At 37.7% G+C, this 72089-nt stretch overlaps 1 long non-coding RNA gene across 1 annotated transcript; it reads right to left on the bottom strand.

Annotated features, from left to right (window-relative positions):
• Positions 1–33327: 33327 nt before the first annotated feature.
• On the bottom strand, positions 33328–68773 carry LOC131517322 (uncharacterized). Its single transcript, XR_009264522.1, has 4 exons — positions 68547–68773; positions 66416–66587; positions 36248–36363; positions 33328–33704 (listed from the first exon to the last, which is right to left on the bottom strand). It is a non-coding gene; the product is annotated as an uncharacterized LOC131517322 (long non-coding RNA).
• Between the last annotated feature and the right edge of the window lie 3316 nt (positions 68774–72089).

Genomic DNA, 72089 nt, shown 5'->3' with positions numbered 1-72089 from the left:
GAGATAGAACTAAGGAGAGACAACCACCTATGGGTGATTCTTCCAAGTGGAGATGGGCTCCCATAGACCCACTATACCCCAATTTAGTACAATATCCAAAAGAAGGCACTGAAATGGCATCCTAACAGATTTCTGCCCCAAACATTACCTAACTTCCTCTACTCTCCCCAGGTGTGGCCTGCATTTCTTGGTAGCTTCTAGATACTCTGACTCTACATCTCTTTGCAAAAGGATGGTATAGTAACCTAAATGCATTAGGGAAAGGGAAGACTGATTCAAATACAGTATGTTCATACAATATGATTCAGATTCAAAGGCTCTCACAATACAGACACCAGGGGACGGCACTGTACTTTTGAAAATGGTGGCTCAGGATATGAGTGTCACCAAAGCAACTGTAACCCTGAAGCCTTAGAGTAGCATGCGTATGAAATCTACATGGGTCTGAGCTGGTAAGTAATGGCTACAGAATGGTTACACTAAACCAGGTTTTCTCTAGTCACACTAGAGAATGGATTGGATGAATCCAGTAAGTTGGATCTGAACTGATTAGAGAATGGCATTATAGATAGAGGGAAGAAGTAAACACACATGAAGTGTGTTCTGGGGAGATGGGATATTCTAGCCAAGTGGAAACAAAGCACACTTAACAGAAATAGAGATGAAGCTAGAAGGGTCAAGTAAATACAAATGGAGGGCAGGCTGATGAGTGTAGGGTACAGTTTGATAAGCAACAGAAAGAAACCAAAGCTTGTTGACCAGGGCAAAGATCTGCTTACAACCACCCTTAATAAAATGATTAACTCTGAGGTGTTGAGTAAAGCACCGTAGAAGGAGTAGAGGCTGCTATTTCAGGTTGGGGTTATAAGGATTTGACTAAGGCAGAATTACAGGAAAGAGTGAGTGTAAGAATAATGCAGAGGTCAAATCCATAAAACCTAGGAATTTAATGCATGTGAGAATTTAGGACAAGAAAGAAGGGCAGAGGGGAAAAGACTGACTAATGGAGAGGATTAAAATAACAAATGTAAACATGTTTTGTCAACTATAAAGTGTGGCACAAATGAATTGCTGATAGCATCATTAACAGACATTGTTGGACTTAGGAAATCAGGTGTGGTCTTCTTCATGGTGAAAGTTATGTACATTTTAGAATCAGTTGGCAGAATAACACCTGTGTGCTAATGCCCTTAAGGCAGATGAAAATGGGGTACAGGTCCAGGGCTCCAGGGAATACCTAGGACTAAAGGGAGATTTAAATACTGACTGCAGGGAAGTGGAAGGAAGAACTAAGAAAATGGAAAAAGTCTCTATGGGACACGGTGAAGAAAAAAGATCCAGAAATGGTCCTTTGTGGTCTATATACATTTAGGGAATATGAGTGTAGAGAAACCTAAAATGTGCCTTATTGCAACTACTGTCTGCCATTATAGTGTGAAATCAGCCATAGAAACTACATAAGCATGGCTATGTCACAATAAAGGTTTACCTAAAAAATAAAGTAGGTCAAATTTGGCTTCTGGGTCACAGTTTGCCAATCCTTGATTTACACAGGAAAACCATGATAATACAGCATATATCAAAAGAGAATTTCAAAACGAATGAGAAATTTCAGTTATGCTGTATAAAAGATCAGGAAGACTGACAAAAGCTATTAAATTTGAAGATCAGTTATGCTCTGCAAAGCACTTCCTATAAAGGGAAAGAAACAAAGGCCTGACTGCCAAGGAGCACGAAACAAATGGATGGTGCAAAATGGGTTGCAGAGCACTGAGACTTGTCTCATGAAAACCACAGTGGGAAAGAAAAGGTCAAAGAGCCATGGAGCCAGCATTTGGGGAAAAGAAGATGGCTGGATGACATCTTTTAGGACTAGAGGGATTTAAGCTTGTTTGCAGGTTTGAGGGACAGAATGGAGAAGAGAAGAGAAAAGATACAGGTAAAAATCACTCCAAATATTTGTCAAAATGGAAGTCATTCATTTGGATAGAAGAACAGTGGAGAATGTCACTTTTTGGAAAGGCTCATAAAAGTCCCTAAATGCTTTAGTCCCATGGCAGTCCTATGACATGCAGAAAGGAGTTATACTCAGCTAACCCAATAAAACAGAAAGCTAAAAAGCAAGCACTGGGGTTCTGTTCTAATTCCAGGTCTTTGCCTTACAAGAGAGTGACCTTGGACAAGTCACTTCACTTCTCTGAAGCAAAATGGGGTGGTACTAATCATACTCCTAAAGTTATTGTAAAGGTTAAGTGACATTTAGCATAGTGCATGAAAAAGAACTTAATACATATAAACAGTGTTGCTCTTCGTAACACTCAGAGTCTTTATGGGGGAAAAAACTGGCCTGAGTTGTCTTGCCCAGAATAGGATCATGTGAATTGAAGGAATACTGTGAGCTTACTTCTGAATCTAAGACACTGGATCCTGCAGAGACCACAAATAAAAGTAACCCTCACTGGATATAGTATAGTTAGATTTTGAATAGGCATTTTACAAGAGAAACACTTTGGAAAATTCCACATTTCAATATGGAGATCTTAGGCTGATGAGGAACAAATGCTAAGAGAGAAATCACTCAGCAATAATTCACCAATAGGTGAATTCCAGAGCAATAGGAGAACTTGGGTCTCCACTGTTATCTCTAACTTGTCTGCATTTGTGGGATGTTGTCTTCTTTCTACTGTACTGGTAGGGAAATGGGTGAGAGAAGAATATTGATTAGACCATTTAGCAAACTCTGAGTCATACTTCTCCTGCAATAATTTTTCTGTCCTTAGTAAGAATGAAAAACAGCCTACGAAATTCATCATTTTGGGTGATGCTGTCTTTCCAGCTGGATCCCAAACCTAAACATAGATCTATTCCACCCAGACATTAAATTTAAAATCACCTTTTGATGTAAATGATAAAAATTAATCCCATGATCATCACACTGACCATTCATATGGCTAGAGGAACTGTAAGTGTATGTGTGGAGGCAAGCATGTGCACACATGAGGTCATGGCACTCCTGGGTACAGTTAAGGAGTTACGCAGCTAACTAGAATTTCATTTATATCCTCTCAATTTAAATTCTATGCAAGTGTAGAAACTGTAATTTGCCATCTTGTTAATCTCTCCAGTAGATTCCAACAACAGACCTATATTTACTTTACCCAGTTTGCATTAGATATGAAATATAATCATTTTTCTATACTCCCACAGTCAAGTAAGTACTTAACATATGTTTCTGTTGAAGAAATTATGATGCTCATTTCATTCCTATCACAGACTGGTAGTTTGGGGAGAAATTTTTATTTTAAATGTACTGCAGTGATTTTCTTGCTCTGTTATTTTTCTGTTGCAATTTATCTCTCAGAAAAAAAAAATAAAAATAATTAAAGCTGTGGCTTTCTCAATAATTTGTATTCCTCTCCTCCTGGCTGCCTTCTGTAATCTCTTAGACAAGGAAGCAACTTCATTGCAATGTTCTTTGAAAATTTTTCTGACAGAAGTTAGTATTTATGATTTTGGAAACTTCACCTTTAATGAACTTTGTGTATAGGCACTGACTAGGGAGAAGTAACATATACCATCTAAATATAAAAGATGTTGGGAGAAAAATTAAATCATCAGCTATTCCTCTAACCATGTGTGACAAGCTCCTGCTGATCTGTCCTACTGGGAAAGAAAATAAATCATCTTTGTTGATTCCCACTTCACTTATTCTATTCCTTTTAAGTGAGCTCAGCTATCTTTGCTAACAACAAGTAACAGGCAGTGATCTGGGTCTCTGCCTCAATACCTACTAACCCAACCCAATTTACAAAAGCCATCCAAACCTGGGAAATGAGCTCTATAATTTTCCAGTGCTTGGACTTCATCCTTTGTATGGTACATGCTGGATATCTACTTTATACAAGCATGCTTGGATGTCAATGTTAATCACTATCTTGAAAATATACAGAATCCTGTTCTCCTCCTAGATTCCTATCAAGCAGTATATGCAGAACAACACGTAGCAGTATATTCGAGGCCAGAGGCTTGACCGAGAGTGTCTCCCCTGTTAATGAAGAAAGTAGATTGCAGACCCTGATCTCTTTGGAATGTTGGCCATGCAAGGAGGGAAAAAGCTACAGATACTTGCTATAAAAGTTTGCTTCATGTAGATTCCAGTAATGGATTCTTTGTCCAGTCTGTTGCTCCCTACGCATCATTTCCCCTAAGAAACCTATGTCTTGATTGATGTCTCCAGGTCATTTCTTTGGTCTCACCAGGCATCATCCACCCTTGGCTTGGAGTCTGGCTGTGATATGGCTTGATACCCTTAAAGCCAGACCTACCAGGTAGGAGAGGAAAAGTAAATGTACTAGTGCCTAATTTATTGATAAACTATGATCATGTCATTTGGAGAAAAAGCAACACAAGTCTATAGCCCTTTGTGCAGGACTCGTAGTCAAATATTTAAGGATAATTTTGGACAAAGATACTGGTATCAATCAAATGGCTGCAGGCTCTGATGGTGAAGCAGAGAAGTAGAAGGCTACTATGTCAAACTTTCGCTCTTCTATTACTGGATCACAGGTAAGTCAAGGATGCCCTCTAAAACAGTAGCTCCAGGCAGAAGCTTTGTTCTACGAGTACAGAAGCATTTTAGCAATTCATAAACTATAGTAATGGAATACCAGAATTCCTTGTGCTCTCATCCTTCCTCCATTACACAGAATTCTCCCAAATACTTTATGAGATCATCCCCTATTTCCTAAGAGGGAATTATTTACAATACATATTAACTCATATCTAATTACTATCTGTTTTGTATGTTGATTTTCTCATTAAATCACTGACCTCAGAAGAAAAGCTCATTAACTTCAGCATCCAACAGATCCATATGAATGAATTGGTCCCACTGCATCACTGACTCTTTTCTACTTTATAGCTTCATAAATGTAAACACTCTCGAGTTATGCAATTATCACATTTATGTCACTCTTGAAATTAAAAAGTTAAGCCATACTTTTTCGTCTAATTTTAAAAACAGCCTTTATTTCACTATAGATTTTTCTTCTAATCGATATCAGACAATTTTTCTCCTCTGGATTTCCTGGTAGGTGTGTAGATCAGTAAAACTCCCTTGATATCTGTCAGCATCAGTACTTCAAGGAGACTCCATTATAATTATGCCATAAAAATCATAAGCCTCAACCAAACAACAAAAACAACTTGCAATAATATATGCAACCCATCCTGTACTGGTTGCCTTCAAGGTTTGTATATCCAATTAAATGCCTTTATACCTTTATTGAGATGTAATGGGCACATAACATTTTATAAGCTTAAGTTATACAATGTGATAACTGGATACATGGAAACATTACAAATTGATTACCACAACAGGGTTAGTTAGCACCTCCACCACCTCACATATTTATCTTTGTGTATGTGTGTGTGGTGAGAGCATTTAAGACATATCTTCTTAGAAACCTGAAAATATATGATACAGTATCATTAACCATAGTCACCATGCTATAAATTAAATCCCCAGAACTTATTCATTTGTACTCTTTCACCAATATCCCCTTGTTTCCCCTCCCCCCACCCAGTCCCTTGCAACCCTCATTCTATTCTGTTTCTGTGAGGTGGTTTTTTTTTTTATGTTTTTTTTTTTTTTCACATATAAGCGAGATCACCCAGTGTTGGTCTTTCTCTGACTTCTTTCACTTAACATAATGTCAACTATTTTTCTGTGTTGAAACAAAAAGATATTCTTAGGAAATATTTCACATACTTTTTAAAAATACAGCCCAGCCAACTGAGAGAAAAATGAAAAGAACTTAAAGACCAGGCCATATTATGAAATACAGAAGTGAAAAGTGAAATCCATGAAAGATAAAATTAAATCCAACTATTTCATACAAAGTTAATTACAAAAGTAAATATAGATTTCTACTATAGACCATAATATATACTGGACTATCCTTCTTTCCATAAGCAACCAAAATACCGGACCAAACTTATGAAAGAACAATAGTACAGAACTAAAAGAAGGAAAGTAATAATGTGAGCTACATAATCAACCTTGGTTTCTGCCCAAAGGTATTTGATACCCACCAGGAGTTAAAAAGCAGACACGTAACAAGGTAATATTTACTCTGTCAAGCACCTAACAAACAGACAGATATGCAAAGAAGCAGAAAAATATATCCCATAACCAGGGGAAAAATTAATCAATTAAAACAGAATGAAAATAAGATAAAATTAGCAGCCAAAGACTTAAAGTATTATAAATATGTTCAATAATATAAAGAAAAAAACATGAACACGAGGAAGAAAGCAAAACTATAAAAATGGAAATATAGAGCTAAAAGTAATTCTAATATCTGAAATAAAATTTTCAATGGTAGATTTGACAGCAAATTCACATCACAGAAGTAAAGATAACTTGAAAACACGGCAAAAGGATCTATGATTACTTAAGTGTACAGATGAAGAAAAAAATGCCATTGTCTCAGTGATATGTGAGACAATATCCATAGGTCTAACATATGAATAATTGGAGTCCCAGAAAAAAAAATGAGAGGCAGAAAGAAAAGAAAGAGGAAAATTTGTAATTTTAAATGCATACCATGAGAAAAGTAAACAACAACAACTAAAAACTTTCAAGTCAGTCACTGAAGCTTCCACTGTAAGAATCTAGAAAAAGACAAAATCAATACCAAGTAAACAGAAGGGAATTACTAGTAAGAACATAAATCAGTGAAAAAACAGAAAGGAGAAAATCAATAACAGCAAATGTAGCTTCTTTGAAAAGAAGTAAAAACTGTAAGTTATTAGTTTGGCTTACCAAAAAACAAAAGCCAGATGAAGATGATGGCAATTTCCAAAATCACCAATGGAGTAGGGGGAGAAAACCAACATGACCCTACAGACTTCTATCATCTTAATTATAAATATGATTATTGCCATACTGTCAAATATATTATCAAAAAATTCAACAACTTGGATGAAATGGACAAACTCTATAACAACATTACTAAACAAAAAAATTACTGAAACAGTTAAGAAGAGACAGAAGTTTGAATAGCACCATAACTATCAGAAAAATTGAATTTATGGGGCACCTGGGTGGCTCAGTCGGTTAAGCATCCAACTCCTGATTTCAGCTCATGTCATTATCTCACAGTTCATGAGTTCATGAGTTTGAGCTCGATGTTGGGTTCTGCACTCAGGGTTGTGCAGAGCCTGCTTGAGATTCTCTCTCTCCTTCTCTCTCTGCCCTTGCTCCTGCAGGTGTGCACTCTTTTTTTCAAGATAAATTTTTAAAAAGAAAAGAATCCATGGAGAATTCTATTAAATATTTATGGAATAAATAAAGCCAATGTTACACAAAATGTTTTAGCAAATAGAGGAGGAGGAATAATATTCCAAAACTTTATCCTGACACCAAAACCAGACAATGACAAGGAAATAAAATTGCAAACCAATATTCCTTAGGAACATAAATACAACATTCTAATTATCAGAAAATTAAATGTAAAAATATACAAAAAGGATATGATTAATAAGTAATACTTATCCCATAAACATAAGATTACTTTAATATTTGAAAAAGAAACCAATGTAATTCATGAAAAAGAAGAAAATAAAATTTTCTCTGATACAAAGCATTTGACATAGTTCAACATCCATAATAAAAAGCCACAAAAAATAATTAAAAAAAAAAAAAACTTTTCTCAACTTGATCAAAGGCAACTACAGGGAAATACATGAATCTACAGTTAATACAAAACTAAATGATTAGGAATAAACACCATCCTGCCAAAATCAAAACAAGGAAAGAATATAAGCTCTCATCCTTCCCAATTAATATTCTACTTGAGGTTGTACCCAGTGCAATTAAGCAAGAAAAAGAAATAAAAGACCTACCTCTTGGCAAGGGAATAACTAAAACTATTTTCATTTTCAGTTAACATGATTGTATACATAAAAAAAAAATCCTAAAGAACCTATAAAAGAATAGAACAAAACAAAAACTCACTAGAACTACCAACTTTACAAGATACAAAGTCACTACATAAAAATTATTTTCTATATACTAGAAATAAACAATTGGAGAATAAAATATAAAATAAAGCAATACAACTTACATTATTAGTATAACAATATGAAATATTGAGAAATAAATTTACCAAGTGATACAAAAGGCCCCTATATCAAAATTAAAACACATTGCCACAATTTCAAAAAACCTATATAAATGATATTGTTTATCAGAATCCATATTATAAAAATGACAGTTCTGGGGTGCCTGGGTGGCTCAGTCGCTTAAGCTTCCAACTTCAGTTCAGGTCACGATCTCGCAGCTTGTGAGTTTGAGCCCTGCATTGGGCTCTGTGCTTATGGCTCAGAGTCTGGAGCCTGCTCAGATTCTGCGTCTCCCTTTCTTTCTCCCCCTCTCCTACTTGAACTCTTTCTCTCTTTCAAAAGTAAATAATTTTTTTTAAATGACCATTATTCAAAAATTGATGAGGGGCACCTGGGTGGCTCAGTCGGTTGAGCATCCAACTTTGGCTCAGGTCATGATCTCGCAGTCTGTGAGTTCAAGCCCCATGTTGGGCTCTGTGCTGACAGCTCAGAGCCTGGAGCCTGCTTCGGATTCTGTGTCTCTCTCTCTGCCCCTCCCCTGCTCATACTCTGTCTCTATCTCTGTCAAAAATAAATAAAACATTAAAAAAAATTGATGAATAAACTCTATGTCAATACCAATCAAAATCCCAGTAGGCTTTTTTTTTCCTGTAGAAGTTGATAACCTGAACCTGTATTTTTGTATAGAAATACCAACAAATGAGAATAGCCAAAATAATTTTTAAAAAATAACAAAATTAAAGGACCTATACTATGTGATTTCAAGACTTATACTGTGCTACATAATCAAGAGAGTATAGAAAATTTGTCAAAATTCTTCAAAACTTATTTTTTAAATTGGTAAATGATTCTGTATGTAAATTATAGAACCCAGAATTTCATTTGAAAAGACCAAAGACTGAGCTGGGTGGCTCGGGAGGTTAAGCGTCGGACTCTTGGTTTCAGCTCAGGTCATGATCTCGTGGCTTTGTGGGTTTGAGCCCTGCATTGGGCTCTGCGCTGGCAGTGTGGAGCCTGCCTGGGATTCTCTCTCTCCCTTTATCTCTCTGCCCCTCTCCACTTGTGCTGTCTGGCTCTCTCAAAATAAATGAACTTAAAAAAAAGCCAAAGTAAATATAGATTTCAAAAATTAAGATTTACATACATGTTGAAAATAACCTTTCAAGAACATATATCATATAAAAATAACAACCCAAATTTAAGTTCCAAGGTTACATAAAGAAGGGCAAGTAACTTAGTCAAGCTCCTGTATACGAAAACATTGTACAAAGGGTGCATTATTTTTTACTTTGTTAATTTCAAGCCTTGAGATTTAAAAGATTCCTACAGGTAAAAACTAGAACTTAGTACTGTCTACCTACCTTATCCCTGAAGATAAGAGCAAATAAATCATAATCCACACAGCAGAAGTAGAAAACAAAATGAACATCAAGATTTCAAGAGAGAGAGAGAGAACATGATTATAGACATATAGGAATAAAACAATCAGCTATATCAACTATCACTTATATATGATTGAAAATGGTTTTGTTTTTGACTTAGAAATTTAAAATGAATTATTTCAAAGAATATTTGAAACACATATTATAAAAGCAGGATAAAAACTGTGTGTGTGTGTGTGTGTGTGTGTGTGTGTGTGTGTGTGTGTATGCAGTAGGTCCACAGTTTATTGTAGTTCTCCCTATCTTTTATTTAATTAATTTATTTAATATAATATATTGCCAAATTGGCTAACATACAGTGTGTAAAGTGTGCTCTTGGTTTTGGAGGTAGATTCCCATGGTTCATCGCTTACATACGACACCCAGTGCTCATCCCAACAAGTGCCCTATCTTTTAAAAGATCTCTCATGAAATATAACCTGGCTAACTGGAGAACAGAATTCTAAGTGATTATATTCTTTATACATTTCTAATTATTTGTATAAATAAGAAAGACAAGAATTGTGATGGCATTAAATGCCCCACTTTTGCATTAAGCAATACTGTAACAAGTACATTAAATGTACTTTCATACTTGAGATATAAACAATTCTACAAGGTGGAAACTGAATTTTCCTTTAGCATACAAATAAGAAAAACTCTTTGTAATTTGAAAGTTAAAACATTATCATTTTTTCTAGTATTAAACATCAGAGGGAGCAATTTGGAAAACCCTGTCTCTATTGTTCTGAAGGAGTCCTGGAACCTAGCTTTGTCAAACAACTTGCCCTGTGCTTACTGTATGTACTTCTAATTCTCCTACCTCCCTCATATCCTCTTCCCTGTTGGAAGTCAAATACTTTTCTCTAAAAGTACTTTGCCTCCACAGTTTCTTGTCACAGGGAGAGGTCTGTTTAAAAATGCAGAGCAGCTTCATAGCAGCAAAGAAAAGTGGTAGAAGTCTTCCTGAAATTAAGTGGTAACTCTATTTCATTTAAAAAAAAAAAAACAGCATAGGCAGTTAGTTTCTGTTTTGTATTGCACTAAGTCCATTAATAGAGTTTCTCTCATTGCAGGAATTGATTAGAATGTTTTTGAGCCTTCTGGTTACCTTGATAGTCAGAAGGCAGCAGGGTAAATGTTAAAGGTGAAGGAGATATGCATTTATCCCTACAGTTAAAGGAATGGCATTTCATAGTCAGATTTAAACATTACCATTTTACAGTCATATTAATATTTAAAAGGTATGCTCCCACATCAACATAGTAAGTGCTATATGCATTTTCCTATCTGAAAGGCAGAAAATTAAACCCACTTTCCTTCTCTCAGTGTTCAAAATTATTTGATAATATTTCTTCTGTTGATGTTTTAGTTTTTTAAATGTGGTAATGGAAAGACAATAAAGATAGAACAGAAATGGTAGAAAGATCACCAGAGGGGCACCTGGGTGGCTCAGCTGATTAAGCATCTGACTCTTGGACTTGGCCCAGGTCATGATCTCATGGTTCGTGAGTTCGAGCCCCACTTCTGATTCTGTGCTGACAGCGCAGAGCCTGCTTGCAACTCTCTCTCACTCTCTGCCCCTTCCCAGCTCTCTAAAATAAAATAAACATTAAAAACAAATGCATTCTCTAAAAGATCACCAGAGACTTGAAGTTCAAGATGGCTTGCTCAGCACAGTCTCCTTCCCAAAGAACCACTAAAATGACAAAAGTAATATCGAAAAATAAAAACAGGTATGCCTGGGTGACTCAATCAGTTAAGTGTCTGACTTTGGCTCAGGTCATGATCTCAAGGTTCCTGAGTTTGAACCCTGCATCTGGCTCTGCATTGACAGTGCAAAGCCTGCCTGGGATTCTCTCTCTTTCTCTCTCTCTCTCTCTGTTGCTCCCCACTTGTGCTTTCCCTCTTACAAAATAAACAAAGAAACTTTAAAAATAACACCAAAATCTTATAGTTCAGAAAAGTTAATACAGAGGTACCACTACCAGACAGACCATAATGTTATGAGTTATAGGAAGGGTATAAAAAGATGTAGAAAAATTGAAAATACAACTGCACAGGGCTAGGGGAGGACCCATAGTCCCTACATGTCCAAAAAGAACCTTAAAAAAAATGAAACTTTCAGGCATACTTTTAGACTAACTACAACATCAGAAATCCAGCTACTGTTGACCTACATCTACATTACCACAAGCCACAGAAAGAAGTCTTAACTACCCACTTTTCTCTAGCAAACCACCAGGCTAATCTCCTATCATGCCTCACATTTCTACTTGCTTCATCATTTCCAAAAGCCTAATTTAACCAGATCATCCACTAACTCACATCTCCAAACTGCAGTGCCAGTGTACATGCCCTAAAGGGCTGACATCGTATCAATCTCTAGCTCCTCTCCCTCCAAAATACTTCACTGTGCCCTTTGCTGCTCCTGATCTAAAATAAGCAGACTCGGGGCGCCTGGGTGGCGCAGTCGGTTGAGCGTCCGACTTCAGCCAGGTCACGATCTCGCGGTCCGTGAGTTCGAGCCCCGCGTCAGGCTCTGGGCTGATGGCTCGGAGCCTGGAGCCTGTTTCCGATTCTGTGTCTCCCTCTCTCTCTGCCCCTCCCCCGTTCATGCTCTGTCTCTCTCTCTGTCCCAAAAATTTTAAAAAAAACGTTGAAAAAAAATAAAATAAGCAGACTCTCCTACAACTTCAAGCTCCTCTCTGAATACACCCTTCACCTCCTGGCCTTAAAGGAAACCTAGAAGTCTTCTAAGCACTTGGGGTCTGATGACACACTCTCAAGAGAGGCTTCAAGAATAGGATGCCAGTAGGTGTCCTCCTTGTCACTTTAAAAGCACATTTCTCCTTCCACCTTTTCAAAGCCAAGTTCCTTTGAAGTACAGTCAATTCTTGTTCTTGGTGATTAGTTATGTTCTATAAAGTTATAGCAAATACTGATTTAGCAATTACCAAACCATTGTTTCTAGGGGAAATTTGGTGTTAGGTTCCTGCAAGCCCCTGGTCACATTTTCATTGCAAACATTTTCAAATTAGGAAAATGAAATAGATGTACAAAACAGAATGGATAAAACTGAGAAACAAATTAATGAACTAGAAAACTGAGTTGAAATATTTACCCAAAATATGACCCCATGGAAGCAAAAATGAAAAATATGAAACACATAAAAGATAAATACAGAAGTTCCAATATCCATATTGTTTTCCACAAGTCAACCACAGAGAAAACAGGGGAAAGAAATAGATAACAAAATATCTCTAAGCTAAAAATAAACATGCATCTTCAGATTTAAAGAGAATGTTAACAGATGATCATGAATAATGATAAAATATGGAAGTTAGAAAAAACCCAGTGAAATTTCAGAGTTCTAGATACAAAAAGACACTAAATTCATCTGGAGAACAAGTGGTTACCTTTTCTGAAAAATCTGAAAAATCAGATTGACTGCAGTCATCTTATTTGCAAAATAAAATACAAAAGAGGGGGATGCTAGAAGACACTGAGTCAATGTCTTCAAAATAATAAGAAAAAAAAGAAGAAACAATGGGGAACCTCATAGCAAGAGCCTCCCCGACACCACAGTGATCCGTGCCTTCTGGTATCCAAGTCCTTCTGTAATTCTCCTCTCCTTAACAGCTGGACTTAGTGAATCATTTCAGATAAATACACTACAGAAGTGATGGGATGTCAGTTCTGAGATTAGGTTAAAAACTTTGTTTTCTATCCTGGGGACACTCTCTTTCTCTCTCACGCTCCCTAGCTCTGAGGGAAGCACCTGGATAGCTCAGTTGGTTAAGCATCTAACTTCAGCTCAGGCCATAATCTCAAGGTTCATTGAGTTTGAGCCCAGCATTGGGCTCTGTGCTGACAACTCAAAGCCTGGAACCTGCTTCAGATTCTGTGTGTGTGTGTGTGTTTCTCTCTCTCTGACCCTCCTCTGCTCACACTTTGTCTGTCTGTCTGTCTCTCTCTCTCTCTCTCTCTCTCTCTCTCAAAAATAAACATTAGGAAAAAAAAATTTTTTTAAATGGGGGAGGACATCAGAAGAAGAAAATATTAAAAAAGATAAGATCAAGAATAATTATATCAATTCCTATAAGCAAGGACTACATGTTAAATGACTATAATATTCAAAGACAATGATTCTTAGATTGAGTTTTTAAAATTAGCTATATGCTATTTATAAAAAGTACACCAAAATAACATGAAACAAAACCCCTTTTGTGGGTGAGAAAAGGTGATGGGCAAAGATAGACCTGGAAAAGGGTAACAAAAAACATTTGAATGGCAATATCAAAAACATAGTCTTTTTAAGGTGGAAAAAAAATTTAAACCAAGAGATTATTTAACACTGATAAAGAAGATATATCATAAAAAAGATACATCATTAAATTTTATGCATCTAACATTGGCATATATGCAAAACAAAATCTGTTAGTAACAAATAAATGACAAATCCACCAGCATAGTACAAGACTTAAATGAACCTTAATACCACTATAAATTTTGATTTTTCTTGTCCAAAAAATACAGATTACACATTATTTTCTAAAAAGCTTTTAACATTTACTGAAAATGAACATGCATTTGTCAAGAATAAATTCCAAAAACAAGAAACCATATTTTCTCACTGCAAAGCAAGAATATTTTAAATAAACAAATTGAACAAAAAAATCTATCAATTAGAGGGGCGCCTGGGTGGCTCAGTCGGTTCAACATCCAACTCTCTATCTCAGCTTGGCTCAGATATGACCTTGCAGTTTGTGGCTTCGAGCCCCACACTGGGCTCTGTGTTGATGGCACAGAGCCTTCTTGGGGTTCTGTCTCTCCTCTTTGCCCCTCACCCACTTGTGCTCTATCTCAAAATAAATAAACTAAAAAAATAATCTATCCAGTTAGAAACTAAAACTTATCTAAGGTATTTTAAAGGTAAAATCTATGCAGAAATTAGAAACTATGGAAAAATGCATGATAATATGTTATCTTATAGGTTAAAATATAGGGTAGACCTTAATTGATATTCAGTGGAGATTATATACACCTAACTGTACTTATTAGAAGATTAAAAGTATTCATCTTAAGAACCTGTAATATGAACAATTAAATAACCTCTAAGTAGAAAGAAATAGCAAAGATAAAAGCAAAAACTGATTATAGCTTGTGTTGATCAGGGTGTAAGTTAAGACTGTACTTTCAGGTGTCAGATTATTGAAGCCTTTTGAGAGGCCAATGGAGAAAAATCTATTAAAATTTCTAATATGTATATACTTGTGCTTTTTGGAAACCATCCAATAGTCACCCCCTGTCCCCACACATATAATGAAAGGCTGCTCATTCCAGCATTGTTTTTAATAACAACATTTGGGAAAGGTATTTAATGCCCATTAATAGGAGTCTGATTAAAGAAATTATGATATATTCATGTACAAAATATTCCAAGTGGTCGAAATAATGACTGCTCTCTGATCTGATAGAAAATTATCAGGAATTTATTATTAAAAAGGTAAAAAACATGCAACAAAGCTGTATATTTAATACGGTACCATTCAAAATGTTTTAAGTTAAATGTTTGTGTTATTTAAAAGTATCTTTATATAAAAATCTACAAGACTATATACCAAACCGTAAGTAGTTTTTCCCTGTGAAGTACAGGATTAGGGAATGTACTTTTAGGGAAGTACATGAATCTTTTTTTTTTTTTTAAGTCAGAAACCATGCTTAATTTTTGTAATAAAAAAAAAAAGAATCAGGAGTATCATTAGTATTTCCTTGACATGACACAAGGCCTAGGCTTCTGTTCCAGCTCTATTTTTTTTTTAATTTTTTTTTTAACGTTTATTTATTTTTGAGACAGAGAGAGACAGAGCATGAGCAGGGGAAGGTAGGAGAGGGAGACACAGAATCTGAAATGGGCTCCAGGGCTCTGAGCTGTCAGCACAGAGCCCGACGCGGGGCTCGAACTCACGGACGGTGAGATCATGACCTGAGCTGAAGTCGGCCGCTTAACCGACTGAGCCACCCAGGCGCCCCCCAGCTCTATTTTTTAATATGTAACTTTTAGCAAGTCATAAACTGTCTGTGTCAGGTTTCTCATTTTTTGAATAGGGATAATATAAGCTGTCCTATCTACCCAGCGGGATCATCAGGAAGGATAAATGGAATAATGAATGTTAACATGTTTTCAAAATCTACAAAACACTGTACAAATGCTAGAGACACAGGGAACTGAAGTAAAAGAGTCATGAAATGTCACCCAAAGAAATGGAAAGTAATATCACATGACTTCTTCCAACCCATTACTTGTAGATGGAGACATGGATTCTTCCGACAGCTAAATGTGTCAAAAAGAAAATGCCCCCAAAGAGGCTAAAGAAGCTGCCAATCCCTACAAGCAGGTTGATGATGTATAGGAGAGGGTCAAGATGCCATCTTAGGAAGGAAATTAAAATAGAGAGCATGATTTAACTGTTACAGAAATCAACCAACCTTTTGTTCCCCCTCTCACTCTTGAGTAAGAGTATTTTTTTAATGTTTATTTATTTTGAGAGAGAGAGAGCGAGTGTGCACACATGTGCGTGGCAGAGGGTGGTGGTGGGCAGAGAGTGAGGGCAAGAGAATCCCAAGCAGGCTCCACCCTGTCAGCACAGTGCAGAGCCCTAGGCAGGGGCTCAGTCTCATTGTTCATGAGATTATGACCTGAGCCAAAATCAAGAGTTGGATGCCACATAGGCACCCCTATTGAGTAAGAGTATTGTTTTTGCAAGCTCTCACAGAAAGTACCTTTGCAAAAGTTTGTCCTCACTCTTTGAAAAGTTTTGGCCTTAAAAGATTAAAGGAAGACCCCAAATACCACCCATTAGCCTACCTGATTTTGCTGGTAAGGAGAATTTCACTTTTGTAGAGTAATCAGATTCCAGAAAACAATGGAGAAATGACTTGTGTGGAGATTACTCAATTTGTGTGCAAATTTTCTCTGAAATTTATACCTTAGAGAAACCCTCCACAAGTGTTTTGCTAGCCCACAGCAATAAATACATATAAAAGATTAATGTCCTGAGACAGAGTAAGTAATTTTAAAACTACATATCTTGATTAATACTTTTATTTTAAAATTACCTTGTTATACTTGGCCTCAGGACATTAAACTTTCAGGTAGAAACAAAGACAGTGATAGCTAATAAATACATGGCAGCCCACTAGACAAAAAACTGTATTGTTTGCCATTTTCTGCACCACCTTCAGGCCAGTAGTGCTAATTATTATAAAACTTGACCTTAAAGGAAAGGCCTATGAAAGGGAGAATAGACCATCTCAAAACCTTACCAGAAGCATTTACAAGACTTCTGGTGGTCAGTGCAAGTAACTAAATAAAATAAAAACATAAAAGCTTCCTTGGTGGTCAGATTTACCCCAGTTCTTGAACTGAGCTTTCAGTTCAGTGGATGTCTTTCTGTGCCCTGTTGGATCTCTGTCATAAGCACACTCTGAAGGCACACACAGGGGTTGTGTCTTTCTACAATGTCAGCTTTATTCAGTAAACAAAGCAAGGTTAACTATTATAAAGCAGGTTCAGGATTCCAAACTCAATGACACTCTACTACGTGTTTAACTCGCCTTCTTACACATCACACAAAACAAAGTACAAGACAAGTCATACAATAAACAAGATAGAACAGAGGGTAGGAAGTTAATGAACCAAACGCTAAGTCAGTCTGTGAGTGCAGTTGAGATAAGGCCTCAGTCTGGTCCAGGTCAGCTCTCAGCACTTACTACTTATGGTGTTCTAGCAGTCAAGGATCTCTGTTCTTTTTGGAGATCAATCTGGTAGAACCCTTGGCACCAGCTGCCTTTTTGAAGTGGTCAAACATAGAGGGTTCAGTGTCTGAGGAGTCTGACAGTTTGCTGCAAAAATTCTCTCTTTTTTAAAGGTATTTAATCAGTCTTGGGTCTTTGCAGACCTCCTCTGTTTCTACTGGTTATCCATTCTGAATGCATCACCAGCTGATGCTGGTCTCAGCAAAATCTGGTCTTAGCTGCAATGCCCTTAGCTGCTTGTATCATTGCTTCCCATAGGCCCCTGTTTGATACAAGTGACTCCTACATTGCTCTTTACAATCTCGCATGTCTAGCACAGTATCTGGCATACAACAGGCTCTCTAAACATTTGTTAAACGTATAAAGAATTCTAAAGGTTATGGATATTTTTCTTCTTCTTGTGAATCATCTTTATAGAAACTAAAAGCTTCCTGAAGCTCTGACCTTTCTTTACTGATTATTTATTGAAAATTTGGAGAAGACAGTGAGGGAATGGATTAAGTGAGGAAGGAGATATGTGGAAATTGGTAAGTGGTTCTTTTTATCTCTGATAATGTCCGGGGTGTGAACACGGAGCCATCACTACCTAATATCTTATTTAGGGGATAACTTCTACAAGCAAAGGGTTTCAGGGATTCAATACTGGCCAAGAAAGTCAAAGGAGAATGAGGCATCCAAAAAAAGGAGAGTGGAAGTTACACGAGAGAAAAGAACAAACACAGGCTCCACACAATTCAACATGTCTAAAATGAATTTATCAGGATTATCTTTAAACAGCTGCAACTTCATTCTTTCCCTTTTTGCCTTCATGATGTTCCTATTCATCCTCTGAGACATCTATTGAGACACCAGCATCTGATTTTCCCTTTCCTTGTACTTCTTCATTTATTCATCTTGGGAGCATCTGCTATCATTCGGGCTTCATGTTATGTTCTAGATAAGGTGCAGACATGGCCTCTACTCTCAAAAAAAGTCATGCTCTAGCCCCCAAGGTAACACCTACCTTAACTGCTTAATAACTGTAATAGTTTCATACCTGTATTTTCTCATGTGGTGTATCTTCACGTAACCCATCATTCACTCAACAGATTTATCTTTCTCTTCAGTATTGTGTGTGCATGTGTGTGTGCACATATATATAAAATACTTCATGGCCCAGATATTTATACTGTGACAGGCACTGTTAGTAATGCATAATGAATAAGTATCTAAAAGTATCTTGATTATTTTAAGCAGCTAGCCTCACACAATTCCTAGCTTTCCCTGAAGCCTTGCATGTGACTCCTCTGAACCACACCTTCTGTTTCCCCCCTTCTACTGTCAAGCTCATCTACTTACTGTCACTAAAATGGACCATGAGCTCCATGCCTTTCTTTTTTCCCCTCATAGTGAATATAAGCCCTCTTCCCTTTTTTTCCCCCTAGATATCTAACTCCTACCCTCTGGTATAAGGGCAAGCTTACAGGGTAGAAAAAGCATGAACTTTTCTATCAGGCTGACCTAGGTTTTAATCCTAGCTCCTCTGCTAACCAACATAGCAATCTTGGACCTTAATTTCCACACCCCTCAGTTTCCTCATTAGTAGGACAAAGATGAGAATATTTATCTGGTAGGGTGCTTTTGAGCAATGGTCAGAAAACTATAGCCTGTATGCCAAATCTGGTCCATGGCCTACTTTTATAAGTAAAGTTTTATTAGAGCACAACCATACGTGTGTATTGTCTATGACTGCCTTCATGCTACAACAGCAGAGATGAATAGTTGTGGCAGAGACCCTGTGGCCTGCACAGCCAAAACTTACACTCTGGCCTTGAGGGTTGAGTATCAAAGGAGGAAATGATGTTAAAAGCTTAGAATAGCATCCACAGGGAGTAGAATGCTCAGTAAATGGAAATGGTGAGTAATGGATGGAAGGGGCATGTGTCAGAGGGAAGTGCTAAGCGAAAGATCAATGGACCAGTTGTTGGTAGGTCTTCCAGGAAGTCACTACAGATTATCGAGTCAGGTTTTGAGCTTTTCAGGTCGAGAAACAATTTGGTCCATGCTCTGGGAATAGGATCCTGTCCCGGGGCAAATAAAAAATAAAAATAAAAATAAATAAAAAATAAAAAAATAAAAACTAAGCTCACAAGAGACAAATGGATAATACAACATAAACTTGCTACAGGAAACCTTTGGCATTCTTGGAAAGAAAAGTCCTTTCGACGAATGGGAAGTAAATGTAATTGTAAGTAACTGTTACTCAAGAGACAGTAACATGAGATAGTAACAGATCATTGTTTTTGTTAAGGAGTGAATTTGCATTGAGTGAACAGAAACAAGAGACTTAGCTAGTGAGCCAACCTGTTAAGCACCTATGCACATCTCAAGGAGACTTTTATTCATCTTACCACCACTTAGTTGTTAAATCCTGTGGTAGAATGTGATAGAGACTTTATTTCTAAGTGAAAACATGTCCCCAGCTCCCCCAAAATAAACATAAAAATGAACAAAACACCAACTGATCATGCTGAGACAGAAGTAAAATTACAGGAAAATCAAGTAAGGTGATATTTCCAGCCAAAATAAAAAGTTTTGTTACCTGAAAAGTGGAACTTCCTAATATATAGACTCATTATACGTTTCCTAGTGGGGAAAATTATATACTACATATGGGGGAAATTACTCTATTTTACAAGAAAAATCATATGCTATAAGGGTGCTTGCAAATTTGAAAGGAAGGAAAGAAGCAGTTCCCAAGAAACACCTGGAGAATATGTTCTGGTGAAATATTTCCCAAAATTGTTTAAGTTGTAATATTAACATATTCTCCACCAAAAAAGGATTTTATGGTCAAATATATTTAGGAAATGCTTAATAGCCGTCCTCTCTTGGGGAATCACCATGAATATCAGCATATCCAATGAATGCAAAAGCCTATAAGAAAAAAACAAACTTACATACTCGATTTGACGTAGCATTTTTTTCAAACCTGTTTCACCACTGTGACCTTTTAACTAAAAGGTCTATATACTAAACACACTTAATAAATGTCAACTTGGTCTCAACTAAATAAAGTTTATAAAAACTATGCTTATCTTTTTTATCTTCCGTTTTCCTTTCATTTCTCATAAGGTTATAAGAGCAAATGAAACACAATAGTCAAACCTTGGCTCAAACATCTCTGTCCAGGCTAAAATAGCACCATTTCAGAAACCGAACTACTGGCAGTACACATTGCCATGTTTATTTGTAACTAATGTGTGAAAGTGTGAATTTCTCAAAAGTTAAACATGAAAACATTAAGAACCTCTATATGAGGTAAAGGACTTCAAAGGTGTGGTCAATGCTTCTGAAATACCAGGAAAAGTCTCCAGTAAAAAGGTGTATCTTGGGCCAGTATTCAAAGATAAACCACCAACCCAGAGAGGAACAAGTAAATGGACAGGAAGGCCTTGAGGCAATATTAATAAAAGTATGTAAGGGTCACCCACTGATTCAGGTATATAGCTTATATCAACTGTTCCAGATTAGTACATTAACATTTGATATTGAAAAGTTTGATGGCCCTTATGTACAATTAAAATCTAGCTTCCGTTTTTATGGGATGAATAAATCATAGGAATAAAGAGCGCAGAGTAAGGAATATAATCAATGATATTGTGACAGACGGTAGCTATACTTGTGATGAACCCAGCACAACGCATAAACTTGTCAAATCACTGTTGTATACCTGAAACTAATGTAACTTGGTGTCAATTATACTCAAAAAAAATAAATTTTTAAAAAACTAGCTTAAGCAGTGTGATGATCATAAAAAATACATGTTTGGTCTAGGTCCCTTTTATGTCACAGAGCTCTTAAAACCCTTGGAATTTCCTAAGTGAAGAGAACCACGGAAGTATCTTCTGTTACGTTAATAAGATGACTTTTGGAAAGCACCTAAGGTAATGGAAGCTGGTTGCCAGGGGAACCAACCTTGTGAAAGGAGGACTGCAAGCTTCAGCCCCACACCTGACCTCTGGGCCCCCATTGGCCAATGATTTAATCAAGCATGCCTATGTAATGAAGCCTCCATAAAAACCCAAAAGGATAGGGTTCATAGAGCTGCTGGGAGACTGGTGTGCTCTAGGAGTACATGGAAGCTCTGCACCCTTTTCCCATGACCTTGCCCAGGCATCTCTAACATCTGCGTATTCCTGAGTTACCTCCTTCTATAATACACTGAGTGATTTAGTAAGTACAGTGTTCTCTGAGTTCTGTGAGCTCCACTCTAGCAAACTAATAAAGCCCAAGGAGGAGTCTTGGGAACAACTGGTTTATAGCCAATTACTTGGAAATATAGGTAACAACCTGGACTTGCAATTAGTATCCTGAGTTGGAGGGGGTCACTGGAAACTCCAATCTATAGTAGCTTGGTCAGAAGCACAGATAATAATGTAGTGTGCAACTACAATCTGAAGTAGGTGGAAGGGAGTCAGGCGGGTAGTGGTAGGCAGTATTGTAGCACTGAGTCCTTCACCTATGGAATCTGATGCTACCTCCAGGTAGATAGTGTCAGAATTGAACTGGATCATAGGACACCCAGCTGGCGCCTGATTATCGCTTGTTTTATGTGTGGGGATTTGCGTGCACACATACACACATGCGCGCACACACACGGAAATTGGGTTTAGGAACCCAGCTTACAGGCATGCATTCTTCATTTCAGGTGACTTCACAAGTTCATGTTTCATGCTCAAACTGCCCCTCTCCCAGCATCTAAACCCTAAGTAGCTACTTCTTTAGATTTATTCATAATTCTGAATTGGCCTCCATCTCTTCTGGGTACAGAGCCTTGAGGCCACCTGCATTAGACCACTCCTGTCCTAAAATGTCCTCTGGCTATCTGCAGAGATTTTCCAAAAGCCCCAAGTTGATCATCTCATCTGGGGGACACAGAATTCACATTTTCTAGGTCTTATCTGTCTAATATAACTAGGATTCCCCCACAAGTCCTCAAGCAGGATAAAAATTAAAGGGTAGCTACACTTGTGGTGAGCATAATGTATAGAGAAGTTAATCACTATGCTGTACACCTGAAACTAATGTAACGTTGTGTCAACTACACTCAAATAAAAAAAAATAGTATTTGTAATGAATAAAAGAACAAAACAGATCAAAGAATTGTGAGTATTTGTAGTAAACACATTTATTTGCTCTAGTTCTGCTCATAGAACTGTAATTGTACTTTGTCCCCCATTCCTTACCTCCATTCGCCTTTCCTTATTCCTCACCCAATGGCTTCCCAGCTCTCCGGGGAGCACCTCACATTATTCTGAAGTGGTCCCCTCAAATAGTATAGGGTACATGCTGTTTCCCTTCTCTTGCTCCATCTCCCTGTGGCAAACTCTATTGCTCAAAAACCACTATTCATATCAAGGTACTGATAAGGACACTTCAAAGCTACTTCCTATTGCAGATAAAGCACTTTTGTCAATCCAAAGGTTCTAGTTCCAAAGCTGTGGCATCTTCCCATGTCGAAAGAGTCTTTCCATGTCCCAGAATTAAAAAAATATATATATTTTTCTATGTATTATAGCCCTGAAGGTACTATATTAAATTCAGTATCATCCCTTTTTAGTTTTTCCAAATCCGAGGCATTGGTCATGGGTAGGATGAGGATACATACTGGTTTGCTCCCAAACAGTCCTTGTCTTGGGTTTAAATATTAAAAGTGTCTCATTCTCACAGGTGCCCTGGTTTGACTAATTATATAGTCATCCTATCCACTCAATGCTGTATACTCCATTCTCTTATCCTCTTAACTCTTCAAATAGGCTCATGCTAATGTATTTCTGTATTTTGTATCTTCAACTTCTGTAAACATACTTTGGGATACAAAACTGGATACCAGTTACATTAGTATTACATAAACATTATAATCTATTTAAATTTCAATGTTAGTTCTTTCCATTTATTCAGGTTTATATATGTTCAATCCAAATAATTCGCATTATCTAAAAATAGCAATATGAATACTCAACTACCCAGTATAATTGACCTGTCTCATTCAAGTTTTCATAGTATGATCATGTAAGTAAACAAGACATATTCTAACAGTGATACTTAAACGATTGGTGTTCCCATGGGGTTTTCTCATAGGTACACTTCACCATTTCATATATCATAGTAACAGTCATGAAATCATAATTAAAGGGTAGTAATAATCCAAGACTATATATATATATATATATATATATATATATATATATATATATATATATATACATATGGCTTTGGTGATGGGGTTGACTTCAGGATTTCCCATGAAATAAACCACCAATGCAAAACAAACATTGAAAATGCCCTTGAAATATCACATTAGGTTAAATAAGAGCCTGTAAGAGTTTTAGTGAGGGATTCACCTAAGTCATGGTTTCTCGATCTGGGCACTACTGACATTTGGGGTCAGATAATTATACTGCTTCGTAATTACCAGATTACACTGTTGTTGGGGACTGTCCTATGCATTGCAGGATATTTTCAATAGATGCCAGTAGCAACCCTGTCCTTTCCACCACGCCTCTGCATTGTGGAAACCCCCACATGTATCTCCAGCTGTTGCCAAATATCCTCTGGGAGGCACAATTGTTTCTGGCTGAGAACCACTGGAATAAGTAGTTGCAGTGATAGCTCATTCAAATAGCTGCAGAATTATGTCAAATCCATATTATCTTCTTAGGTGACAGTTAATGTATTTCATATCAACAGAGGTCTGTTGAGCATCTACTATGTTTAAGACACTTTTCTAATACTTCAAGGGATTTAAAAAACAAACCTGAAATATGGCTCCTTCCATCAAAAACTTCAATAGATAAAAAACCTCTGAAGTAACTGACTTTTATTTCAATTCTGAATGTTTTTATTTAATACCCGTTGGGAAGTTGAATGATGTATTTACTGAACATCTAAGGGAATATCTATTACAATATTTTGTTAGCGAGTCTTCTAAATACAATGGTCTGAAATAAATCAAAAGCACAAAATTGACACATATTATTCCATTAACAAATATTTCATGAATGAATAAAGAAATCCATACAAACTGCTACAAGGAAGGTTTCAGAGGAGATAGATTTTCTTCTAGTCTAAAATACATGACAGAGAAATGCTGGTCCTTTTCCAGGGATCAAGAAAGGGCTTATAGAAAAGCCCATACTTTAGCTTGGAATTTATGATACTTTTCTTTGGAGCTTCAGATATTAAACTCTCACAAGTTAAGTTGGAGAGTTCTGACACAAAGACCAAAGATAACCATGCGGATTGGTTGAAATCTGGTCTTTGAGTGGAAGGCCAGAGATGCACTCTTCTAGGCCTAGTATGGATAACACAGTTATAGGAAGAGAACTAGCCTGGAAGGCAGGACACCTTGGTTGATTCTGATATTACTCTGCTGTCTCTTGGTCATTTAAAACCTAAATATGCTTTCCTATATAAAATAAGAATTATCTCTTCTCAGCCTACCTTAAATTCAGTTCTGTATATGAAAACGTGAACTGAAATTGGCTGTGTAAATATAAGCTGTTAATGTTCTATAAAACTGAATAACTGTACTGAATGTCCTTTCAGGTTGTTTTCAGCTCTGAAAAATCCATGATTTTACCATAAATCTTGCTCATGTCTCCAAGATAGCATGTATATTTGGAAAAAACAACATATATGTATCAGCCTCCCAAGATTCACCGGTTGACTTCCCTGAGTAGGCTAGCCTGAGATCTAGATAGAAATGGTCAAGTGATCGGTATTTTTTGTAAGGGACAAAACTGCAAATGAATGTCAGATTACTCACGGGACCTGGAGAAAACCCCACTTGAGTTTTGACATTTAGGAGGAAAATGTGTCCATAAAAATTTTTTTGTTCTGATTTGTCAATGTAAATGGATAATAGAGAGTCATAACCCAGGCCTTGGTACCCTGCATGTGGTAAGGGCCACAAAGTGCATCTCGTCTATTCCAACCAAGGTATGCTTGAATGCAATGGAGAAACCCTGTTGGACTTGACTTCTGGGATCTGACTAACCCAAACATTCCCGGGTCTGACTTCCACAGTATCATCTGTGCCCAGCAGATAGCTGAGTGCCTCTTCTTTGGTTAGTACAAAGATTTCTTCATCAGGAAAGAGGAAGCCACTGGGCCTGGGCTTGAACACAGAGCAAATGGCAGCATGTTTATAGACTGACATGATGAACATGCATTTGAATTCATATTCTCAAGAAACGTACTAATGGTAGCAATATTACTATCTTCTGTGTAGTATTTTACAGTATCCTAACATACTCTTATTTTCATTTTTAATGAGATGAAACTCACTTGGTCAAATGGATTTATTTACTTAATATGTATTGGTATACATTAAAAGCAGACTCTCACCTTTGTGATCGCTCTTTCAATTTTTCCTGAGAGAAACCAGTCCACTAAAAAACACCAGAAGCTAGTGAAATATTGATAGATTTTAAAAATTATTCCTAAGGCTGAGTTAAATCTCAGTCAAAATCAGATTCCCACTTCCATCTGTTCTTCAGGATTCATGGAAAGCTGGGGTGCCAGTTGGACTGGAAAGTTCTAGTGTAAGATGAAATTTTCTTACTAAAAACCTAGACTTCATAGGCTGTCAGCAAACATAAGGTTCAGATATTTTGTGAAAATATTTCCCCAAAATAGCCACAGTATGCTGCTTCAGAAATGTTTGAGAAAGACGAAAGAAATCAGTCAGGGAAGTTTGTGACCATGAAGAACAAGATGTTCTCTAGAAGTTCCTTGATTTGCCTAATCTTGCACCCATCCCTTTCCTTCTCTCTCATGCATTTTCTTTATTCTTTCTGATGCATCACCTCAATAGGGGTACATCTATATTTAGTATTTACCTTGTATAAATGGGAATCTGTAACTTCCTCATACTTGGCAAGGATGATTCACTTTCTTGTTTTCTTACTGTTGTTGCTAATGGGAGATGTACCTCACTGCAGCCTTGTGCACAAACTATAGTTCCTCTCCAGGCTGAATCTACATTAGGTAAGAGAGATGCTAGTAAAGGCAATTCTGAAACTACAATATTTTAACTCAAATGTTTAACTTAAATACTTAATGAACCATCACCATTTGGTGATTTTCATGGAAGTTTTTCAAAACACAAAGCTTAAAAAAAAAAACTAAAAAAATATAAAAACTAATCCCATGCTCATTTTAAATACAGTGGAAAACATTACTACCAAATAGTTATCGAGTTTCCATTTGCCAAGAAATTATGTCTTGGGGGATAAAATAGCATCTATCCACAAAGAAAGTGTGATCTGGTGGTGAGAGAAGTCATATAGCCCAAAAAGTTTAATGTAAATACAAATTGAGTGGTAAATTAACCAACATTATAAGAGCTACCTAAAATATTACTTGAGGAATTACCACAATTGAGTTCAGAAAATGATGAATTTATTGGGGCAAACATCTACATAGAGTATGGAAAACTTCATAGAAGGAAAATTAAAGGCTGGATCTGAACGGTGACTAAACTTTGTCCAGGTAGAGAAGAAAGAAATTCCTTTCCATATGAAGAGGCTTATATTCTAATTCCAATTAAGTGTATACTATGCACTGCGCCACACCCTTTCCTAGGTCATAGGCCGCAAGGGTACCTAGAACAGGTATAATCCCTGCCCTGGTAAAATTAGCCGTCTGGTCCCCTAAAACATGGCTAAGGCAAGCAATGGAGAGAGTAACCAGATAAGCAAGCAGAAATAGAAAGGTCCTGTAGGGACAGAGTAGGGAATAAAAATAAATGGGTTTGTTGGGTTGAGATGGTAGAAGGTCTGGAACAAGTCTGTTCCCAAGGGTCCTAGGATCAGGCAAGTCTCAGTATCTGACAATCCTGCTAGCATCCTGATCCCCCAAACATGTCACACAGATGAAGCCAAATGAAAATGAACAAGAACAGTAAGAAATTAGAAAGAAATTATAAAAGAGCACTGGAATTTGGGGCAGGGAGGGACAGAGTTTGTGCTCATTTCCCAAATCTGGTCTAATTATCTTTTAACCTCCACCAACCGTACTTTTCTTCCCTCCCCATCTGTCCTTCTGCTTCATCCACATTTGAATTCCTGTTCTCACTAGCTGCGTTAACACACTGTGATCACTAAGTCTCAGTCCCTCTACTGTAAACTGACATAAAGATACAGTTGTTATGAGCATTAAGTAAGACAATGGATGTAATGAGCACCCAGCAGAGGAAGGGGGACAGTGTGCATGTTTGGCCCTCACCATCCCCTCCCTCCACCTTTAATCACTATCCAGCCTTGAGAAGTACACCCACACCCACCCTACTGATGCCTCGAATGACTGTCCAGGTTCACTTAAACCCTAGGGAATATTCCAGCTTTGACAACCAAACTGCTACACTTGAACCCTATCCTATATGGACAATAAAGAGCAATCACAGATTTGTGAGCACAGGACTGGTTTGTTTTCTCTCATCTCAATTTGGGCATTTCATACTCTCATATAGCGACTCCATGGAAGAGTGGAAAACATAAGGGAGAGATGGTGAAGACAGTTCTGAACCTCCTGAGGCCATCTGTTTAATTGTGGGTTTGAGGAGTAGATAGTGAAATAACATACTGAAATAACATTCAGTGTCATACTCTAAGGAATGGAGTCAGAACTCAGAACCACAGTCAGCTGGTTCTGTGCTTTGCCCCCTATGCCATACTGCTTGTTTGGAAAGGGACCTCTATGTGTGCCTTAACTTTGCCTTAGCACTCCCAGAATATCTGCATTTAGAATCCCATCTTTAATTATAAAATAAAACAAATTTATGTTTAAGGATTTCATGGGTTACAAGAGATAAGGAGATTTATTAAAAAAAAAATGAAAGGAACAACATGGAGTTGCTCAGAAATTAGATAAAAGAAGGAGAGAGAGAAAAAGTAAGTTACTTCTCTCTGCCAAGGGTTAGTTTTGCCCTGGGATACTTTGTGGTTTATAATTTGTATGTAGATTCCTGGAAAGTGTGCTCCCTACTCAAAATCCCCCATACACTCAGGTAGCGTAGATCACTAGGAACTGATACAGAAAATACCCCCTTCCCCTGAACGGATGATAATCACATCATCACTAGGTTAGTTGGTAACTGGGGGGAAGGGGACAAAGCTAGCAGTTCAATAAAATTTAATAGCTTTGGTTGGCTCCAGGTGAAACTTATATAGAGGCTACAAATCTCAAAGTATCTGCCCTATTGATCCTGGACTCAGTTCAAACTTTTAGGATACAGTAAGTGATGATCCAACTGATGAGCTTGGAATCTTGTTGGTTTTTTCTTAGAAATCAAAAAGGATTATCTAATGGACTATGACAGATTTGAAGAGAAATAATACTGAAATCTAACGCTGTTCTTCAGTTTTTCAGTCCTACATTAAATTTTTCAGACAATACTTTTTTAAAATGTCATTTTTAAACACATACACACACACACACACACACACACACTTTTCCACAATTATAGGAGTAGCAGAGCATTAACAATGAAATTTTTAAAATTCAATAAAAATATAAAAGTGTTTCAGATTTTTAAAATTAAGAAAATGTCTAATAGCCCTGACCCACTTAAGAGCTTAAGAGAACCACATGTAGGTCATGGGCCAAATGCTGTAATATGTCTTCAGGGACACATTTCCACTATTTCCTTCAACCTAAACTCTGATTGCTGTTCATTATCATATCCCACTGGAGGGGAGCGAGGAGGTTCTTCTCTTTTGCTACCAAAGGCTTGAGTTCCCAAGACTGGATGTAGGTTCAGCTGAATAATCATGGGACATGACCAAGCAAAGGCACCCAGTTGGAATCAGCTGAATTTTGAAGCCTCACTGGACCCTTCTGGTTTCTTCCTCCACTTCAGAAATTCCTGCAGAAAATATTTCTTTCTCCTTGCTTGCCTCCACTCTGATATTTAGATAAAATATAGCCAGCAGGAAATGTTTATCTTTAATTAAAACTAAAAAGAACCTAAGATCTTGGGGGCGCTTTAGTTGGTTAAGTGTCTGACTCTTGATTTCAACTCAGGTCATGATCTCACAGTTCCTGGGATCAAGCCCAGTGTAGGGCTCTATGCTATCAGCACAGGATTCTCTCTCTCTCTCTCTCTCTCTCTCTCTCTCTCTCTCTCTCTCTCTCTCTCTCTCTTTCTCTCTCAAAATAAATAAACTTTAAAAAATAAATAAACTTTTAAAAAATAAAAAAAAATAAAAAGAACCTATGATCTTCAAACTGAGAAGTCATTATGAAAATTGCTAATGGTACCAAGGCCAAGGAAAATGTATCAGAAAATGACTATGGGAAAAAGTGATAACCCCCAGAATACAAAATCCGGGGAGTATTATCTGGTGCTTTAACAAGGAGCTGTACTTTACAACTGGGAGTTTTTAGAACCTATGGGGAACAGAACAACAAATCCATTCACAAAGGATGTACTACCCCAACTTGTACTGCACCTGAATAATTATGTGTTAATTTACTTAGGAAATCTAGTATAACTTTTTTTAATGAAAGTTTACATTATATTGTAGGTTAATATTAAATGTTCTATAATCATTTTTTTATTTGCAATGAAATGTGTAAAAATTAATGTCTAAACTGGAACTAGCATAATATGTTAAGATACTGGCAAAGTCAGCCTTCTGCAACAAGATTTAGCTAATGATACTCAACCACCCAGGCTACCCTCAGTCTGACTATTCCTTGTGAAATACTTTTAAAGAAACCCTAGGCTGTAAATTGATCTGTAGGCTTCAGCACAGGGAAGTATACTGGAATCATTAAATCTGGATTAAAGTCTCTGTGCTGCTACAATTTAACTTCTCCAGAACTCAAGTGGTTCCTCACAATGTGGGAGAACTGGACAGGAGGTCCAGCCCCAGAGTTGTGTGAGTCTACGGTTTTTGGGGAGATGAGGCAAAGAATCCTCATGACTGCCACATTTAAGGAAAGAGCATGTACCACCATGATGCAGTCACTAACAGAGAGAAATCTGCCTGGAGGTGATTTTGCAACACTTTCTACTGTCTCCAATAAAGCCTCCTGCCAATGCCCCTCTGGTCCTGGATACAATAAAAAAAATCAACAGTCAGCAAACTTCAGAGGTTATATAATATTAAGCAGGCCTAGTCCAAACCTTGTTTTTCATTTCCAGTGTGAGTTTCTGGGACTTCAGGGTGGGGAGCGCAAATACGCAACATGTACCTAAGAAGCACTCTGTAATAGTACAGGCACTAGGTCCCCTGTGCTAATTGCTATGGAAGTCTACTTTCTTCTCCCTACTTCCTGGCTGAAGCCTACAGATAATGAATCCGATAGGTATAGTCTCAGCCCTCAGAAAACTTAGTCTAGACGAGAAGACCTGAACATACTAGCCTGAAGGATATAGATCAGCAGAGGGATTTGCATCAATGTTATGGGACACAGAGGTAAAGTACGTATCCTGGGAAATCAAGGTGGGCTTTTGGGAGGAGGTGACAGTGAAGTTAAGCCTGGATTATGTGTGGTCAAAGGTGCACTGACATTCAATAAAATGAAGTTTTTATGGGCACAACTGATCTCTGAAAAATGACTTGTGAGGCTGTACTGATAGAGAATTTATAATAAGCACAGTCAACAAACCATACAGAATAAGAAAATGTGTATGTTTAGGCAGAAAACAAAATCTACTTTTTAAAAGTCTAGGCATCTTAGTTATTATTCTGACTTCTCTCCTTTCCCCTTTTCCCTCTACAAGAGGTAGGGGAGGGTGGAGAACAGGCAGGAAAGTTGGAATTTGACAATCACAGCAGGTGGGAGAGATTGGGTGGTAATCCAGTCATTTCCCTACAGGTGTGGTTCCTCCTGTTCCAGATTTGAGGAAGCATCAGTTTATTACCAAGCACTTGAGGGTGCTTAATAAACATTACTTAATAATTAATGGGACTTTTGAAAATAAAATAATAATTAATGGGACTTCTGAATGTAACTTTTCATTGTTTGGGGCACATTTAGAAAGGGCAGAACCTAAAACCCCATGCTCTGCAGGAGAGATGGAACAGTGGAAATGGGTCTTAGGAGCTTCAGAGAGTAGTTTTTCCATGTGTGAGCAAAGAGAACCAAGAGTACAATGGAAAGATGGAAGGAATTAGTAGTTTAAGGAGTGTCATCAAGGATGCTTTGCTAAAACAGACTTATAATACTACAACACAGAATAGCCCTTAGGGTTCACTCCATTCACTGGTTTCCTAACTTTTATCCACATAAAGCTTTAATAAGAATCCCAATATCCAAATCCAATAAGAAAATCTGCCCTGGATGAAGTTGTGGGATGGACTTGAAATTTTCCCCAAAATCCAACCTCCCTTTCTCATGTCCAAACTATCCTTGAGACATTATCAGAACCTGTAGGGTTCAGCAAAATGGAATTCAAAAAACAATCCTATGGTTTACCTCTCCTTTTAAGAATGAAGCTGTGCACAACCTTTACTTATTTAAGTAATTTCATTTTCAAGAAATTAAGCTTTAGTTCGCCTAAAAATCAACTGTACCAGTAAACTTTTGACTGTAAAAATTCCAGGATTCCTGAAATAATGAGCTAATTGTCAAGTCTTTCTTCCTTACCTGGGAAGTAACTTGACTAAAATAATGAAAGAGACATGCTTGGAATCCAGATATCCTGGCTCAGGCCACTCTGCTTTGTTGCCTCTTTCCAGAACATAAACCAACCACAGGTACGCAAATTCATCTATAAATTGTACAAAGTGTATTTTTTTCCTAATTTTTAAATTCTTTACTAAATCAAGAATTAAAGGATTCCATGATAGACTTATTGGTCCTTCTAGTTGAGCTTCAAGACTCAGAGGGAAAAATAATGAATAAGAAGTAAACACCCAATGACACATTCCACACACACACTCCTACTAAGAGAGTTCACATAGACTCATTCTCTTTAAACAAGACAGGGCATTGAAGCAAATGGTACCATTTTCTACTGCATTTGCCTGGAGCAGAGACTTCAGATACCTACAGGAAGGTTTGAGTTCTTGACTGGTCAGTTTTCACTTGTACACAGAAGAAACAACTTTACTGTCTGAATAAAAAAAGGAGGGTATTTATTGAAGGATATAAGATTCAGGATTACACAACTTAAAAACAAGAAGGCACTGGAGACTGGTCACTACTTGGGATGTTTACAGTATTACCAATGCTGGGCGCTGCCCCTCTTTTCTCCTTGTGCTATACATTCAAGATTCACCCTTCCATAGTAGAAACATCCAAGTGGCTAAGCTTTGGTCATATTCCCATACCTGGCTGTCCTGGAACAAGGAGAGGTTTTCCGGCCTCTCACTCAGAGCCATACAATAAGAGATTCCCCACTGTCAATAAGAACATTCAGATGCTAGGCAGCCAGAAAAATGGCAAGTGTCAGATTTTCCAAATGTTAGGAGTCAAAGATTACATCATTAGCCATTTAAACTATAGATGAAAGAAAGAAAGAAAGAAAGAAAGAAAGAAAGAAAGAAAGAAAGAAAGAAAGAAAGAAAGAAAGAAAGACAGACCTCCAATCGAGGAAAGAGTGAAAATTCTTGGTCCATAGAGAACAAGAGGAAAGATACTTTAGGACTTCAGTCCATTCATTCTGTAGAACACTTTTATCCAAACTATGTTCCATAAAATACATCCTCTCTCAAGAGGCTGCCCATTTTGGAGACTCAAAATGCTAATTAGCGAATACATTAAAAGCTTATCTCATTCAGCATTTTCCAAACTTTTTTTAGCACTGAACCCTTGACACCCACAGAATCAGCTTTCCAAAAGCACACCTTGAGAAATGCTGTTTCTGATGAAAAAGTAATGTTATGAACCATTTGAGGCCATTTCACAAGAGTTAAGATTATTCTGATTAGGGAAAAAGGACCTCTCAAGTCTTCAATCCTTGAAATAACTTTATTGATGATCATAATTCAATTTTGATAACATGAAAGGTATAGCTGCTTTCTCTAAATCAGATTACAGAGATTTTCCAAAGATAAGGGAAGGTAAAAACTTTGATTCCATCTTGGAGGCCATCTCTAATGGTCAATAGGTAAGTGGTGACTCTTCCCCCACAATTAGCACAGTTTGACAGAAATAAGAAGCACCCTTGAAAAGCAGATAGAAATTATAAGACAAATGCTGGGGCTTTGGCTGGATACGGAAGTCCTAATTTTCATTCCTTTTTGTTTAGGAACCCTGGGCCCTTCTTTCTCTAGCAGCCCACAGCCCATGTGCTCTACATCCAAACAGCTCTGCCAGCTTCCATGTTGTCCATCTCTGTGTAATCAAGAACATGACAGCTGAGAGCATGATACAACACTGAAATCACTTCCTTTCATTTACCCCCTTTAATTAAGCTAAGATGAAAAAATTAATCCTTAGCATGAGTGTAATCTGAAAGTGAGAGGTATCAAGTGTTTTATCAGATTCTGCCGGCAACTCTGTACTTGGCTTTGTATCCAGGCAGCAGATTATTGTAGCTTGCCCGACAAACATGATTAATAACTCAGCCAGAGCTTTTGTACTGGATGTAGTGTTTGCCAAAAATGGTAGAACTCAGTGGAGAAGGGGCACTACAGTGACAGTTACTTCCCTGACACATGACCCTTCTTTGTAATTAGAAACCAAACACAATTATGCAGCATTCAATGACAGAAGTCTTCTCCTCCCTCCTTTACATGATGATTGCTGATGCTGCAATTGTTTTCACAGCTCTAAAGTAAAGCCAAAGGAAATATGGTGATCTATCGAAACGTAGTTTCCACATTCAATGTTTGCAGCCTCAGAACCTTGTCAGGCCGCAAACATTTACTGCTGTGCATGGCAGGTATACAGGACACTGTATGCCTTTTGGGGGGAACAGAGAAGCCAGGCATCTGCTCTATCTATGCCCCTTTTACCGGATACCTTTTGAAAATTTGCTATGGCAAAAATTAAAGAATATCTACGGCCATACTACCCAGACACCCTCCAAATGAGACAGTTTGTCAGTGATATGGTCCAGGTTCCATGGCTATTTCTGCTGAATAGTTTTGTCAACTGTACCATTTTTCCCCACTTTTGTACAGTTTGTTCCTTACTGTTTAATGTGGTTTCTTCCCTGCTGTGGCAGCTTCCAAACAGCAGCTGTGATGCCACCCACCAGCATCCCAACAATGTCAAGCAGCTCAAGTAAACAGGTTGTGTGCTTCGACCCCTCCTACACACGTGCAAGGAAATGCTCGCCTATGCAGATTTCAGCTGGGGGATGCCTCTAAGGGAGCAGCAGACCCACACAAGGTAGGCTAAATCCTGCCTGGTTTGATTTTGGAAGGATAATAACTTTATTTATAAAGGTCCCCTCCTACCATTGCCTTGGAAAGCAGTCACAATAGTGACTAGATAAAAACGTTAATTAAGACATCATAAGCCACCCTGAAGGAGCGAGAATAAAAATAAAGGAGGAATTTGCAAACGTGGGGGTTTCAAAAGAGTTTGCTAAAGAGGAATAAAGACAGAGATTCTTGAGAACAAAGTGCCAAAGTGCTGAGAGAGCTCCTAGGCACTGCAGCCCCCAGGACCTCAGCCACAAAGATGTGAGCTGGAAAGCAGCACAGGCAGGCATTGTGGACAGGTGATAGGCCTGCTAGGTCTGCCATATCTCTTGGAAGAATGAATGAATGGCACACTGACATGGATGAGTCTAAATGCCCTATTATTTCCTCTGAAAATCAGTGGGAGTAACCAGGACAACCCATTTCATTATTTGCATAAGTCTTTGTGTAAAAATAGTTGTCTAATTCACTGTAAAATAACAAGCATCTGGTTTTTCAATTGTAAACTTGTAATCATCCAATATCCCTTCCACCTTCAAGGATGATGGTTATTTCCCAGCAGGAAGATAAAATCAACCTGTAATCAGATCTACAATAAAAGGTATCTAGCAACACTGTGTGTAAGAAACGGTGTTTGTGTATTTGTACACACAAACACAGGTAACTCGGTTTTATTGCTCTCAGTACCAGAACCCTTAAAATGTGATCACACATAGCCAAGGGAAAGTCCAAAGTAAAAGACCCCCAGAAAAGACTGCCATCCATCACTGTCCCTTACCCTTTTCACCCCATTAGGGGAAAAATTTCTAGTCCTAAATAAAGCAACAAATCATGTTTTAAGTACTTCTGCAAACAGAAAGTCAGCTAGCAATTTTATTTAAGATCAATCAAATTTTCAGAACCATTATGCACTACAATATGTGTTGAGGTCAGATCACCAAGATTAATGATTAGAAGAAAAATAAATGAAAAATATCAATGTTTTAGTTAATGAGTAACACATGTAGAAAAGATAGGCTTCATTAAGACATTTATGCAAGATAGCCTCTTCACCTGATCTGACCCAATCTAGTACCTTGCTGCTAAGCACATCATTAGGAGCTACCTAGTCCAAGTACCTAGACAAAGCACCTAGAATTATTTTTAACAGGGATTTAAAATATATATGTATAACTAAAGCCTTTGTTGACAATGGCAATCTCTCATTCTGTAGTAAGAAACGTAAGGCTAATCATATACATTATATATATATACAGTGACCTAAAACACTTCAAAATAGATTTAAACATCAGATTGCAGCTCGCTGTCCCTCAGGGACCATGGCCAGGGTAATTGTCTCTATATTGATCCTATCTACGTGCTTCCCATTATTCTTGTCCCAAGTGAGCCCTGATCTTTGTTGAGATGCCAGTTTCTTAGTTGGGGCCTCTATTACTCCATCCAAATCTTTGCTTATGCACTTACTCAATGTACAGTCCTTGAATTGAGTAGTTAATACTGAAATACCTGTGTAGTGTTGTAGCTCTGCCTCCATCTGAAGTCCCCTGCTTGGCACTGGACACAGAGGTCAGCATCCTATGGCTCTGGTGGCTGGCACTGCTCCACATGAGCTGCCTGGGAAGCTAGAAGGAAGAAATGATCTGCTTTAGAGGCCACACTGAAAACAGATCATCTCACTAACCCAGCAAGCATGTCCTTCATGACCATGTTATGGGGATAAATAGTGTCCAGTGTGATAAAGACTCACAAGTAAGAATCATGAGGTGATTTTTACTACTAGTGAAACAGAGAAGTTTGGGTATTGGAGAAATTATGACTCAAGTTTGCTGGTTCTGATCAAAGAAAGCAAACCCAAAGTATGGCTCAAGATTGTACCTGATGTGTGTATTATCAACAAACAGAAAAGGCATTTATTTACTGAGGGATTTTTATTGGGGGAGTGGGGAGAAAGGAGGCTATGATCACACTATATAAAGTTAAAAACAAAGTTTATTCAAAGTTCCCTCCCAAATCCAAATTAATTGAATTCAAAAAATATATTTTTCTAAGATGAAAGCCTAATCAAGTTTTTCTTTCATTTAGTGTGATCTCTGCCAATATTCACCCTCTTAGATTCAATAGTGACAAGTTTTATATAAAACTTGAGGGTGATAACATGCACCACACACAAAAACCAATCTCATGATTTTAAATTCATATCTTATTACAGTGAATTATTCTCAGTTACTTCAAAGCTATGGGCTTTATGGATGGAAGGGTAATATCAATAACAATTGTAATTATGATCAGCAGAGAGAAAATTGGTTTTTGTAGTAATGCCACAAATCCCAGATTTTAAAAAGATGTTCTGAGTTTCTGCCCTGTGGTAGAGAACATGCTCGGTGCTGAGAAAACAAGTAAATAAAGCATAGCCTCTAATCTCAAACTTATCAGACTAGTTATGGAATCAAAGAATAAGTAGCAATTAAAAACACAATGGTAGGAGCTCCTGGATGGCTCAGTCAGTTAAGTGTCCGACTCTGGCTTAGGTCATGATCTCACAGTTCTTGAGTTTGAGCCCCACATTGGGCTCTATGCTGACAGCCAAGAGCCTGGAGCCTGCTTCAGATCCTGTGTCTCCCTCTCTCTGCCCCTCCCTCACCCACACTCTTTCTCTTTCAAAAATCAATCAACATTAAATACATAGATAGATACATACATACATACATACATACATACATTCACACACAATGACAGATGCATTATTGGTCAGAAATGGTATTTGGCAGCAAGTAATCCAAAACCCAATTCACAATAGCTTTAAGAGGAAGGAACTTGCTTCATTTAACAAGAAACCTACAGATAAGGCAGCCCAGGGCTGATTCTACAGCTTAATCATGGCATCAGGGACCCAAGCTGGGTTTTTTTTGTCTTGTTTTAAACATGTCGCTCCATCACCCTGTGGATACTGAATTTCATCCTCATGGTGTCAAAATGGTGTAACTAGCACCATACATTCCATTCAGATTCCAGAAAAAAGAAGAAAGGGATAAAACATTTTCCAAATGTTAAGTACACTGGAATTAAAATTTAAGAAAAAAAAATTTTCCCAGAAACTCTATCTAGAAACGTCTACTTTTCAGTGGCCAGAAATGGGTCAACCATCAGCAAAGTAGTATGGGAAGATATTTTAGACGTGCCATGAAGAAGAAACAGAGAAGTACAACTTGGTAGACAACTAGCAGTGTCTGCCACAGAACTATGGAAACTTCAAAAGACTAGCTAACATATATCAGGGAAGTTTTTCCAGACGAAAAGACAATTAGGTTTAGTATGGAATTTCTACCAAGAACAAGTGAGGTGTGCACATGGAGAGGAAGTATTGGAGCAAAAATAGAAAGGGCATTTGAAGCACAGAACACAGAGGTGTTCCTAGCACTGCAAGCAGTTCAGTATGACTGGAGTGCAGGCTTCACATTGGGAAGGGGACAGGACGCGAACGGAGTTTCGTGAAAAGCCTAATGACACATAAGCATGTGAAATTTTAAAGAGCCTTGTGGGCTGTGCCACACTAAGTAGTTCTGGCTTTAAGGTGAAGCTGAGAAGATGCCATTGTATTATGGTAAGTCTTATTGTTGGCATGACAAGCTCACCTCATGTCATCCTGTGGAGGAGCCTCTGGTAGGATAACATTCTTTCTCCGTCTCTCTCATTTTTGAGCTAGCCCTGCTCCTCCTACATTATAATCTAACAGGGCAATGTCTGCCTTTATGAAGGACATCTGCAATTGTCATTACTGCCCATGACCAGTTCAGTAAATCTACTTCTGAAGTACATGGTTAGGAAGCTCATTGTAGCCTTACATTCAAACCAACTTCTCCAATGCAGCTTTACCAATAGTAATATTGATATATTGGTTTTCTTCCATCTGATGCCTCTCACAGTTGGTTCTGAAGTTGGTCCACCTCAACAGTTGGTGACTTCTTATCCTGCTCCCCAGTGTCTCTCGTCATATTATTTCATCCCCTTACCCTTGCATTCCTCCTTGGCCACATGGTTTCTTTGTTCTTCCCAGTCTCAGCACATGGGTGCAGGGAGAGCTGAAACACCTCCAGGCTAGTGGCTGAGCTCTGCTATGCTCTGCCTGATGGTTATATGGCAGAAACTCCTCTCATGGGGTTACTTTTCATTAGAAATAAATTTAGTTGGGAACTCTGTGCCTGGCACTTCTATCCTGTAGAATATTGGCCAGAACTCTCCACTGTTTCCAAAATAAAGCTCTGCCTTAATTGCCTCTGGTGAAATATTTGAATATAAAATCCAAAAACATGTGAAGTACACTGCTGACATTGATGGTACCCAAAATGACACATTTGCTTGGTTAAAGAATTATGTCAGAAAGAAGTGAAAACAGAAATTCAAGCCACATGATCCTTACCTGGGCATGTTCTCTGCATTTGTGTGGAAAGCTCATTAGTATATTCCCTAGTCTCTCTTGATTGGAAAACATAGGGTACAGCTGTACAAACATTGCTCAAACAGCTTCCAAGAACATCAGAAGAGAATGGTGATATCAAATGGTAGTGTTAATGAGAGCATTGCTGCTCAGAGACAGAAAATTTGCAAATGTTGGGTGTGAGGTAGAAAATGCAGAAGAATTACACAGAAGTAAATGCTGAAGGGATGCCTGGGTGGCTCGGTCAGTTAAATGTCTGACCGGCTCAGGTCATGATCTAGTGGTTCGTGGGTTCGAGCCCTGCGTCAGGCTCTGTGCTGACAGATCAGAGTGTGGAGGCTTGGTTTCTATGTCTCCCTGTCTCTCTGCCCCTCCCCTGCTCATTCTCTCTCTCCTCTCCTCTCTCTCTCTTCCCCCCTCTCAAAAATAAGTAAATAAACATTTTAAAAAGTTAGATATTCTGAAATATTAAAAAAAAGAGGAGTCCAGAAATCTGACTATAAGTTATGCACAAGAAACAGAGCGTGGCCACTGATAAAAAAAAAAACCAAATAAGAATCAGGGGTGCCTGAGTGGCTCAGTCAGTTAAACCTCTGACTCTTGGTTAGGCTCAGATCAGGATCTCATGGTTCATGAGTTTGAACCCTGCATGGGGTATTCTCTATCTCTCCCTCTCTCTCTGCCCCTCCCCCACTTATGTGTGCACACACTCTCTCTCTCTCTCAAAAAAAAAAAAAAAAAACATTAAAAAGAAAAACAAATAAGAATCAAAATGAGAGAAATTAACATCTCCTAGAAGTCGTGCAGGCACCCTGCACTGATCTGTTAAAAACTCATGGCTCCTGCCCCACCATGTCTTAAGACGGAGAGGGCATGCGGATTCCAAGGGCAGACAAAAGTGATGTTCTTTACAAGGTTATTTAGATAATATAATGCCAAGTGCATTCATTTCCTAGGGTTGCTATAACAAAGAACCACAAACTGAGTTGCTTAAAACAACAGAAATTTATCGTCTTATAGTTTTGTAGGTTAGAATTCCAAAATCAAGAAATTGGCAGGGCCATATTCCCTTTGAAACCTGACAATCCTTCCTTGGCCTTTTCCTAGCTTCTGCTGGCTTGCCAGTAACCCTAACATTCCTTTGCTTGCAGGTGCAGTGCTTCCATCTCTGCCTCCATCATCACATGGTCATCTTCTCCCTGTGTGTGTCTGTCTCCGTGCCTCTTCTCCTCTTCTTACAAGGAAACTAGCCATAATGGATTCAAGGTCCACCATACTCCTGTATGGCCCCATACTTAACTTGTATCTTAATTATAGCTGCAAAGATTCTATTTTCAAGTAATTTCATATTCACAGCCACCAAGAGTTAGGGCTTAAGCATATCTTTTAGGAGGATACAATACAAGCCTTAAATCTTGTGTTTGACTAATTAGTGTGGATGGGAAGCTTAGGCTGAAAAAGTAGAATAGCAGTTTCTGCAAGAAAAAAGTCAAAGGCAAGGTAGACCCATTCACACAATGCTAACAGACAACATAAAGACTTACTCTATGACAGACACTGCTCTAACTCTTTTGCAAATATCCACACATTTTCCCTCACTATGATGACATGAGGTTGTAGTTTTCTCCTTATTTAAAGATGAGAAAACTAAAGCACAGAGGTATCAAATTGCTGTGATGTGTCAACACCAGAAATTAAACCCAGATAGTCCGGTGGTATTTATGTGCCTAACTAGGATAAGATTTCAAATTGCAAGCTGGTTCCTCAAATTTGTAAGAATTGTTTATTACCAGCTACATCTTCCTTTTTCCTCCTGATTAGCAGCATTGTGATGGGCTAATGGGTGACGTGAGGTTAAATGTGCCTTAAGGACTGGCCATAAAAGGATTACCAAGTTTACAAAATGTAGGTTCAGAGTCAGCTCTGTATTCATGTATGCTCATAATTATAGGCATACATTTAAACCTCTTTTCATTCTTTTGATAATACCTACTTCTATTATCTGAGAATAGGTACCTAACTGAATCACAAAGTTATATATACCTCCCACTTCCCTACACATTTTCTTTTCATTATCTGTATTAGGAAGAATAACTAAAGAACTGACATTTCAACTTGCCACATTTAAAATTTGCTATACTTGGGGCGCCTGGGTGGCGCAGTCGGTTAAGTGTCCGACTTCAGCCAGGTCACGATCTCGCGGTCCGTGAGTTCGAGCCCCGCGTCAGGCATCTGGGCTGATGGCTGGGAGCCTGGAGCCTGTTTCGGATTCTGTGTCTCCCTCTCTCTCTGCCCCTCCCCCGTTCATGCTCTGTCTCTCTGTCCCAAAAATGAATAAAAAACGTTGAAAAAAAAAAATTTTTTTAAATTTGCTATACTTAAATTTATTTTTATAAAAAATGTTTATAGTCATAGATATATACAAAAATAAATATAAACATAAGGAAGCATATGCAAAATACAGATAAGAGCATGGAGCCTGCTTTGGTTTCTATGTCTCCCTGTCTCTCTGCCCCTCCCCTGCTCATTCTCTCTCCCTCTCCCTCTCTCTCTCTCTCCTTCTCTCTCTCTCAAAAATGAACATTAAATTTTTATTTTTTTTAAGCAAATGAAGAATCAAGACTAGGGTGGAGATACACCCATTTCACCCTGGGGATAGAAAACAAAAAGAATAACCTCTGGATTTCCCCCAGTGCATAAATACAAAATACATAGATACTCTTGGAAAATTTTTCTAGTAATGAAATATAAATCAACCAAAAATAATTTTTTAACATTAGACTCACACGTGTCTTTTAATTGGCATGAAAAGTGAGTTTTCAAATCAGCTACAGTATGTGTTTTGCATTTGTTCCCTTGTCATGCCATTTGGGCAGTGCACAGTGATGAGAGACAACTTCCTAACGGAAATGTATTTTTGGTATGTCTGATTCTTCTAGAAGACAGAATGAGTGAAGGATGCTGAAAACAGCATAATGGGGGTACCTAATCATTTTTGTTGAATTTGCTATTTGCCCATTCATATGGATAGTTAGCAGCTATTCTCAACAAGTAAGAAACAAAACTTAGTCTTATGGCCAGGATCAGCTCAGTGAACAATGTTGACCAGAAAACTTTTCTTTCCTAGATTTTTTATTTTTCATTATGCCTCTCCCCTTTTTTAAATTAAACTTAAGTTAGTTAACTACAGTGTAGTATTGGTTTCAGAAGTAGGACCCAGTGATTCATCACTTACATATAACACCCAGTGCTCATCCAAAAACGTGCCCTCTGAAATGCCCACTATCCATTTAGCCTATCCCCCCTGCCACTCCCCCCACCCCAGCAACCCTCAGTTTGTTCTCTGTATTTAAGAGTCTTTTATGGTTTGCCTCTCTCTTTTTTTTTCCTTCCCTTCCCCTATGTTCATCTGTTGTGTTTCTTAAATTCCACGTGTGAGTGAAATCATATATTTGTCTTTCTCTAATTTATTTAACTTAGTATAATACATTCTAACTCCTTCCACATTGTTACAAATGGCAAGGTTTCATTCTTTTTGATCACCAAGTAGTATTCCACTGTATACATATGTACCACATCTTCTTTATCCATTCATCAGTCAAAGTACATTTGGGATCTTTCCATAATTTGCCTATTGTTGATAGCACTGCTATAAACATTGGAGTGCATGTGCTCCTTTTAATCAGCACTTCTGTATCCTTTGGATAAAAAGGTAGTTGCTCAATTGCTGGGTCATAAGGTAGCTCTATTTTTATGAGGAACCTCCACACTGTTCTCCAGAGTGCTGCACCAGTTTGCATTCCCACCAACAGTGCAAAAGGATTCCCTTTCCTCTGCATCCTTGCCAACATCTGTTGTTTCTTGAGTTATTCATTTTAGCCATTCTGACAGGTATGAAGTTGTATTTCATTGTGGTTTTGATTTGCATTTCCCTGATGATGAGTGATGTTGAGCATCTTTTCACATGTCTATTAGCCATCTGGATGTCTTCCTTGGCGAAGTGTCTACTCATGTTTTCTTCCCATTTCCTCACTGGATTATTTGTTTGTTGGGTGTTGAGTTTGATAAGTTCTTCATAGATTATGGATACTGACCGTTTGTCCAATATGCCATTTGCAAATATCTTCTCCCATTCTATCAGTTGCCATTTAGTCTTGATAATTGTTTCTTTCACTCTGCAGAAGTTTTTTATCTTGATAAATTCTCAATAGTTCATTTGCTTTTATTTCCCTTGCTTCTGGAGACATGTCTAGTAAGAAGTTGCTGTGGCCGAGGTCAAAGAGGCTGTTGCCTGTTTTCTCCTCTAGGATTTTGATGGTTTCCTATCTCACATTTAGGTATTTTATCCATTTTTAATTTATTTTCATGTATAGTGTAAGAAAGTCATCCAGTTTTCCTAGCACCATTTGCTGAACAGACTGTGTTTTTTCCATTGGATACTCTTTCCTACTTTGTCAAAGATTAGCTGGCCATACAGCTGTGGGTCCATTTCTGGGTTCTCTATTCTGTTCCATTGATCCATGTGTCTGTTTTTGTGCCAGTACCATAATCTCTTGATGATTACAGTTTTGTGATACAGCTTAAAGTCTGGAATTGTGATGACTCTAGCTTTGGTTTTCTTTTTCAACATTACTTTGGCTATTTGGTGTCTTTTCTGGTTCCTAAATTTTAGGTTTGTTTGTTCTAGCTCTGTAAAGAATGCTGATGTTGTTTTGATAGGGATTTTGTTGAGTGTGTAGATTGCTTTGGGTAGTATCCACAATGTTAACAATATTTGTTTTTCCAGTCCATGAGGCATGAACTGTTTTTCCATTTTTTTGTGTCTTCTTCAATTTCTTTCATAAGCTTTCTATAGTTGTCAGCGTACAGATCTTTCACCTCTTTGATTATGTTCATTCCTAGGTATCTTATGGTTTTTGGTGCAACTGTAAATGGGATTGATTCCTTGGTTTCTCTTTCTGTTGTTTCATTATTGGTGTATAGAAATGCAACTAATTTCTGTATGTTGATTTTATATCCTGTGACTTTGCTGAATTGATGTCAGTTCTAAAAGTTTTTTGGTGGAGTCCTTTGGGTTTTCTACATAGAGTAGCATGTCATCTGTGAAGAATGAAAGTTTCACTTCTTCCTTGCCAATTTGAATGACTTTCATTTCTTTTTGTTGTCTGACTGCTGAGACTAGGACTTCTAGTACTATGTTGAACAACAGTGGTAAGAGTGGCCATCCCTGTCGTGTTCCTGACCTCAGGGGAAAAGCTCTCAGTTTCTCCCCATTGAGGATATTAGCTGTGGGTCTTCTGTATATGGCCTTTATGATATTGAGGTATATTCCTTCGGTCCCTACTTTCTTGAGAGTTTTTATCAAGAAAGGATGCTGTATTTTGTCAAATGATTTTTCTGCATCTATTGAGATAATCTTATGGTTTTTATTCTTTCTTTTATTAGTGGGCTATATCACATTGATTGATTGGCTAATACTGAACCACCTCTGCAACCAAGGAACAAGTCTCATTTGATCTTGGTGAGTGATTCTTTTAATGTACTGTTGGATACAATTTGCTAGTATCTTGTTGAAAATGTTTGCATCCAGGCTCATCAGGGATATTGGCCTGTAATTCTCCTTTTTAGTGGGGTCTTTGTCTGGTTTTGGAATCAAGGTGAGGCTGGCTTCATAGAATGAGTCTGGAAACTTTCCTTCCATTTCTATTTTTTGGATCCCCTCCTTTTGCTAATGTAGTTGCTTCATTATTTTGTCTTCCTCACTATCTAGAATTCCTTCAAAATCTCAACTTCAGATATATCCATAGTACACGTCCTTTACACCACAGAGAAGATTTAATCACCATTCAGATGCACTGGCATTGCAGTGCTAGCCCAAGAAGGCCTACATTTGAATCCCAGCTCTGCCATGCCTCCATGTGTGGTCTGGAGGAAGTTAGTTAATCTCTCTAGGCCTCAGTTTACTTCTCTGAAATGGGGATGATGGATAATCATACCCACTGCTGAGATTTGTTATGAGGACTGAAGGAATGACTAAAATAGACTTTCACAGAGTAATCCCAACAAATAATAGCTAATCAACATTACAGTATCTCCTCTCATGGCATTTGCACTACAAACCTAATTTCAAACTGGCATGAAGGGAAGATTAGGCAGAGAAATATTCGGTGGGGGTAGAAGAATAGGCTATGCTGCTTAAATATAAAGCTATACCAAAACTTCAAAATAAAACCTAGCCTACAGAACTGTTTTGGACTTTGTGATGAGTGTGATTGGGAAGGGAGATTATGTAAAGGCAAGATGCACCTTGTAGGACCCAGAAACAGTCCATGGGTTGACATCTGGCTGGGTGTTCCAGGTGCCCTAAAACCCCCACAAAACCAGAGTTAAAAAGCTAACACCACAAGAGGCCTGACCATACTTTAGCTGGGTCTGAAGCTGTTAGATCAATATAATACATTTTTTCACAATTCTTTTAAAATAATTAAATTTCAAAATACCATCAGCTACCTAAGAAGAAAATTCAGGAAACTACATGGACCAATTTCAAGCATAATAGGTATCTAGTCTAAGAAATAGTATCTACGGAGACCATTGATTTGTACAGAGTAGATGCTCAGTAAATACAGAAAGGAGTCCATTCTGCCCATGGACTTATATGTCAGGGAGAAAGGATGAGGACTTTTGAAAAGGGTCTTCCAAAAGTTCTGCTGCTTAAAAATTTTGCAACACCTCAGTGAAACAAAACTGTAGTGATTTTTTTTTTTTTTTGCTAGGAAAGTATCATGACATTAGTTTTTAACTACAAAAAAAAAAAAATAGAGATGTTTAAGCTCTGCAGAAAGAGCAAGCTTTGCCTGTGGCAAATTCACAAAATTTCATAATTCCACCAGAGGCAAAGTGTCAGAGTTTTCCCCACAGGAGCTACATTCCCAGTTGGAAATGTGAAATTTTAGCTCAGAAAAAAATCTGGGTATGTTTTGCAAAAAGTTAAAACTGATTCTCTTATTTTGATTCTGGGTAAGGACAAACCACCCCAAGGTGGGGAAAGTAACAAGTAGGGAGGAGAGGAAGATAAGGTCTAGAATCAGAAGAGAGAGGGGGCGTAAGTGAACAAAAATACTTGGCAGAAGAAATCCTGAGAAAGATTAAAAGGAAATGATATGATGGATATGCTGTGACCTTACAGAATTTAAGAGCTTAGAAGATTGTTTAAAGACCAGGTTCAGTAGTAAATCCCCAACCAAGACCCTGAGACCAGAATGTCTATTCATGCCCTCTATTTCTGCCAAATCCAACCTTTTCTCTCTGTTCCTGCCTCTGGTATTTTCCTTTGATGAAAACAGTGCCAGGTTTTATTATACAATTTCAAAGGGAAAGGATTTTGTTTCTGTATTTGGACTGAATTTTCAAGATGTAATTTCCTAAAACAAGCTTTGGAGAAGAGCATAAAAGTACAACTTTAAGATGTTTCACAAACATCTGACCCTTTTTTTTTTTCAAAGGATTGCAAAGCCTCATAAATCTTCAGCTTTGTTCTGTGGGCTCCAGCTCCTTGCCTGCAGAATTTTCAATCTACATCATGTATAAAGCACATAAACTGGACTGGAAAGGACTGTACAATGGGGAAATTTAAATATATGGTTTTAATCCCATTAATTACGTACTATTATTGGAGATGGGCTGGAGACCATAAGGCACTAAAAACAATTTTTTTATTAAATAATATGGGTCTTCCACCATCCCTGAAGATCTTTTGTGTATTCACTCATTTTCCTCCTAACCCCCGCCAACACTGTCTCTTATCCTTCAGACAGAGGAAATAATGTGAAAGGCTTTAACATCAGAAGATTCAAAGATTTTTGAGTACTTATAACCTTCTGAGGCAACAGATCTGAATAAGAACCTACACTAAATACAGCTTCTCCTGTCAGAATTGAACTATCTTTGATATAAAAAAGACTGGGTTCATAAAATGCATTCAGATTTACCTCCAGCACTCTGCACAAACTGCCTATCCTAATCTAAGATGAAGCAATTCCATATGGCCCTTGATAGTTCTTGCGTACAGGACATTTCAGGATGCTCAGAGAAGACAGGTGCGTATAAAGACAGAAGACCATTCACTTAAGAGTCATGCAATAGGAAAACTCTCGCCAGGACATCAAAAATCAATCAAGACATTATGCCACCTCACAGTCCAGTAAAAGAACTAGATAAATGCTCAACTACTTGAATAAACCATTTATGAAACATTGGGGGGTGGACATACCATATTCCAGACCTTGAATTAGAAGAAAAGAAATGACAATTTAAGCAGTGATTTCAAGTTTGGCTGCAGTTTGCAAATAACTGTTTTAAAAATTCCTCATAGTGGAGAATCTCGGACCATTTCTCTCTTAGGAGCTGTTTCATTAATTAAGAGTTGGCTGCTGAGTTTGAGGAAATGGGAACTTTCATACACATTCTAAGTGGCTAATGAAAAGGGAGATCCCAAATTATTCATGATAGCTAAAGAACACTCAGAGAAGTAGAACATGCAGCAAGACAGCATGACAGAGAGTCCCAGTGTCTAGAAAGGCCTGAAGTCCAGAGGGTATTCATATGAACAGCCATGCACAGATACACTAGTAAGTCACTGAGGAAATCAGGTAAAACAGTCTGATAGTGAATGAGAAATCCCAGGGACTAATCTACAGAAAACAGGAAACCTTGAAGAACTGACAGTGAGCAAAGAGAAAAGAGGTGAGTCTCGGGCAGCACAGGATTCAGTTGCTATTAATTCAGCCCCTCTAATCACCTAATTTTATCTTAAGTGTTTCCCAAGCTTTATTATTTTCTGCATACAAATCACCTGGAGAATCTAGTCAAAATGGAAATTCTAATGCAAGGAACTTCTGGGAGAAGCCAGAGATGTTACTTTCAGATGATGGCGGCACTACTAATCCATGGACCATGCACTAAATTTCAGAGTACCTATAAGGCTGAATCTCATCATGTCAGTGAAATTATCACAAACTAATAGATGTAGTACCTCCAGGTACTTCAAGATAATGAAGCACCCTGGTCTCTGAATTATCTCTGGATTTAGTTTACTTTCTGTCCATGTGACTTGCTTCTCTTCTCGAAGGGCATATAACTGAAAGAGTGTGATGAAGGTGGTATACAAATTTTCATTTGAACTCCCTGTCTCCCATTTTGTGACTTAACAATCAAAGACCAATTAATGAGTTTTATGAGTCAGAATTCTCTAACATGGTAATAATCATATAATCCTCAACAAAGCTATTGTGAAGGTCAAAACTGGATTATGTAAGTAAAACATATAGTAAGAACTCAGCAAATATCAGCCCTTCTTCCTTCTCTCCTCTATTAATAACAAGTACAGCTATCACTAAAAGAGCTGGCAGTGGACAATGAACTTTCAATGACAAATTTTTTTTGTCCACTAAAGTCCATAAACAAGATCCATGTCATCACCCACTAAAGATGAAGAAATTAAAATTCATAGAGGTTTGGTGTAGTCATCAAGAGCCCAAGGTGTCACTCTAATACACTTCAATTCAGATTCTCTATTTGTCTCTCATAAAAACTTTGTCATTTGTAGAGTAGCACTTACACTGAGTAAAATACATGTAAAATGCCTATTAGAACTTCCTGTTAAAGAAAATGAAAAGAATTTAAGTCATTGTATTAGTTTGCTAGAACTGCCAGAACAAAGTACAGCAGACTGGGGGCTTAAACAGCAGAAATTTATTGTCCACAGTTCTGGAGACTCTATGTCCAAAATTAAAATACCAACAGGATAGTTCCTTTTAAAGACTGTGAGGAAAGGACCTGACCCAGGCTTCTCTCCTTGGCTTGTAGATGGCTGTCTTTTATCTATATCTCTTCACATTGGCTTCCCTCTAAGCCTGTGTCTATGTACAAATTTCTCTTTTTTATGAGGAGGACTAGTTTTATTGAATTAGAATCTACCTTTATGACCTCACTTTAAATTGATTACCTCTGTAAATACCCTCTCTTCTTTTTTCTCTAAAGTTTATTTATTTATTTTGGAAGAGACCGAGAGCACAAGCAAGGGAAGGGCAGACAGGTGGGGGGAAAGACAGAATTGCAAGCAGACTGCATGCTATCAGCACAGAGCCTGACGCGGGGCTTGAACTCACAAACTGTGAGATCATGACCTGAGCCAAAACCAAGAGTCAGACGTTTAACTGACTAAGCCATCCAGGAGCCTCAACACCATATTTCCAAATAAGATCACATTTTGAAGTACTGGGTTAGCACTTCTACATATGAATTTTGGGGAGATGCAATTCAACCATAAATTCAACCCACAAAGACAAAACCATAAACAAAAGCCAACAGAGTGTTGGAAGATGAAATATGGACTGAAGGAAGAAGATGTAAGAAATCTGAATGTCAAATACCCAGGGTAATGAATGGGATGCAAACAAGAAATGAGGGATTTTGTAATATAAAACACCAGAAAGGTCCTGAAATGGTACTAACTTATTCTTCCAAAGAGACAAGAGAAGCAAAAGCCTGAAACAAGACATTTAAGAATATGCATTAGGAATAGTTATATCCCCAAGCATTCTCCACTCCATAAACAGGATTTATTTGCTGGACAAATTGAACCATGCACATTATAAACCCAGGGAGGATTAGGGTAGAGGAAGCACCCTACTGAAAATCAGCTCAACAAATTAAGTTAAAAATGGCATACTGAATGACAAGACCCCCAACTCTTTTCTTCGCTCTGCTTTAGGAATGTTGGCAGTCAGGCAAATACTGCCTCAGGCAAGTAATTGGTATCTTGTTCTCTAGTCTGGCATAACTGACAAACTCCAGTAGAGGTAAAATTAAGAAACACTGACACTTAGGGTCCCCTCAGGAAACTTCTAGATCCCTGGCCATTAGATCTTTAGTTGTTCAGCTTTGACCATGCACACAAAATTTCCAACCATGATTTTTAGTTCCTCATTCTATTTTAAAAAATATTTTAAGATGCAACATATAAACAAAACAGTGCCTAAAATATAAATGAAATATACTCTGTGAAATATCACATAGTGAACACCTACATGGCCACTAAACAAATCAAGAAAAACTTCTAGCAACACAGAAGCCATTCCCCTCATGGCTTTCCCAAAGGTGACTCCTCCCTCCTCTTCTCAAATATAACTACTATTCTGTATTCTAACACCACAGTTTAGTGTTGCCTGTTTTGGAATCCTACCAGACGAATGTTTAGAAGATACTTGTTTTTATCTGGCTTCTTCTCCCCAACAGTATGCTTGAGAGTTTGACCTACAAATTCAGAAGCATCTGGAGGGTTTTGTTTTGTTTTTACTGCTGTATAATATTCTTGGATGACAACACCACACTTAATGTATCCACTCTATTGTCAATAGGTATCTACTATTTATGATTTTTTTCAACATTATATTTGTGAGACTTATCCATATTGCTGAAGATAACTATAGCCTATCATTCATGTTGTTGCAGGTATCCATAGTCTAGATTTTTCAATGCTGTATAATGTTCCATTAAAGAACAAATTTGTATCAATTCTACTATTAATGGATGTCTCATTTGTTTTCATTTTTTGCCTATTATGAATGATACTTCAGACATTCTTGCATGTATCTCTTCTTGCACATGTCTAGGCCTCTCTGCTCGGTTTTTAACTAAAGTAGAAGCACTGGGTCATAAAGTATGCATATTCCAAATTTATACACAAACTAATTTTCCCCAGTTATTTTGTAACAATTTACCTTCCTGAAAATAAGCTAAGAAAATTCCTATTTCTCCATATTCTCACCAACACTGGACAGTTTACAATCTTTTTAAATTTAGAGGGCCTTACTCTCAAAGAAAGTAAAACCAAGATCAACAGCTATTTGAGGGAAACTTCCAATGTGAAAATAAAAACAAAAACAAAAATGAAGACTGTAAAATGCATAGGGAAAACAGATAAAAATACATTTAATATTTTAGTAGCTTCAGAGGGGTAAAATGCTATTGATCCCATATGGAAAAGGTTTTTATAGAATAGAGAATAAGAAACTACTAAAATTCAATAGAAGAACTGAGAGAAATTTTAAGAATTTCTCCCAAAAGCTGGAGGTCAGTGGGTGGAGAGAAAACAGAAAACCAGGGAAAGTTAAAAAAAAAAAAAATCTCACAAAGCTGCACTACTAATTTATAGGAGTTCCAGGAAGAAAGCAAAACAAAAAGTCAGCAAACAGTTGGAAGGAAATGATCAAAAAGCAGGTACAGGGGAAACTGCTAGAACTGTTGAACATGCATGCATTTTTAGATTCAAGGGGCTCACCACGTGCTCAGCACATGGACTGACACAAAACAAAAGCACATCAAGCCACAGTACCATTGAATTTTAAACACCAAGCATAAAAAGAAGATTCTAAAACACTCAGAGTATAAATCACAGACAATATAACAAAGGAAGTGGGATAAAAAATGTCAGTAGGACTCTACAAGAGCAACATCGAGGTTATAACACAATAGGGAAAAAAACCTCAAAATCAAGTGAGTCAGTCCAGGCGAAAAAAAGAGAACGAAAAAAATCACACAACAAAAAAGCATACATGGCTCATCACCATGATACACTGAGGTAAAAGAAGCTGCATGCATGTGTGAGTGTAAGAATATGGGTTTGTGTGTTATGGAAAATGTAATTGTTTTAATAATATTCTGAGAATCATTATTATTTCACCTGAGAATTCTCTACCTGGCCAAGACATCAACCCTGTGTGAGGGTAAAATAAAGACATGTCAGATGGTCAAGAACTCAAACACTGCACCCCATGTACACTTTCTCAGAAAGTTACAACAGGAAATGCTTAATAAAACCAAAGAGGACACTGGATTCAGGAAACAGAGATAAATCAAGGTCCTGAGAAAATACATGTGCAGCAGGCCAAGACAATTAGTCCAGGATTAAGAAAACAGAACACTCCATAAGTTTATTCTTAAGGGAAAAAAAAGCCTAATAGATTAGCTGGCTTGTTTGATCTTATAGGAAACATGATTCCATGGGTTTTTGCAATTCTGTCAGGGAATTTGAAAAATTAATGACAGTTACATAATAGAAAACTAAGCACACCACAATGAGAGAGAGAGAGAGAGAGAGAGATGCATAAAAGAGCTTTCTACAGCTTCAGGGGAGAGAAGTTGTTTAAAAAAAAAAGCAAGAGTATTCATAGTACACTATTTGACAGACAGGTATGTCATAATAATATAACTTGTGTTGGGATATGTCCATCTTGCTTGGGGAAAATGCTGGGAGAAGAGGAGGAAACGCAGACCTACCAAGATAAAGTCTACAGATAACATATAAAGTATATAAATCAAAAAATAGTATCATATTTAGATATATAGAAAAAAAGTCAGAAGAAAAAAGTTAAAAAGTTGAAAGTGGTCAGGGAACCTGGGTGGCTGAGTTGGTTAAGTGTCTGACTCTTGGTTTCAGCTCAGGTCAAAATCTCACAGTTTCTAAGTTCAAGCCCTGCCTCAGGCTCTGAGCTGACAACACAGAGCTTGCTTGGGATCCTCTCTTCCTCTCTGTCTGTCTCTCTCTCTCTCTCTCTCTCTGGCCTCACCAGTTTGCTCTTTCTCACTCTCTCAAAAATAAGTAATAAAAATTAAAATTAAAAAAAAAAATTTTTAAGTTGAAAGTGGTTCCCATTAAGGAGTGGGATGGGGCAAGGGACCTTCACTGACACTGTTATGTGCCCTGTTGTATTTTGACTTTTTATTTTTTAAAAAAAATATTTTTTTTCAACGTTTTTTATTTATTTTTGGGACAGAGAGAGACAGAGCATGAACGGGGGAGGGGCAGAGAGAGAGGGAGACACAGAATCGGAAACAGGCTCCAGGCTCCGAGCCATCGGCCCAGAGCCTGACGCGGGGTCGAACTCACGGACCGCGAGATCGTGACCTGGCTGAAGTCGGACGCTTAACTGACTGCGCCACCCAGGCGCCCCGTATTTTGACTTTTTAAACTATGTAAGTGAATTACTCCAGTAAACTTTTAATTAGGGAAGTAAAAATAAAAATAAAATGCTTGGTATAGTAATAGAACAAAGTAAGCATTGATAATGGCAATCATAACTTTTACTGTGAGTTAGATACTATGCTATATGCATTACCTGAATGACAGAATTTAATCTTTTCAATAAACCTTTTACGTTTTACAGGTAAGAAAACAGGGCCACTGAAAGGTTTTGTTACTTTACCCAAATGACAGAGCTAGCTAGTAAAGAGAAGAACCAAGCTCAGTCAGCCTTTAGAATGGGCTGTTAACCCCCAGGCTCCACTGCACATAGAAATGAAGGTGCCCATTATCACAAACCTAATGATCTTGCCACGAACTGACACAGCAAAGTCTTCTGATTCTAAACCCCATGTTTTCAATACATTCTGTTATAAAACTATGAAATTAAATATTTCATTTTCAATGGAGGTATTTTCTAGAACCACAAAAATTAAAAATGTTTTGCACTTGACAACTAAATATTTCTCCTCGGGAAATCCTTACTCATTTTGCTATAGCTGCAATGTCCCTATCAGCTTTCCTCAATCAGAAATATCTATCACTTCAACAAAGATAACTTTGAATAGCTTTCCACTGCAGCACCATTCAACCTGCTGCCACTAGGTTAACCTCCCCTTGGTACCCAAAACAGAAAGGTGAGGGAAGCATGAACACTCAGAATGCTAGTACTAGAATTTAAAGCAGGCTTTGTCTCTGAAGCACCCATTAATAAAGACAGAGCATCATTTAGGAAATGAAGTAACTAATTAAGGAGACTGCACAAATAAAAATAATGAAAAAGAATCCATTCCTTTCAGCTATCAAGATTTTGACTGAAATTATGATATAAAAGAATTCACTAACCTTTTTTTTTTTTTTTTCCAGAAAGAGAGAGAGAGAAAGCATGAGTGGGGGAGGAGCAAGAAAGAGAATCTCAAGCAGGCTCCACATTGTGAGCACAGAGCCTGATGTAGGGCTCAAACCCACAAACTGTGAGATCATGACCTCGTGACCTGAGCCAAAGTCGGACACTTAACCGACTGAGCCACCTAGGTGTCCCCAAAAGAATTCACTAGTTTATAAGGTCCATATGAACAGGCCTCTTCCAGATCTGACCTCATCAAACAACACCATTTCCTCTGTTTATTGAGTAGACTCCAGCCACCATGGCCTTCTTTGTTGTTCCCCAAGTACATCAATCCCATCTCACAGCCTTCACACTTGCCCTTCCTTCTCTCTGGAACACACTCGCCTCAGGTCCTCATGTGGCTCAATTATCTACGGATCAGATCAGATACCACCTCTTCAAATAAGACTTCCCTGAGCACCCTCTAGCAACTATCTACCCCATTCCAGTACATGTCTCTCATTGTACCCTGCTTTATCTTCAGAATATGTCATTCTATTTGGACTCTGTATCTCTGCTCAATTTTTCATTGTTTCTGTCCTCCACTAGAATATAACTCCATAATTTGTCCACTGCTGAATCAGCAGAGCCTGGCACTGATTAAGCAAATAAATATTTGAAGGAGTGAGGGAGGGATGGAGGGAGGGAGGAAAGGAAGACAGGCACACTTTTTAGCATTCCCTAAGGTAGGAGCCAGCCAGGTTACACCTAGACCTTCTGAGGACATTGCCAGTGTCAGTACAAGTCCATTCCAACCTGCCCTGACATCATCAATATGGTTGGAAGTGAAATTAAGCGCTGTACAACACTCAGGTAAGAAAAGGGGACCCTGGCAACAATTAGCGACAGAGAAGCAAATGAAAATGGTACCCATTATGTGTAGGCAGTAAGTACAAAATATACTTAGAGAAGAAACATATGTTTTGTCTTCTAAAACAAATCAAGAGAACTTAGAAAGTAGAAAAAGATTAGTTAAAAACAAGCAACCATTTGGAAATTAGAATTTCAGATTCAGCTTTTGATGCCAGTGTCCAGGAATATAACTGATCTCTATTTTAAGAAGTAGAGTTGTCAGTGAAACAATTCAGAATGATAATTTAATAATAGCACTTTGGATGAGAGAAGCCATAAAATCACAAATTTCTCCTAAGAATTCCAAGCCTTAATTCACATGAGGCACCTTAAAAGGATGAAGTACAATTTGGAAAGATGTACAGTAACTCCTTCCAAAACTGAAGCAAGTTTTTCTAAGCGGAGAAGTTAATTCATTTCAGCCTAGCCTACAATACTCCAACAGAGACTGCAGAAATCCTTTGAACTGAAACTCCAGCATTAAGTGTGACAGTGAAACTTTGGTTTGTGATATGGGTGGGGCCAGAAGACCTACATGTCCCCTACCTCTTCTGAGAGGCAGAGGAAGCCCAGCCTTATCTAATGGCCTTACCTCTCTATCATCCAAAGCTCAGCAGTACTCCCACTGATCCAAACAAGGCCACTTAGGCTGAGAATTCTATGAGGGTCATAAATCAACTGCTCTCTTAGGGGACTGGAAGAGCAGAATGAAGCGTGGAATAATTAGAAAAGCTGAGATACCAGTATCAGTTAACATATCCCTCCACAATTAAGCTTAATGAATTTCAATTCTCCCACTATATCCTTTTTGCACTGAACATAGAAACATCAGGCAAGTCAGCCAATACAGTGGCACTAAATGGTACCTATTAGGGCTAACTTGGCATAAGACGAATTTCACATTTTCGAGTTGGGTGATACACCCTTCAAGGTCATGAGACCTCCCAATAGATATTTTATTAGTTAAGGCAGTGGTATTCCAAGTGTGGCCCCCACATCAGCAACATCAGCATCACCAGGAAGTTTGTAAGGAGTGAAAACTTCCAGGCCCCACCCCAGACTTAGAGATTCTGAAACTCTGAAGGTGGAGTCAAGCAATAAGTGCTTTGTCAAGCCCTCCAAGTGATTCTGGATGACCCTAATGTTAGAAGATCTTTGAGTTGGGATAACACTAGACACTCTGACAAACAAACCCCAAATATTCAGTGACTTAAATGCTTGTTTCTCAGTCACATAATAGCTCCCTGTGGCAGTGGACAACTTTTCTCCACATAATGGTCCAAGAAGCCAGCCACTTTCCATCTTCCTCTATCTCATACTGGCCTTGGTTCTCTGCATATTTCTGGGTGGATAGTAAAAAAAAGAATAGAGAAGTCCCACTCTCATCTTAAAATCCCTGACTCAAAAGTAGCACATATCACACATTTCATTGATGTTAAGTAGTTAAGAGGTCAGATCTAGATACAAAGAGAACAAGAAAATATTTTCCCTGGCTGGTTACATGTCTTTCTGCCACAACTGCACTTGTCCATGGAATGAGCACAAATCTCCATTATGGCTATAGAAACTGCACTCTATAAACTCTGTGGGGCAGCCAGAGCAGAAATAGACAAAGCTCCCTGGAGCATACCCTCCGAAAGTAGTATCTTTTGGAAAACTTAAAGTATAGATATGATTGTTAATACAGTGATAAATAGGACTTATACTGCAGTTTATCAAATGTAAATGTATACATCAACTACTGGACAATCCAATTATCTAGTTAAAACTAGACAATCCAGTTATCTAATTAAAATTCATGTTCTGGTTTGTAGGTCCTGGATGGAGGTGGAGATTCTGCATTGCTAAACGGGTCTCGGTAATTCCAATGCACTGGTTCAGGGACCACATATTGAGAGCAAGAATTCAGAGGAGGTTGCTTGAAAACACAGGTCAATTTGTTCAATATATGACTGTCATATATAAAATGCTAACGTCCTTACAATGGTCTACACAAACAGCCATACATGATCTGGTTCACTGCCCTCCCTGCTACTCCCTCAATTTTATCCCCACCTTGCTCACTTCACTCCAGCTATAGTAGCTTACTGTTGGTCTTTAACACACCAGACACACTCCTGCCTCACAGTATTTGTAGTAATATTTCCTCTGCCCAGAACTGCTCTTCGCCAAAATGTACCTGTCAACTCCCTTCCCTCCTCCTTCAAGCCTTTGTTTCAATGTCGCCTTCAAAAGAGACCTACCCTAACCACCCAATTTTAAATTGTAACCCACCTCCTTTCCCATGTACTCCCAGTATTCCTTTCCCTGATCACCACTTCTTGATATTTTAATATGATACAGATACTAAGTACCCAAAACCATGCCTGGAGCATAAGAGATGCTCAACAAGTATGTGTTGAGTGAGAAATTCAGTCGTCAGACCATAAAACCAGCCCCCCCCCCCAAATCATCATGGAGTGATAACTTCTAAGTCCCCAATTCTCCTGATGTTAAATCCCACCTTTATCAAGAAATGGTCAAAAGGGAAGGGAGTAGGAAAGGTTGGTTGGATCTGGTTCTTGAAATAAAAATATCCCCTGGAACACCAACAGGATACTGACTCATTATAAAAATGGTAGACAAATTTCTCTACTTCAAGCTGACATTCTGGGAACTCCTACTTTTTTCTTTGAGCCCCGTTAGCGTTAATTAGCAGGTACCCTCTCGCTTACCACAAGCCACAAAGGAAATGGATGATAGCCTTCTTGAGAGTGTCTGACCTTGGAATCCTTTTACTCTTTGTGACCTCTGATGTTCCAAAAATTCACTAGATCCCAAGTGTTCCCTACAGACATCATCTAGACTACACCTGCACACCAGCTACAAAGAGACAAAGCAAAGTAGAATCTAGGGGCATACAGGGAGACCAGGCCAGTGGAAAGAAACAAAGCGGAATATAGATGCAAGGTACAAGGAGGGAAAGCTTTAACTGCTGATAGGAAAGCCAGAGCCAGAGTCACCTATTGGCAAGGATTCTATCAGTTAGGTGCTGTAAAAGTCATGAGTACTCCACGTAAGTCTAGTATATATAAGGTAAGTGTAAGGATAGTTTTAAAGTCCAAAACAACCTTCTAGATTGCAACACAGTGTACCTTAAAAGTGAAATGTTATAGTCCCCTCCACACACACACACACATGTACACACTCCAGATGCACACAGGCAGTATTTCATGAATCACAAGCATTGGTATTATATGTCTATAAAAGCTGACTTAAGAGACTACATTTTCAATCACGTGCTCTTAAAATAAGACAAATGCTGTAACTCCCCTGTGTTGCTGGGAGCTTCTGCTGATAGACCCCTGGTCTTCCCATTGCCATATATTTCAAATATAAAACACATGTGGTCACCACTGACATTCTGGGATTTGTGCTGCAAACCCCATTCTCTTTGCCACTACACAATAGCAAATACTTAAACTTTTTCTAACTTGTCTATGAAATGCCAATTCCTCTGCCAGCTTGCACTGTGATCCACCGTCATGGGGTAGCTGGAAGAACTACACTGTGACTTAGCTGAGATGCCGCCAGAATGCACTCAGTGGGGAGACACTGCTGTTCTTCCCTCCTGAGCCAGTGATGGTTCAAAGCTCCAGAATCTTGCCTCATTAATGCAGAACCACGGGTGTTAACAAATCCCAATTTCTATTCATTGTCCTTCTCTAGCTCCCTAGACTGAAGCCAGGGGTGGGAATAAGACTAAACAATGAATTCAAATAATAGGTCAGAGGATATTATCTAATCCAAGTCATCAAGTAGAAGAGAGGGCCAAAAGCCACAGGAGAGGCAAATAGGATGAATAGCAAAAATTGCACAGGGATGGATGTTTAATTCTTCCTCCATTTCCTCTTATTCTCCCTAAGGGAGTTTCAAAACCCTCGATTAATACAACTGCAGATCCGTCAAAGGAGTAGCTGGTGAACAAACCAAAAATAAATGGAAACTCACAATGAGAGATATGAAAGAGCATTATTTCTGTAGGTAATCCTTAGGTAACCAAATTTACCTCATTAATCTGAGTAACAGAAATAAGGCTGAGATCATTTTTTGTTGTGTAGTTCTATTAATATGTAAGCTTTTACAGCTGTTGAAGCAAAGCAGCCATATTATTATTCTTACACTTTCCCAAACTATCTCTCCTTAGAGAAGACTCCTTCACTTGTACTCCATCTTGTGTCTCAGCTCATAGGCTACCTTCCTTTACCCAAAGGTAACAGTTGCAAGATGTCCATGTATTTATCTGTTATGGACTGAATGTCTGCGTCCCCTCAAAATTCATACATTGAAGTCCTTCCCTGAAGTGTGATGATGGTACGTGGAGACGAGGCCTTTTGGAAGTAACTTAAGTCCTGAGTGTGGGGTCCAGGTGTAATGGAATTAGTGTGCTCTTATAAGAATGGACACCAATGAGTACTTGCTTGCTCTTTCTACCATGTGAGGACACAGCCAGAAGGCAGCTGTTATCTACAAGCCAGGAAAAGAGATCTCATCAGAATCCAACCATGCTGGCACCCTGATTTCAGACTTTCAGCCTCTAGAAATGTGATCAAATATATTTATGTTGTTAAGCACCCAGTCTGTGGTATGGTTATGGCAGCCTAAGCAGACTAAGAAAAAGTTTCTCTCCAATGTTTTAGTACATCGCCAATACCTGTCGAGGACCCATTCAGTGCAAATCATATTAGATACTATGAGCACATGAATGTTGATCATATATAGGTCTTGAAAATATCATACAGTGAGTGGTTAAGAGAATAATTCAGTACCTGTCTTAAAGGAATTAATTGACATAGTGCATGTCAAATGCTTTGCACTGTGACTAATATGAGGTAAGTTTTCAAAACTATTATTTAAAAGAGTAAATGGAAGCGAAGTATTTTTGAAAGGTGGCATATCAGACTTCTTAACTACAAATTATAGAAATTGAGTTGATTTTAAGCTGAGGGAGAATTTATTAACAGATATTAAATAGCTCTCAGAATCTCAGCATGGGCTACATCAGGCTAATAAGCTAGCAAGTGAATAACGATGTCCCTAATCACACTCTGGAATCAGTCTGATGGAGACCTCACAGCTACTGCTTCCACCAGGTGCAACTTTCATAACCTTCATATTATTTTGGATAATGCTGCGAGAACATCTGGTATTGCTACCTCTTCAGATTGTATGCAGCTGCCGCCACCTTCTCTGGTATAAATGCCTCATAGCACTGGTTTCTTTGTGCCCCACTTCCTAACTCCTGGATCTACCTCCTGAATCCTAGCTGTCAAAATTGGTGGAAAAATAGAATATGAAGATCATCATGTCTGAAAGTGTAAAATTCTGTAAAAGTAGAAAAGAGAAAATAAAATGGGAAACAAAACAAAAAATAGTCACTAGAGTAGTAAGGGCAATGTTATATGAGGAATACATCTTGGGCTGATCAATGAAAGATGATAAATTCTGGGAGGGGAGTATTCCAGGTCAAGTGACAGGCAAATGAAAGACTGATGCAACAATGACCCTGGCTCAAGGAGCAGAAACAAAAGCCCAGTAGTGGGCTGTGGTGAGTAGAGGAGAAAGTGGCAAAAGATGAGGTCAGAGAAGCAGGCAGGGACTCAATTAAGTTGACCTTTATAGGCTGCTATGTAACAGTGTCCTTCCAAAAATTCATATGTTGTGGGGCGCCTGGATGGCGCAGTCGGTTAAGCGTCCGACTTCAGCCAGGTCACGATCTCGCGGTCCGTGAGTTCGAGCCCCGCGTCAGGCTCTGGGCTGATGGCTCGGAGCCTGGAGCCTGTTTCCGATTCTGTGTCTCCCTCTCTCTCTGCCCCTCCCCCGTTCATGCTCTGTCTCTCTCTCTGTCCCAAAAATAAATAAAAAACGTTGAAAAAAAAATTAAAAAAAAATTAAAAAAAAAACAAAAATTCATATGTTGCATAATCCCAATGTGGCTATACTTAGAGAACTTTTAGAAGGTAGTTAACATTAAATCAGGTCATAAGGGTAGTGTCCTAATCCCACCTGATTGGTGGCCTTTAAAAAGAGGAAGTGATAACTCTCCCTGCCTTCTCCTTACCTCTCTCAATGTCACATGGATGGAATCATACAGGATGTAGCCTTTCCAGGTTGGCTTCCTAGTAACATGCATTTAAGTCTCCTCTATATCTTCATAGCTTGATAGTTCATTTCCTTTTAGTATGGAGTTATATTCCATTGTCTGGATGTATGACTGTTTATTTGTCCATTCACCTATTAAACACTGTGACTGCTTCCAAGTTTTGGCAATTATGAAGCTACTATAAATACCCTTGTGCATATTTATGTATGGTCATAGCTTTTTCAATTCCTTTGCATATATACCAAGAAACTTGATTGTGAATCATAAAGTGTATGATTAGTTTTGTAAGCAACCATTGAATTAAATTCTAAAGTCTGTACCATTTTGTATACGCACTAGTCATGAATGAGAATTCCTGTTGCTACCCATTCTTGCTGGCATTTGATGTTGTAGTTCAGATTTTGGCCATTCTAAAATATATGCATTAGTATCTCATTGTTTTAATTTGCATTTCTCTGATGACAAAGGATGTGTATCATCTTTTCATACGCTCATTTAACATTTGTATATTTTCCTTGGTTAGGTATCTGTTAAGATCTTGGACCATCTCTCACTGGATTTTGGTGTTGTTTTTTTTAAGTTGAATTTTAAGAATCCTTTGTATATTTTGCATAATGTCTTCAAGGAGCTTTATTCTTTTGCATTTTACAGTTAAATTTGTAATCCATTTTGAGTTAGTTTTTGTGAAGGATGCAAGGTCTGTTTATAGTTTTTTTTGTTTTTGTTTTTTTTTTTGCACATGGATGTCCAGTTATTTCAGCACCATTTGTTTAAAAGACTATCTTTGTTCTATTGTATTGCCTTTGCTCTTTTGCCAATATCAGCTGACGGTATTTATGACCTATTTCTGGCCTTATAATTCTTAAGGTTGGATAGTATCAGTCCTCCAACTTTGTTCCTCTCCTTCAGTATCATGTTGGCTATTTCGAGTCTTTTGTCTATTCACATAAACTTCAGAATCAGTTTGTTGTTATCCACAAAGTAAACTGCTAGGATTTCAACTGGGATTGCACTGAAGCTACACATCAAGGTGAGAGCAAAATCTTCTCAATATTAAGACTTCTTATTCATGAACATGGACCATCTCCCATTTACTTAGTTCTTTTATTTCTTTCATCAGAGTTCTGTAGTTTCCTCATATAAATCTTCTACATATTTTGTTAGACTTGTAATTATTTCATTTTTGAAGAAACTCAATAGTGGGACAGAGAGAGGGAGACACAGAATCCTAAACAGGCTCCAGGCTCTGAGCTGTCCCACACAGAGCCCAATGTGGGGCTCAAACTTATGAGCAGTGAGATCACGACCTGAGCTGAAGTTGGATGCTTAACTGACTGAGCCACCCAGGCATCCTTAAATGTGTCTTTATATTTAAAGTGAGTTTCTTGTAGACAACATAGAGCTGGGTCTTGTTTTCTGACCCACTCTGACAATTCCTGTATTTTATTTGGTTCATTTACACCATTAACATTCAAAGTGATTATGGATATGATTTGGAGTAACACCTACCATATTTCTTGTTTTCTTTGCCCTTCCCCCTGCCAAAAATCACATGATTTTTTTGATATTTAAAAAATGGTTTAATTCCTGGAGGCAAATGGGGAAATGGTTTAATCCCTGGAGGCAAACAAATATCATAGCACTGTGAGGTACCCCCTATGACTGGATCTTTTTGGAGGTTTTAACTCTCAGAATTGTTCACACTGAGCCCCCATCAATTCATCCAGAATATCTGGACATCAGAACAAGTACAGCAGGAGAAAATAAGTGATAATAAGACCACTGTATTATAATACTTCATCTCAGAGATAATGGAAGCCTGAATCAGAATAACCGTGGGATCAAGTTAGGGACAGCTTCAAGACATGGTGAATAAAGAACCTACAGAATGTGATGAATGACTGAATTGGTAACATGAGAAAAATCTATGAAACCAAAACAAGTTACATATTTTTTTTCATTTATTTATTTTTTATAGACAGAGAGAGAGAACAAATGGGGGAGGGGCAGAGAGAGAAGGAGACATAGAATCTGAAGCAGGCTCCAGGCTCTGAGCTGTCAGCACAGAGCCCAACGCGGGGCTCGAACCCACAAACCACGAGATCACGACCTGAGCCGAAGTCAGATGTTCAACGGACTGAGCCACCCAGGCACCCCACAGGTTATGTATTTTAAAATACAATGGCAAGGGGCACCTGGGTGGCGCAGTCGGTTAAGCGTCCGACTTCAGCCAGGTCACGATCTCGCGGTCCGTGAGTTCGAGCCCCGCATTAGGCTCTGGGCTGATGGCTCGGAGCCTGGAGCCTGTTTCCGATTCTGTGTCTCCCTCTCTCTCTGCCCCTCCCCCGTTCATGCTCTGTCTCTCTCTCTGTCCCAAAAATAAATAAAAAACGTTGAAAAAAAAATTAAAAAAAAAATACAATGGCAAGACAGGCACAGGATACAAAGTCTCATTCTAAAAGGGAGAAATAAGGGAGAAATAAGGAAGAAGTGACAGATGTCAAGCAAGTCCAAAACTTAGCAGGGCAAACTACATTAGACCTAAAGACTCAAGAATAATCCTCTTTGATGTTCTGCTTCTGGACCCTCTGGGGCTTCCTGCTTTTGCAGAAATACTGAGGAGAACCTGTGCTCCCAGGTCTCTCTGCCTGGAGGGCCTGTCTCCACCACTTTGGTCAGCTCTGCCCCTATAGCTTTGGGAAGAGGTCAAATGGTCTGTTGAAAACAAGCTAATGGTTCCCCAATTTGAAACCAAATAGGCAGCCCAGATAGTCTTTAATTCATATTCAGGTCATTCTTCCCCTATTTTGAAGAGTAACAAACATTTGAAGCTAAATCACTCTATGATTCTGTCCTGTAAAATATAAGCAATCTCACAGCCTGTCATCATTTCTTCCCATTTCCTTCCTCTTCAGTTCAAAAAAGGCCATTGTCTTGCTGGGATGGCTAAGTCCATGGTTCACACATCCATACTAATCTCATGGATGGTTGACCATACCTTAGCGTTCTCTCAAACATGCCTTCTCCTTTTGCAGTATGGATAAGAATTGTCCAAATTTTTAAGATCTGGTACTTTTTTTTTTAACGTTTATTTATTTTTGAGACAGAGAGAGACAGAGCATGAATGGGGGAGGGTCAGAGAGAGGGAGACACAGAATCTGAAACAGGATCCAGGCCCTGACCTGTCAGCACAGAGCCCAACGCGGGGCTCGAACTCACGGACCGTGAGATCATGACCTGAGCCGAAGTCGGCCGCTCAACCGACTGAGCCACCCAGGCGCCCCACGGTCTGGTACCTTTTTGCTTAAAATTGTTTTTTCAAGTCATTTCTGTCCTCTTGTATTTCACTGCAAACAATCAGGAGGTACACCATTCCTTCAACATTTTGTTTAGAAATCTCCTCAGGTAGATACACAATTTCATTGCTTCCAAGTTCCACCTTCCACAAAGCACTAGGATGCAAACAATGCAGCCAAGTTCTTTGCTACTTTATAACAAATACTGCCTTTCCTCTAGTTTCCAACAACATACTCATTTTTGTCTGAGAACTCATCAGAATGGACCTTACCATCCATATTTCTAAGTGCATGGCTTATAAACAACAGAAATTTATTTCTCACAGTTATGGAAGCTAAAATTTAAAGATCAGGGTGCCAGCACAGTCAACTTCTGGTGAAATCCCTGTTCCAGGTTGCAGACTGCCAACTTCTCATTGTATCTTCACATGGCAAAAAAGAGCAAAGTAGAAGCAAGCTCTCTCATGATTCGTATCCCATGGGCACTAATCCCATTCATGATGAATATCCTCCCCTAGTGACTTCATCTAATCCTAATTACCTCCCAAAGACCCCCATTTGCTAATATTTTTACACTGGGGCATAAGATTTCAATATGAATTTGGGTGACGTGGAGGAGAACAGAAACAGTACATCCATAAGAAGCAGCTATTACACAGGGCACTTTAATATTAGAAAAAAAATGTATAAATGTAATTCACCAGATTAACAGATGAAAGGAAAACTCCACATGGCCATTTAAATAGAAGTATCAAATAAAATACTTGCTTTGGAAAAAAATCTATCAGGAAACTAGGGATAATAAGGAATATTTTTAATCTCATAAGGTGTAACCAAAAGCAGCCTACATTAGATTCAAGAATATTAACTTTAAAATTAAGAAAACAAAGGTATACATTGATCATCACTTTTATTAGCATCTTAATACAGAATCTAACCAATAAGATAATGCCAAGTATGCAGCCATTTTGGAAGAAAGTTTAGCAGTTTCCTACAAAGCCAAACATACCCTTATCATATGATCCAGCACACATATTCCTATATATTTACCCAACTGATCTGAAAACTTACGTCTACACAAAAATCTGCACACAAACGTCTACAGAAGTTTTTTCCTAAGTGCCAAAAGCTGAAATAACTAAGATGCCCTTCAATGGGTGAGTGAATTTTGGTATATCTATACAATGGAATATTTTATGACAATTAAAAATACTGAGCTGCCAAATCATACAAATACATGGATGGGCCTTAAATGCATATAGCCAAGTGAAAGAAGCCAGTCTGAAAAGGCTATGTACATTATGATTACAATTATATGACATAATGAGAAAACTAAACAAAAAACCTGATAAACACATCAGTGGTTTCCAGTGGTTGAGGAGGGAGTGCATCAGCTAGATGAAATGCAGGCAATTTTTTAGGTTGGTAAAACTATTCTGTAGGACACTGCAATGGTACACTGTGTGCTAGTCAAAGTCCAAAGAAATCACAGCACAAGAAAGTGAATCATAATACAAATATTAAAAAAATAATTTAGGAAGTAGGGAGTCTCAGGATGTAACTTAGATGTGAACAATCAATCCAATTACATTACAAATGTATGAAACTACTTCACTGAAAGGGGTGGGGATAAAAGGTTCTGACCTTACTACCACTAAGAAAGAAATGGGCTCTGTCAAAATGAAGTTAAAAAAAAAAAACAACTGCACATAAGTATGATATTCTAGTTAATAAAGTTATTTCGCATGGAGCTACAGGTTAATAATTCTGAACCCATTAGTCACGCACAATGGACCTAAACAAACAAATGGATACAGAAGCCAGATTTCTCACTGTTACAGTGAAAAGTAACAAGATAAGCAAGGGAAGAATGTTAGATTTATCTATGCAGTAGTTAGAATTGGAGATCTCAGTATGAACTCATGTTCCACTTACTATACATATATGATTAAAGAATTACAGATATGTTATATTCACAGGTTAGTACACACACATATTTCCCTGTTCTGTCAGCTGAGAGGGTCTAGAAGCAATGACTCTCAGTAGCAATGAGTACACCCAGTGCCTACATCTTGATTTCCAGTATCTTCTCCATTTTCCAATAAATATACAAAGTTAACTTGGAGAGGACTGCAGTGCCAAAAAAGTGCTAAAAAATAAAATATAGAATAAGAGTATGTCAAAGGACATAGGAACCAACTAGGACACTCCCAATGTCTCAACTTGAAACAATATGAGCAACAAAATAAATTTAGTTTTGGATTATAAACCAAAATACAAGAATCCATGAATCTACAACAATGTAAATAAAGGACTGCATGAATAAATAAGTGGGGGATAATATATTTTCTGTGCAGAATTCCAAATAATTGATGTAAATATGTCACCCTAAAGGAAGACACGCATAACTCTACTTCATGGGCACACTACACATATGCACATGGTGACTTCTTTCCAAAGGGTACATTAAGATACCACTCTCAGTATCAAACAATCAGGTGGGCAAAAGGGAGGTAAGGATATAAAAATTTAAACCACATAATCAACAAGATGAATACTACTTATATCAAATTTTATGATTTGATAATAGAGAATACACCTTCCCAGGGGCACAAAGCACATTCACAAAAGTTGACCATATATTCAATCACAAAGCAGACATCAGTAAGTTCCATAAAGGAGAAATATTACCAGCAACCCTCTCTGATCATACTACTATAAAGTTAGAAATTATACATAGAACGAGGGGGAAAAAGTTTATTATTTTGGAAATAAAAAACTTTAAATCTTATATTAAGCAACTCTTAGATGAAAGGGACACTAAAAACAAAATTACAGAATTTCTTTTAAAATAATAAAAACATTAGTTGGCCATACTTTTGTGGGTCTAGTTCTGGGGTTTCTATTCTATTCCATTGGTCTATGTGTCTGTTTTTGTGCCAATACCATGCTGTCTTGATGATTACAGCTTTGTAGTAGAGGCTAAATCTGGGATTGTGATGCCTCCTGCTTTGGTGGTCTTCTTCAAAATTACTTTGGCTATTCGTGGCCTTCTGTGGTACCATACAAATTTTAGGATTGCTTGCTCTAGCTTTGAGAAGAATGCTGGTGCAATTTTGATTGAGATTTCATTGAATGTGTAGATAGCTTTGGGTAGTACTGACATTTTAACAATATTTATTCTTCCAATCCATGAGCATATGTTTTCACTCTTATGTGGATCCTGAGAAACTTAACAGAAGTCCATGGGGGAAGGGAAGAAAAAAAAAAAAAAAAGAGGTTAGAGAGGACAGAGCCAAAGCATAACAGACTTTTAAAAACTGAGAACAAACTGAGGGTAGATGGGGGGTGGGAGGGAGGAGAGGGTGGGTGATGGGTATTGAGGAGGGCACTTTTTGGGATGAGCACTGGGTGTTGTATGGAAACCAATTTGACAATAAATTTCATATTAAAAAATTTAAAAAAATAAACACATAAAAGTAAACTTAAAAAATGAATCAGGTTTTGGATGTGGATATTTATCAACTACATATGGATCCACTAAGGGCTCTGTAGAAAGTTTGAGTTTTGTCACTACAAATAAAAATTAATATAACATATTTGTATTTTACATTGTCATTAAAAATGTCCTTGGAGTAAAAAAATAAAATAAAATAAAATAAAATAATAAAAACACCACCTAGCAAATTCTGTGGAATATATTTAAGAGAGAAAAGAGAAAAGTTCAGAGTCTGAAACACTTATCAATAAAAAGAATTAAAATAATCTAATTAAATTCTTATTCTAAAAAACAAGAAAGAAAAAAATGAAGTAAACCAAAGGAACACACAAAGAAGGAAATACTAAAGATAAAAGTAAAAACTAATAAGGTACAGGATAGAAAATCAGAAGATGTAACTAATAAAGCAAAATCTCTAACAAAGAAAAAAACACATGAGTCAATAGTTAACTTAATTCAGAAAAATATAGGGAGAAAATATAAATACAAAATATGAAATTGCAAGGGAAATAACCATTAAAATAGAAGAAATGCTTTAAAATAATAGGAGAGTGCTTTAGAGAAATAAATTTGAAAATCTGTATGAAATGCATTTTTTTAGGGACTTACAGTCTATGAAAATGATTCCATTAGTGATAGAAGAGGTAAACAGACCAATTTCCATAGAAGAAAAAAAGCAAATAAGAAATTGCTACAAACAAAATAAACACCAGGCCCTGATGGTTTCACAGGGGAGTTCTGCAAAATATTTAATGACCAGATAGTACCAACATTCCACAATAAGTTCCAGAACACTGAAAATAAAGGAAAATGATCCAATTCTTTTTATGGAATAAGAACAAAGCTTTTAGCCAACAGAATCCAGCATGGTAATATGAAAACAATACTTCATGACCAAGTAAGATTTATTCCAAATGTAAAGTTGGCTCAATTTCAGGAAATAAGACTTCATAGTAATACTTCCAAACCACTTTGTTTCCATAAGTGGAGAAATTCTTTAACAAATTTTAAAACGTGTTTTTGGTAAAAATCACTCAACTAAACAGAACTCACCCTGTTCTTAAAATGAGTATTGAGAACATAAGTGGATACCCACAAAGTACAGTACTATTTAAAATTTTCCAGAGGCCAATGCAATCAGATGAGAGAAAACACTATGAGGCATAAGAGTTGGGGGGAAAAAAAGAAATTTATTATTTACAGACTATATAATCATATACCCAGACAGTCAATGACAAAGGTAACTCAAAAAACTCAGAACATAAAATTAACATGCAGACACCAAACATGCTTTCAGAAACACAAAAGGTAATCAGAGCATATAATGACAAAGAAAGTCTTATTTATAATAGCAAAAAGGAAATAAGACACCTAGAAATAAATAGGAAATGTACTAAATTTATACACAGAAAACTTAACATTCCTGAGATATAATATTAGACTTGAACAAATGGAAAGACATTCTTACATCTTGAATAATGTGGCTCAACATCTTATAGATTATCAGTTCTTCATAAGGTATAAATTTAATGCAACCCCCAAGAAAATATTAGTAAGCTTTTTAATAGATTTAAACATGTTAATTCAAATTTTATGTGGAATATCCAGGAAATACTATAAAAGAGAGCTACTAGGAAACAAGCCCTGGCAGACATTACAACATACTATAACACCTTTATAGTTAAAATAGAGCAGTACTGGTACACGGGCATATAGGCAGTCCAGTGGGAAAAGATTAAAAGTCCAGATACACACCAAAGTGAATATTTTAATGTATGATGGAGGTAACATCTCAAGTCACTGGGGCAAGAATTGATATTTTAATAACTGGCGCTGAGATAACTGATATTTGGGTAAACATCAAAATTAGATCTATACCTCATTTCGTACAGAAAAATAAACTCCAAGTGGTTCAGGAATATAAATATTAAAAAAAAATGAAACCACAAAAGAACAAGAAAAAAAATGAATGAATTTTTATAAAATCTTGGAGGTGGGGAAAGGTCTTTCTAGCTGTAACTCAAAATCCAGAGAAAATGCAAAAACTGTTAAATTTGACTACATAAAAACTTAAAACTTCAGCAAGGCCAAAACAAAACACACCACAAAGTCATAAGACAGAATACTAGAGAAAAACATTTATATATCACAAATAAAGAGCCAATAACATTAATATGGAATTCTTAAAAAATTCTGGAGGACAAAAAAAAAACGGACCAAAATCCTGATAGTAAAATGAATGAAAAACACAAAAAAACAATCCAAACATTTTTTAAAGCCCTTAAACACATGGAAAGGCATTCAATCTTACTTATATTAATAGAATTCAAATTAATACAATTCTGAGATATCATTTCTCACCAAACAGATTGGTAAAAATTCAAAAAACCAACACACTATTTGCAAGGTTATGGAGAGACAAATTTGAAAACTTGTATGAAATAGGTTTTTTTTTATATTTTTGAGGAACATATAGTTTATGAAAATGACCCCATTAGTAATAGAAAGCTTAAATAAATTTCCATAGAAGAACAAAAAGCAAACAAGAAACTGCTGCACGTAAAACAAGCACCAGGCCCTGATTGGGGCCCCACAGGGGTAAAAATGTAGAATAGTGTGCCTTTACAGAAGAGAATGTAGCAACATTTAACCAAAAACAGTAAATGAGAAAAAGTTTATATTTGGGGGATCTAGATGAAGGATTTAAAGGAAACCTTTGTACTATTCTTGTAGAGTTTCTATAAATCTGACATTATGTCGAAATTAAAAATTAGAAAAAAAAAAAAACATTGTTCTGGATGCTCTTGAAAATAGACTATAGGAGGGGCGCCTGGGTGGCTCAGTCGGTTAAGCGTCCGACTTCGGCTCAGGTCATGATCTCGCGGTCCGTGAGTTCGAGCCCCGTGTCGGGCTCTGTGCTGACAAGCTCAGAGCCTGGAGCCTGTTTCAGATTCTGTGTCTCCCTCTCTCTGACCCTCCCCTGTTCATGCTCTGTCTCTCCCTGTCTCAAAAATAAATAAAACGTTAAAAAATTAAAAAAAAAAAAAAGACTATAAGAAGAAAAGATACGCAGAAGGGAGAATTTGTTGTGTTTCAACTAGGACAGTCACAGCAAAGATTATTTGATTCTGGATATATCTTGAAGATAGAACTGGTACTACTTCCTGATAGACTAGATGTAGGGTAAGAGAGATTGAGAGGAGTCAAGGATAATTCCAGTGTTTTTGGCTTGAGTAGATGGAGTTGGCATCAACTGAAATGGGGAAGACATTGGTACAAATTTGGAGGTTAATTTCAGTTTGGGACAAATTAATTGTGAAATGTTTATTAGATATTTGGATGGGAATGTGCGTACCACACTTAATGCTTGCTATAGCTTGCACCTGCTCAGTACTCCATATATCTTGAGGCTTTGGTGTGTAGAAGAGCAGGGAAGACAAGGAAAAGAGGGAGACTTTGCCTTCCCAACCAACATAGTGAGGCCCACAATTTCAATACCACCTTCATCAAACATTCATCCTCTTGCTTCTATTTTTGGTTCTATACTGATTAACAGACTTCTTTGGGCAAACATTAGTAAAGCTTCTAGTGATTCCTCACCCATTTTCATATAAACTGAGTGTAGAACTAAGGCCACTGTCCATTATTCCACTCCAGCAAACCAAGGTTGAATTAAGAATGAAGTGCTTTTATTTTGGAAGTGGCTTTAATTCTTTTAATCGTGAAAAGCCATTATGATTATAGAAGTGCCAACTGGGAAAGCTGACATTTTCAGTGTGTCTAAAGCTCAGACCTAATTATGCCAGCATAGGGTTGAATTTATCATTAATTAAAGCCTTTTAATCATCTTAAATTTTTCATATTGTCTGTTTTCAATGAAAATGTCTTTACTGTTCAGTGCATTTTTAAGTACGAATTACCTAAATAATATCTAAATCTACTGTGGCATAATGTCCAAGTGCTCCACTATAAGTATATATCAGGCAGCCATTAAATACACAAGACTTCTTCAGTAGTTAAGAGAGTTAACAATGGACTATGGTTTATTTAAATCGAGAAACAAGAGGATAAATTCTTCCAAATAATGCCTAGTATGGTGATACAGACATTCCTGTCACTCTTGTAATCTGAAAGTATGACTTCTTTTAATGT

The sequence above is a fragment of the Neofelis nebulosa genome, chromosome 7, assembly GCF_028018385.1.
Source record: "Neofelis nebulosa isolate mNeoNeb1 chromosome 7, mNeoNeb1.pri, whole genome shotgun sequence".
In the NCBI taxonomy this organism is placed as follows: domain Eukaryota; kingdom Metazoa; phylum Chordata; class Mammalia; order Carnivora; family Felidae; genus Neofelis; species Neofelis nebulosa.
This window is presented reverse-complemented; position numbering and strand designations above follow the sequence as displayed.